A 72,089-nucleotide genomic window follows, 5' to 3' on the forward strand; every position below is an offset into this window, starting at 1 on the left:
CCACCAGTGGGGCAAAAGTTCGAATAAGACAATTAATTTTGAAACTGTTATAACTAAAAATGGGTAAATAGTTTGACACAAGTTTGTTCAGCAAAATTATAGCCAATATGTTGAAGGTTAACTGTATGGTATTTGATTTGATTTAACTGCTATTGTTTTCCTGGAAACTTTGATTCAACCACTAAGGTCGAACTTTTGCCCCACCTTACTCTAATGGAGAAATCGTCAATGCAAGAATCTTGCTGTAATCTTTTGAAGGTGTCCAATAGGCTGTCCCTTATTTTTCGAAAATGCGAAATGTTATAAGTTCGTCATTGTAGAGTGCTCGTTTTGGTAAGAAAAACATCAGATAAAAATTTGAAGTTCGTGCGTGGACGCTATGTAGTCCCCCAACGACCCTAAAGGTATTAGGTGTAGATGACCCCCGTGCGCCAAATCGAGCTCGCTGCTCTAGTGTACGCAACATGAGTACCAAAAGCCACTAGTAACAAATTGATAATCAGCATAGAATTTCAAGTAAAATGATATTTTATACTGTCGATATCTTCATAATACTGCACGCTAATTTGAAATTCATAACTACAAAGGGAACGTTCAAATATTACGTAACGCAACAGGGTAAGGGAGGGGGTCTTCCGTAGTGTTAAGGTACATACAAAAATGTTCATACAAAAGCTGTTACGTGGGGGAGGGACGGGGTCTAAAATTGACAAATTTTGCGTTACGTTATATTTGAATTATTCCAAATGAAAAAAACTTCCATGCTAATTATCGACGCGCGCAGGACAATCTGTTACTGGTAGCTTTTCGAATTCATGCTGCGTGCACTAGAGCAGCGAGCTCGATTCTGTGCATGGAGTCATCTACACCTAATATCTTTAGGGTCGTTGTGGGACCACTTAGCGCCCACGTACGGACTTCAAATTTTTACCTGATTTTTTTTCTTACCAAAACGAGCACTTTACAATGACGAACTTATAACATTTCGAATTTTCGAAAAATAAGGGATGGCCTAGTGTCCAATTGAATTGAGAATTGAGTCAGGCAACCATCTTGTATTTTCCCATAATACGACAAGGAACTTCCATAAGGCATCCTTAACATAATTCATGCAAGACAAGCAGGATAAACCAGTGTGGGGTTTTTCACGATCCAATAGTCTGATACACGGCACTAAGCTGCATTTATGTACGGTTCAGAATTAAGTAAAGAATTTTGGCACATCCATGATACTGGATAGAATTTGCATGAATGTGCGTTGAGTAACTATAGCTGACTTTCAATCTTTAACTGACAGGATCATATTGATGATATTATTCAGTATTTTCAAAATAAGTTTCAGGCAGATCAAACATTTGCAACTCGGTAATAATGTTCTCTTGAAACCAAGCTGGATTAAGGTAAAACAGTTCGGAATCAACTTCTAAGATTGCACTAAAACTTCAGAGGCACAAATCTCGCAAAGAAAGCATCCAACAACAGTGTACTTTTTATTTTGGCTTTGTGCACTAGCAGAAAGCTTAAAATAAGAAGCTCAGAAACGTTTGCCAACTATTTCTCCAGTTAAGTGCCTTTGAAAACGTGAGTAGAAGCACAAGCCGGCCATTGTGGCGGCCATCTATGGATTCCGAGATGTTTCACCTTAAAAGTTCAACACATTTCTCGCGTTACAATTCTAAAGGGCCAATGATCAAATTGTAAAAAATCTGGCATTGATACAATTCGATTGTATCTCCCAACACACACAAACTATGCAAACATTGTTAACATAATCATAAAACTCGTAATAAAACGTTATAAGCCCGTTTTTTTAAAATCATTTATTGGTCCACTACTCAAAACGGCCGATGATCGGATCTTTCTTCATCAAGAGGGCCTACAATCGGAAAATTTCGCAAAGTGTCATTGGCCTTAGTAGGGTGAGAGGCTAATGACCCTCTCTTGTTCATTCGTTGGAAACCAAAAGGGCCTAGCCATGGGCCAGGGCACGCAAACAAAACTCATGAATAGACTAATGCCTGCTTGAAAATCGAAATAGGCTAAGCACGAAGCACATAATCTCATTTTTTTCACATTGTAGGCAGTTTTCAGAATATAAACTATTGTTAACGTGTAGCAATAGTAAATCGTCAATCAATGTGCGTTATATCATATAGATTGATTTGAATACAGAGAAAAAGGAATTCAAAACGTGGTGAACAACACGCTCCGAGCCAAATGACGTGAATTTATGTCACATTTCAAATACCATAGCGTCTGATTCGGGAAATGCCGATCATAGTGATATCGTTTTCGTGTCCTTTAACGTGTAAAATTACATTTTTTGTTCAATACAACTTCAAGGACCAAGGATGGAAGTCTAGTGATCATGACAAAATAAATGGATTCTACCCCAAAACCCCGAATCCCATCACCCCGAATCCCATCACCTCGAATTCCATTACCCCGAATGTGCCATTACCCCGAATTCCATCACCCCGAATACTATTTCCCAGAATTCACAATTATTTTGCCATGATGATATTGATGACATTTCCCCATGATGTTGAAATTCGGGGTAATGTCATTCGGGGTGATGGGTCGTTCGGGGTTTTGGAATTCGGGGTAATGGCGTTCGGGTTAATGGCATTCGGGGTAATGGGATTCGGGGTAATGGGGTAGAATCTAAATGGATTCTACCCCATTACCCCGAATCCCATCACCCCGAATCCCATCACCTCGAATTCCATTACCCCTAATGTGCCATTACCCCGAATTCCATCACCCCGAATGCTATTTCCCAGAATTCACAATTATTTTGCCATGATGATATTGATGACATTTCCCCATGATGTTGAAATTCGGGGTAATGTCATTCGGGGTGATGGGTCGTTCGGGGTTTTGGAATTCGGGGTAATGGCGTTCGGGTTAATGGCATTCGGGGTAATGGGATTCGGGGTAATGGGGTAGAATCTAAATGGATTCTACCCCATTACCCCGAATCCCATCACCCCGAATCCCATCACCTCGAATTCCATTACCCCGAATGTGCCATTACCCCGAATTCCATCACCCCGAATGCTATTTCCCAGAATTCACAATTATTTTGCCATGATGATATTGATGACATTTCCCCATGATGTTGAAATTCGGGGTAATGTCATTCGGGGTGATGGGTCGTTCGGGGTTTTGGAATTCGGGGTAATGGCGTTCGGGTTAATGGCATTCGGGGTAATGGGATTCGGGGTAATGGGGTAGAATCAAATAAATGATGCATCGCGGTTGTTCTTTACCGTGCGATCATAACAACAACGATTAACCATTAGTCGTCAAGTCCCAACAACAAACTCCGCTCTGCGAAAAATGAATCGCTCGGCATGCGTGCTAACGATCAATTGTTCGCAAACCAAAGTCATAACTTTTGGGGTATTTTTACGTTTTTATTCCGCGATCTACCTTGTGGTATGTCATTTAAGATTCGAATGTCAATCGGGTATGGTCTGAGTGAAAAATTATGCCGTGAACGCGTTCTGATTCATGTTAATCGCGACTTGTACCAACATCCGACAAACGGTTTGTCCCGCGACAAACAGTGCATCAGATCCTCCATTTATCCTTACTATGCGCGCGTGATGAGCTGTTCGAATCATGCTTCTGCAAGAGCGAGGGCCGTTCAAATACTATGTTCTTACTAAGAAAAAAATCGCCTAAGAACTTCTTAGTCGCTAGAGGCGATTTTTTTTCCATTCTTGTCAAGGACACATTTTTGTGTCGTTTTATCATTTACATCATGTGCCATCAGGCATTACAATCTCATCTGATCACTTTGATCATCTTCGGATGGTGAAAGATATTATCAGCAATCCAAGAGCGCTTTGATATGATTCCATCTCTCTATCAGATGATGATCTTGAAGCTTGTTCGGTGACATATGGGTTTATTTCTGTTTTAAATTTGTGAACACTATTATGCTGTTATGGCTATTGTACGGATATTTTACTCAGTTGAGATGTCTGGTATTAGTAAATTCTACATAGTGAGCATTTTCTTTTGCTTTCAATGCTACGTGCTGAATAAGTTAGATCCGTTGATGAACCGCTGAGTTTGGAAGTGAAAAATTATGAAAAATAGTGCTGAATGTGACTGAACTTTGATTGAGTTCTGATTTTAAATAATTCTAATGAGCCCTTGCATTTTGCAAATTCGGGATTTTTCTACCTACAATATGCGGTTGGAGCAAAATAGTATTACAGAAACAAGTCCTTGGTGGAAAATTGTATTACAGTACAATTAGTAACTCTGAAACTTATGCCAAATGAAATGAAAGCTTCTCCCGCTACCACAGTATCTGCTAGATGAATATTGCTTGGGCCAGAAGATTCATCAGGAATTCATAAATTCCTCTTGAACAAGAAATGCGTGCAGTTTCGTGGGAAGATATCAGTTTTTATTTAAACTTTTGTAACGTGTGACGTGATTTACAGACAAATTTTATCTGCTAAGGTTCAAGTAAGAAGGGCAAAGCAATGAAAGAAGCATTTTATTATGAATGTATCACGAAGGAAACTTTTAATTCATTTTATATGAAAGATTTTATTTTTTGCAATCCAGACTCATCCTATTCTATTTTCTTCATTACTCAAGACAGATTTCTGCTCAAGCGCTCCATTCAGTGACCCTAATGCTTGAAACTTGCCTTTGTAGTCTTCGAAGAAAACACGAACACATTATGTGCGTGGTCTCAATAGAATCCATCCAAACCTATAAAAATATAAAAAATGAAATTTGATTTACTCAAGGAACGAATTATCTACTTACTACCGTTGGTTGATATCTTCAGTTAATATTTACTTCTTTTAGGTCAGAAAATACCCGGACGTCACAGACGGTCTGTTTTGAATCTTTCTGATTATGGCTTACTGATGTACGGATTGCTCAGATGATAAAATTTCATCTTGAAACAAGAGAGTCAAAGATGAAGTTAAAAATTCGATCAAAGAGCTCCAAGATAATATCTTAATATTTGATCCGTATCTTGCTCAGATGATCGAAAGATGAGATTGAATGCAATGCCTGTGTGCCATTCAGTCATACTATGGCTTACGTCCATGGTTTTTTTTTCATTATTTTTAAGAGTGAATATTCACATCGATTTTTCTCTGAATCATCGATCTGAGAATTGGCCCTTTTGAATTGTTACGACTAGGGGTCCGCGGACCACCGGTTGAGAAACCATTCTTAAACAGCTTCTCGAAAAATATCTGTTCCATGATTCTATATTTTCATGAGTCGATGGTCCCTTCAGATATCGACTTATGGGGGTTTGACTGTAATATACAACGAAACAGGAGCTAGATAAGTTGCTAATGCTTTTTCGTTAACACAGGGCAACACACAAGATGTAAACAAACTTCTAACTATAGTTCTTGAAGCTAAACCTAAAAAAAGGGTACAATCATCACATTGTTTAAAAGGTTCGTCTCCTTTCACTGACCACCGATAGAGACTTCAATCTAATAAGCATCTGTATCACGGATGCTAGCAGGTTCTTGTACCGAGCATAACCAGCACGTGCTTAGGATCACTCTTCGACAATGCTGATCCGAGAGTAAAGCAAAGGCATATGCGCTTTCCTAGTTGACTCGTCGTTGATGCTGTTGTTTTTGCAGAACATACAGCAAGCAGCAACACCACCGGTCGTGCGTTCACAGTGGGGCACTAAAAACAAAATATCTGTTGATACACACAGAAATTTATGTTGATGAAAAAATACATTTCTTTCTATTTCTGAAAAAAATCTATTCGTTATTGAAAAAGTTTTAAAATATCATGTTGCTATATTATTTCTATTCTCTTCAAATCAATCGCTGATTGTTCTTACAAGCTTTTGAAAGAATGACGAAAAATTTTGAGTTCAATTCAAACAAATAGCTAATTGATCTTATGTCTTAATGTCCCTCCTAAGTTCGAATCAGCATTCTTAAAAGGAATGTATTCAATAAACGAATAGTACTTTTGTTACTTCATATCAAAAGCTGCTGAAATTTAAGGTAGTTGCAATAATTGAGTTTTGTTCGTATGTTAATTTTCCATTGTCTCAAATGAGTTTTGCAAGCGATATAAGCAAGGAAAATAGTTTTTACAAAAATGGCATCGCCAAAATCGATTCTGTTGTCAATATTTTCATAAAATTGACAAATTAACATGTAGAATACAGACATTGCCTTATGACATTACCTACTTTAAGGCGTACTCCGAGGTCCAAGGTGTATTTAGTTTTAAAATAACTAAAAATCAAATTACTTGTAAGGGTTTGATTTCCGTATTTGGCTTCAGGGCCACGATTTAAGTAAGTGATGACATTTTCATTGTTTAGATGGGTGATAAGTGTTACCCCATATCATCTGAATCAGAAAATCGTACACAACATTCTTTTAAACAGGCTCAACATTTTCGGAAAACAAAATCCAATATGTACTCACGAGCGATGGGTGCCAGTACTTGTCTTACAAACATAAAACTTGCAAGTTTTGAATTTTCAAAAGAAATATTTTAAAAAATATCGAAAAAAAAACGATCTGTGTTACCCCCGACTATGATATTTGTTACCTCTTAGGCGGACACTCTCTTATCGACAAAATTTGGAGTTGTTCTAATGTAATGCTGATAAACAAAACAATATAATTAAATGTAATTTTAGTATAATTGTGAATGAAGAGAAAGCAGTAGTAGTGAAAGTTGCAGGAGTATCTGTTATTAATTGAAACCATTGAATTTAATACCATAACACTTGCAAAGCTTGATTTTACATGTCTCACTCAAAAATCGAAATCATGTTTCATTATATTACACGGTAAAAGCAGAGTGATTCATAGATTCTGTGAAACTTTCTGTTTTAGTTTCCAGAAAATCGTGTATCTGGTTAGTGATGAATTGGTTCTGTAATGGTTTTGTATAGCACATAAGCCTATGAAAAATCAATTGATTGTGATATACTTTTTTTCACAACTATGCTTTTGTAGGTTACATCGCAACAAGGGCATACTCAAATTTTGTTGATCTTCTTATTCAAAACCCCACCCAGGAGTTATAAAGAACTATAAAAAAAAACCTTGAATCAAATTTGTATGGTAGGTATTTATTGTAGTGAACGAACCGAATCACAAACAACTGCGTTCAAAACGATGAATTAAGCACTGTCGCGCACTGCAAACCTCTCTTCGCAAAACTACTTTTTAGACTAAAAAATATTTCTTCTACATCTCGTCTCGTCCCGACCGATAACTAACAGCCAATCCCTCCTTCTCTCTCTCTTTCTTCTAACTTCCAACGACGATTACGCCATTCATCTGCAACGCAAGATGCACTCACACAGCTATATAGTCATTCGTCATCATAATCATCAATTCTATTCAACGCTATTCCAAACGGTTCTAATACTCTAATTTTGAGGTAGTCAGTTGCCGGATTCATGAACAAAAAGTCATGATTTCATAAAATTTTGTGTTTCATGATATCATGACTAAAAGTCATGAAATCGTGACTATTATGCAAGAATTCGTATGCTCAGGGCGTTACACAAATCTAACTGTCACTTTTTTCACCTTAGTCAACGTGTCTCGTGGCGATCGGTGATCTTTTCTAGTGAAATTATAAAAAAAATTGTTTTGAAAAAGTTTAAATTCTTCGGAACCTTGCCATCATATCGATGACATTCTTGGTGAAATTCTCGTGAGTTCCAACATTGTTTCACGACACAATCAATGTACTTACTTAATCGTGACTTTGCAGAACCGGGCAATGTTTCACTTTGAGCGAAGATTTTGCTTGACAAGCTCATCGGCGATTTTACTGTTCGGAAGTGATGCATACCTCACGTCCTATAACAGAGCAGGTCACAAAAGGCCTTCGGCAGCCAGATGATCCAGTTCCACTTTCCACATCCGCAGAGTTGTTAAGGAGTGTTCCATGACTCATGCAATCCACCAGCCCAGGGACCATTTACCAATTCAATTGATGCTCGAAACAACATTTTGCGTACAAATCTAACCACCGAATGTTCGCGTTCCTGCTCAAGATGTCACACTCGTTAGGTTGACTTTTGTGGAATGTTTTCACGGTTTATTACGAAACTATCGGCACAAAAGCAGTAAAACTTTATTTTATTTGTTCACCAATGGCAAATATAAACTGGGATCTGAATTGACGTATAATGTTTCGTTTTCATGAACTGAGTTCATGATTCAGGGATCCTGCTTCATGATTTCATGACTCAAGTTGCCACTTTTCAGCACCAAAATTCGAATCATAAATGACAGGCATCTGAATACATGAAAAGTGCTTATGTTTTCATGACCTGTGTTCATGATATCAGATTCTGCTTCATGATTTCATGACCGGAATTGCCACTTTTCGTATCAAAAATAGGAATCATAAATGACAGATGACTAAATCCAAGAATTTTATTCATGTTTCCAGCATACATGCTTCATGATTTGAGAATTTTAATGGCCATTTTTCTTCGCTAAAAATTGAAAACGTAACGTACAGCCGGCGTTACGGTAAAATGCTTCATGATTTCATGACTTTTGGTCATGGTGTATTTTCATAACATGAAAACACACTTTCCCCCCGAAATCATGACTCTTTCTCCTGTTTGCCGCATTTTTACCCGTGTAAACTGTTCGAATGCACGCTTAATGCATTTCTGTAAATTATAAAGCCTAATTCACTACATATATCTTTCAATAATCACGATGAATGACAACCCGATATAGTTATACTCTATTATTTTTTTCAAAAGGATGTATCCCTAAAATGAGGCCAACGATTTATTTTTATATTTGCCATGCATTATAAACGACTGGTGACCACAGATTTGATGAGGATGATGGATTTAATTCCCAGCTACTGACCCGACCAGTAGATTACAACAAAATTGTATCACAATTATATCAAAGATTGCTACAAATAAAATATTCTGTTTTATTTTTGGTAGACAAAGTTGAAATAACATAGTCTTTTCAAAATTTGTTTTAGGAAAGATTCAAATATGACATCCATCGTTTTTCGAGATTTCTAGACCGCCTCTCCCCCCTATGTCACGCTTTTTCCAATACCTAATACATGAACTGTCACACTTTTGTTGACCAGCCCCACCCCTCTCCCCTAAATAATGGACGTCATTTTTGAATGACCCCTTATTTAAAATCATATTTATAGCACAGTTTGTAATCCTGAAGCAATTTGAAATCAGATAAACAAAATGAGTTATATATCTGTTTAAATTATAACATATTTTGTTTTAATTTTGTTGTGGGTCTCGTGGCCGTGTGGTTAGTGTCGTCAGGCATTTAAGCTCATCGTATCATGAGGTGTGAGCTCGATTACCGCTTCAGCCATTGAAACTTTTCGTCATATATGTTTCTCGGCTGTACCATTGGAGCATGCTTGACCGTTGTCTAGTGTTAAGTTACAGTCTGTGCAGCGAAATGGCTGAAGACTGTGCCTGTCTCTTTTTTTTATTTATTGCTGAGGATTTTTTGTTATTTTGACTACCAACCAGACAAAATAATAACAAATTTTGTTAGAAAAACCAGATTACAGAGCAACAAAATCTGTTACAACTCTGTTATAATTTACTGGTCAGGAACGGTCTGGGGAGCACCGTGAGAGTGCAGTGGTCGTTTACCAAACAAAACAGTTAAATTTGAAAGCCTGGATCTTGTAGCCCAAGTTACTAGACATTAGAGGACGGACCTGCTGTAGTGGTTAGAATACACGCCTCTTATGCCGAGGATCTGGGATCGAATCCCATCCCCGAAATAGTCACTTGCGATGTAAAAGTTTTAGTAACAACATCCTTCGGAAAGAAAAAGATCATGAATAAAGGTAGAAAAAAAAACTAGACATATTCAACGCAGATTGAATATAGCTTGAATTTTTTTTCAGCAAAAAGCAGCAATATTTTTTTTTTTACACACTTTTTTGTTTTCACAATTTTCAACATTGCGAAACAAATGTCTTTGTTAAATTTTTTTTTTATTTTTTATTTTAGAATATTTCAAAAGCATTCTTTTTTTTTCATTAGTTTAAAAATGATGAAAAGCCTTTTACCGTTTTTGCAAATGCACGATTCTAAATAGAACATTGCCAAACAATTGATGGAAATAAGACAAAAAATTTGTTTCAGTTAGACATCCTTTCCTCGCAGTTCATGTTCGTGTTGAAAATATTATGATGGAATTCAATTATTTCAATGGTGTTTTCAACATAAGTGCGACCTTAACTAAGATACAAATACAGTCACAACAAAGACGAGTAACTGGAAATCCGGACGTAATAAAATAATCCTGAATTGATAGTTTTTTCGATCAGCATTAAAAGAAAACATGAAGCAAATCTTTTAAAGTGTTATGTAATCACTTACTATGTTTTTCTCTAAAAAAAAGTGCAATTCGCGTATATCTGCAGTTTTAAACACAACTTTCCAAACAGAGTTCTTTGATATGGTCCAAACAAACGAGTCGGTTTCGTGTCTCGTTGGTGTTGTTTTTTTTTTCGTTCTTTAGGTTTGCGCGCGTTTTGCTGGGCAGTGCTTCCAGGTATTTGTGATTTTGTTTTGTGTCATCATAGCTATATTTTGCATATAAATCAAAAGTGTTATTTTTCTCGCGGCTCCAGAGTGATTTCTTTCTCAGTTAGTTAAATGCGTTAAATGAAGTTGAAACGGATTAAGGCTGCTCAACCGAGGATAAAGAGTCAATTGATGAGCTCGTTTCATGCTTTTATTTCAAATCTATAAAATATGTATGAATGCACGTTTAATCGTTACAACGATGAGACGTAAATATAACTTTTTAACAAAATATGAATGGTTCGTCACTGAGAGTGTCGTAATAAACTCTTACTAATAAATAATTCATGTTTTACATATTTTTTTTTCAAAACACCCCTTTCCTTTAACCTTTATTTTAGTAATTAGGAAATGACTTTGAAAAGTTCACCACTGTAAGTGTCGGCATAAGAGTGTTCTGTGATGGTCCAGCCAATCGAGTTTTTTTTTTCATATTAGTAAAAATTAATAACACATTATTCCGTTCTGACAGCTGCAGGAATGTTGTGTTTAGCTTTTTGTTAAACAAACTTTGAATGGTTCGTCACATCAAGTGTCGACATTATTTTATTCTACATGAAAATTTTCCATATCAATTGGAAATATAATATTTATCTGCATGTTTATATCTCACAAATAATTGTTTATCATGGTCTAATCGCTAATTAAAGTGTATCCTGTGACCCAACGATCCTCCCCATTAATAAACATCCCTCTCAGTAACCTTTGTGGAGATGCAGAGGTTAGCACGGTCTCCATATAGCAAAGCCCGAGTAACACACATGTTGTAATTGGGTATTATCAACTTATATATGACTAGTTTTGGTCATGTATTAGTTGATAATACACCATTATAACATGTGTGTTGCTGGGGAGGTTACACACTAACATTCCTTCCCCCAATCCCACCTGACTGCAAGGACATAGCCGGCGCCGTTATTAACCCTGTATAAACAGAGGCACTGAATTACGCTCATTGAAGAAGATTTTGGCCATTCCCAGCCAAACTTTTAGCTGATTCTTTGCTCATCTTCACTGACTCAATCACGGAATCACAGAATAGCAACCATTAATATGTGTAGTCAGTCTAAGTTAAGCTTAGCTATGGTTTGAATGCAACTTTCCAACCCAATATCGTTGGCTTCAATTGAGGTAATGAAATCACGGAGCAACGTAGAGTAAATAAGTGTATCAAAATCATATCAATGTGGGGTTTGATAGCCTATCAAACCCCACATTGATATGATTTTGATACACTTATCATCAATTTTACACAAATATTTGATGTGGTAATTCGGTTGTCCGGATTTTGATTCACATATTTCCGGATTTTAGGATAAGGCTTGGAGACAAAATTGTCAGGCAGAAGCAAGATCTGCCAAATATCCTAAAATGTTTTTTCTAGTTTTTTATCTGTTTTGTCACTTTCCTGTTTTTGTACCGATAGTTCTATAATCCTTTTGACTCATAAAATAGTTCAATTCTAACATAAACTTGCCCCTCTATGTCGCACAATAGCATAAAGCGTGTCTCCGCCAAGAAGCCACCCCATAGCACCCAAACAGTGGGAAAAAAGCATCAGCCACTTCTGTTTGCCACCGCCGCCGCCGCCGCCACAGTCTCCGACTAACACACTGCAAGAGAAGGAGATCTGAAGCTATATAAAACCAAATTTGCCATCCGTCAACCGTACAGTATCCGATTGAATAAGCGCCAGCGTGGTCGTCCGTTAGTGCCAATTTCCCAATAATTAGAACCGCTTTATAGTGATTTGTGATCGCCCGAGAATTGTGATATTCAAAAAGCAAGGAAAAATGGTGTCCCGTGTTGCTGCTACCCTGTTGGTTGCCCTGGCCATGTTTGGATCCAGCGCGCTTGCCCGACCAGGATATGCCGTGGATTACTATGTGAGCGCACTGCTAGAATTACTTACTATGCTGAACCGTTGAATCGTTGCTTGTTGATGCATGCGAGCTGAAGATTGGCTAGAGTGGATTTTCCTGACAGGCATTTCTGGAACATGAGTACTGTTTTCTGAATGAAGAAGGATGGAGAATGTGTTGTTTGATTCAAAAAGGACTTGTAAGGAATGAGTGTTATCCAGTGTCACGAATACGAAAAGACATATATGTTGAAGATAAGTGTATTATGAAAGAGCATTCAAGTAATTATGCTGATGCCAATGCACTGTAGAGAAAATTGCAAACAAATTAACATAGTGCTATTAAGGTGAAGATGAATCGAAGCCAAACTTCAAATTTTCAAGAGCACAATCTGGAGAACCGAACACCCGTTTGAGCTGAAAACTTAATGATCAATCGATCAAGTTTTCAGCTTAAACGGATGTTTGGTTCTCAAGATTTGTGCTCTTGAAAATTTGAGGTTTAGCATCTTTTTATCTTCACCTTAACGAAGTAAAATCAAATTTCAATGAAGATTTTCAACCCACGCAATAAGCAGCATAGTTTGATATGTTCGAGCAGAGAGGGAGGTTGATTGATTATTAACAATCATCACCCAGTGAACACAAACTCGTAAACGATAGCGCATGCGAGTGTAAAAGTGGAGGCGATATACGTACATGCGCCATAAGGCTGCATGAAAAATGTACGTATATCGCCCCCACATTTGTACTCTTATATCCTATGATATACGATCATGTGTTTACTGGGCAACTACTGGATCTATTGACATTTTCAAAAGTATCATAGCTGAAAATGCAGTACTTATCGATTTCAGTCAACTTGCATCCAATTTTATCAATTATTTAGGTACTTAATTCACAATATACGAATAAACGAAGTTTGTAATACTTTTGTCACTTAAACGGACTGTTTGATATTTTTGAAAACTGTTGTATCGGGTCATATGAAAAATACGAAAAGTTTTGTATGGCGGCTGTAAGCATATATAAAAAACGATTAAATCGATATATAATTTGCATGCTTTGTGGTAAGAATTTCCCAAAAATTAAATATATCGTAGTTTGAATTTTATTTATATTTATATATACAGCAATTCCATGAAAAACCGATCTAGGGAGTCTCCGAATTCCGTGAAAATTTGCTATTTTGTTCCTTATCCGAAATAAGGATACACGTATTTTTGGATTTTTTGATTAGGGTGACCATTTCCAAAATAAGGTGACCACAAAAATCGCGATTTCGCAAAATTTTTATTTTTAAAAATATTATAACTTTTGAATTGTTCGACCGATTTTCAATCTTTTTGGACGAAATGAAGGCTAAAGATTTTGACTCTTCATGAAAAATTTAAAATGTCACAAAAATTGTGTTTTTTACATGAAAAATCTCAAAAGTTTCCGTTTCTTCGTGTTTTGAAGGCCTCGGGACCAAAGGGGCTATCGCTGTTCTCATTTTTAAGCTTTCATTCCATAAAAAAAGATTGGAAATCGGTTGAGCTGTTCAAAAGTGATGATTTTTTTTAAACATTACAAATCTAATGCACTGAGATCTACAATGCGTGCCGATGAAAAATGACCGATTTTTTATTTTCAAAAAAATATATCTCAAAAAGTAAAAAACATACATCGCTGAAAATTTGACAGTTTACGTAAAATTTTCTGAACTTTTAAGAAAAAATGAGAGCAACGATAGCCCCTTTGGTCCCGAGGCCTTCAAAACACAAAAAAAACGGAAACTATTGAGTTTTTTCATGTAAAATTCACAATTTTTGTGAAATTTTATATTTTTCCCAAAAAGTCAAAATCTTTAGCCTACATTTCTTCCAAAAAGATTGAAAATCGGTCAAACGGTTCAAAAGTTATAATGTTTGTAAAAATAAAAATTTTGCAAAATCGCGATTTTTCTGGTCACCCTATTTTGAAAATGGTCACCCTAATCAAAAAATCCAAAAATACTTGTATCCTTATTTCGGATAAGGAACAAAATAGCAAATTTGCACGGAATTCGGAGACCCACTAGATCGGTTTTTCATGGAATGGCTGTATATATATATAAACGTATGAACCAGTATTCAATACATCATTGACGACATGTAGCATATAATTGTGACGTGTTGGAATTACTATTTCAGAGTACGGGAAAGGATTTAGTAATCCCAAATCCAAAGACAATTCGAAGATACACGTGAAATGTTAGTTTTGTTCCGCTATTGGGTAAAAAATCCAATTTAGTGACATAACCAAAAAAAATATATTTAAAATGATTACCTATGGCTTTTTTTACAAATCGTATTTTGGGTTTATAATAAAATTTGAACCATATTCTTTTCAAATGAGTCGCGTTCATTTTCATTTATAACAGTGTTTGCTTGAATGCGCCTTCAAGATTTCAAGTTAAAGTAAAATTAACATATTCTTCTATTTTGTTGATGGAGATGAAGAGTTGATAATTCAGTAATTGAAGTCTTATTCCGTAGGTATCATAACATTAAAAGACACTTTTATTGATGATGCTTTCTAAACTTTCTAAATAAAATGTTTCTATCGAAACATAATTTATCTTAAATGGCTTTCCAATTTTAAGCAATTGTTTTTTATTGAATGTTGTTCATCTTTTATGACTTACACAAAAGGCATTTTGGTATTCAAAACTAAACCCACTAATACGCGATTTATTTTATTTTTGATCTGAATATTACTTTGCACCATTTGAATCGATCTAAACACGTTTTGAGCAAAGATTCATTTTATTGGTGAATTTATCAGTTTTGGTTTTTTGATTTTTCTAATTATTTTTGAATGGTAAGAAAAGTAAAGGGACTTTCTATTTTTTCAAGAAGCCTTTTCTGGTTATCTATTTTTGACAACAATATAAAATTGAAGTTATTCAAAACTCTTGAAAATATGTTTTTTTCTCTGAAACATACCTTATTTTCCGTGTAATTAACGGAAAACAGTTCCAAAGCAATTTTCATACTACCCTCTATGAAAGATTGATTGTACAAACGTGGTGCGTTACGGGGTAAGATCTACCAATTTGAAGCCTAGTCACATCTTGTTTGTCGGGCTAGAGTAATCTGTTTTGATAATTCAAGGATTCACGGTACAAAGTCCTTGTTACTGGCAACAGTTTCTGAAATTGAATCTATTTTACCTAGCAGATGATTAAAGACTCGGAGTTGGTCAGTCCCGAGACTACACTTGAAGCCAGGATAACTATCATTAGTATTAACTCAACAAAAACTGTTAAGCTTTGGTAATTCAAGGACTCACGTGAATTCTGATTACTAAACAAATTTTCTAACTTGATTCGGTTTTGCTGCTAGCATAAAGCCCCTTTTTTCTAGTATTTTTCTGGGACTAAACTTAAAGCGAAACAAGGACGTGACTAGATTTCCGTTGCATGGTCAAATATCAGTAGTATACCGATTTGGTTCCTCAGAAATTAAATCGATTATGTTTGCTAAGGGGGGCGCCTTCGCTGAGATGTAATTCTCTATGAAGGGTGTAAATAGCGGGGCCTTTTCTTCACATTCGATTTTTTATCAATCTTAGAGGAATCAAAACAAGAACTGTACAGAAATTGATGTTTCATTACCTATCAATGGAAATGGAGTAATGCGATATGCACTATACTATATACTACTCGAAAAAATCCCGGGATTCGGGATTTTATTTTTTAAAATCCCGGGATTTCCCGGGATCCCGGGACAAAAATTAGATGCTTCCAAAACGAATATAGAACGGCTGGAGCGGGCATTAAAGCAATATTTAGTTTTATAGAGCAGTTTCATAATAACCGAACCTGTTTTTGAAGTTTAGGTCGAATTAAAATAGGCAAAAACAAATTTTTCTTAGATTTAATTCATCTGCAGTTGAAGTCAATGGGAATTTATTAAAGTTAAAGAAAAAATAAATCAAAAGTGATACATAAGGTTTAGGTATAGGTGATACCAATCACTCTAGAATTCAACCAAAATTATTTACATTCTTGTGTCATATGGAATCTTTATGCTATTAAATTATTAGCATGACAGCCACAGGCATGTTAGTCCTGGAAAAGTGTGAAGTACACTGGGCAAACTAAAACGGTTACTGTAAGATAAAGTGGCATCGATAAAATTTTAATGTTTTTCAACCACCTAAGCATTTTTTGACAAACGGAACAAACTGTAGAAAAACCTATTACAGTATATTGGAAATTACGTTACTAACATATCAGAAAAAAAGTATAGTCTATGCAGTATTATCGCGACACCAACGACCATCACTGCCACCACTTTGGTTTCTGGCATCACTTCCAGGCAAGCACAATTAAAATGACGACAACGAACTTTTTAATTACTGCGATAAACCTCAATAAAAACGCTTATTTAGTAAGCTAAATACAATAACTAAAATACATTCTTGTATCAACATTCACCAGAAAAATATGCAGCTTGTTTTGTGCCATTATATGAAAATAATACAACAGCATTTTAAAGTTCAACATGCAATTTCGGGAAATCCCGGGATTTTCGAAAATATCCCGGGATTCGGGATTATTTAGATCCCGGGATTTCCCGGGATTTTCATCCCGGGATTCCCGGGACAAGACCCTCTACACTATACACTAAGGATACGGGTAATGCCACAATAGATCTAAATAATGATCGCAGTGGCGCATCCGAACAGAGATAAAAAAATATATTCCAAAATTTAAGTTAAAATAAAATCATTGTGACTATCGAGCAACGCTAAAATACACAAAATTCTAAAGGGTATCCCGTCTTAAGGCGTAAGGGCGGGGTTAATCATTTGAGGGTTAAGTAATTCTTTTCCGGTTTAAAGCTCAGTGACAAGTGCTGCAACTTATTTTTAGAATGTATATCCTTTCTAAAAATAGTTCACAGTATTTAAATTTACCACAATGTTCTACGCAAATGTTCATCGTAATTGTAATAGGGATACATTTGGTAATATGCACTGTCACACAGTAAGTTGGAAGTATAGGAATGCGAAAAAAAACTCAAAACAGGAAAAAATTGTTCTTGATTGAAAGATCTGGAATTCACATAAATAACATATAATAAACACATAATCGCAAAACTGTTTCAAGTGCCAGTATATTTTTTTTTGTATGGAAACCCTTGAAAACTGTACTTGAAATGCTTATAAAGACGTAAGATATTATTTAAAACTATGTCACATTGTATTCATCGCTGTAAAATTTTGTTTTTTCTTTCAATTTTTTTATCATGTTTGAATTACTTGCAAAAAAAATATTTTAAACGTAAACTTGCTTTGGTGTAATACCTGATAGAGCCGTGGCCACATAACAGTACTAGATTGTCGAATCTATGACAAAAGGTCTAAAGACAAAAGATCGAAAGGACAGAAGGTCGAAAGACAAAACGTCGAAAGGACAAAAAGTCGAAGAACAAAATTGAAGGAACAAAAGGTCGAAAATATTTTTTCAAAGAAGGGAAAATTTCCCACAAAGCAAATCATTTTCGACCTTTTGTCTTTAGACCTTTTGTCCTTTCGACGTTTGGTCTTTCGACCTTTTATCCATAAACCTAGATTTTCTGATTATTTGTCGCAAACAATCCATTTTCTTTCTTGGCCTGGTCAATAAGGGTACCTGCCAACAGTCAAATATCTAGAAGATCTTAAAATGTTGCAGCTGTATTTTTCTGACCTTTGGAAGAAACCACTCTGTGTATAATGGAGGGTGAAATTTAATGAAACTTTTATTTTTAATATAATCAAAGTACAGTGCCTTCCCGATTTTGGCAACACCCGTTTTTGTCTACCCCCGATTTTAGCAACACCCGTTTTTGGCAACATTTTCTTCCCGATTTTGGCAACATGTTGAAAAATATTTTCAATTGATTATTAAGTACTGAAACCTAATACTTCGAGTTGAATCAAAGTAAAAATAAGTCGAAATAACAATGTGGTGAACATTGCGAGCTAAGAATAGCTAGCAAAGATTTTGTGCAGAATTCGCAGATTTCATAGTTATTGTTTAACTATAGGAGAAGTCTTATAAAGCAGGCTATCTGTAGTAATTATTACTACATAGTTTAAGAAGGCATCATAAATAGGTGGAATAGGATGGTAATCGACAGTACAAGCAAGTGTAATAAAAGCATTGAATGTTATCTTCTTAACTTTTACTATGTTGCTTTACTATGTTGATCAGAAATGTTTTGTTGTTATTGTGCTTGTATGTTTTTTTGTAACATATCAATTGGATTTATCTACTACAGACAAATTATCTCTAGCCATCCAGACGAGATTGACGCTTCTTCAGCAGTCAAAAGTTTTTCTAAGCACAACCTTGCGACAGTTGGAGAATGGTTGATACTTAAAGAATTATATTTGCAAACACCTCCATAACTAAACGTTTCACAAAAAAAATACTATGATCAAAAATTAAGTTTAAACTTCACACGTCATTCTGTAAGAAAAATAATGAAGTCATTATTACTACAATTTTCTCCACCGATTCCGAAAAATGTTAGCTACATATCCGTTTTCATTTTCACAGATGCCTCAGAAAATCACTCAAAAATAAAATCGAAAACTGTATCCCTTCTTGTTCCGACTATATTTTTACTAGAAGCATTAATTGGTAAAATGATTGAGAAAATTCACATGTGCCAAAAGGATTTTGTAAGCAATTTGTCCAAGAATTCGTAAAATTAATGAAATGAATGAAATTTGAAATTTCAGCAGCCAAGCTATCAACTATTTTCAATTCGAACATTGCTTCAACAGTACTGCTACGCCACACATTTCTTCTTTAACAGTTTTTTTTTTTCAAAAAATTCATACGTTTGCAACTCTCATCAAAATATTTCCCGAAACATAATGCTTGATGAGATCTCGTCATTAAATCTATTTATGGGTGTATTGTGGTGCCAGTCTCGATAAAAAAGCATTGAAAATGGCCATGATCCAAAAAAGGCGAGTTATTTTTTAACGAGCCTTACAATAAATATTTAATGGATATCTCTTATCCTCTCTTTTTTTCATTCTTGACAATTCATTCTAACTGTGATAACATTTATGTTAGCATAGTAATTTATAAGAACTTTCACTTTTTGCAACTTAGAACCTTGTGCGATATTGAGACCTATGGTAACCAAAATAGCACTCTATGTTCAGGAAATCCCAGAAATAAACTCATCCGAAAGGATCCTCAATCGAATCTGTATTCGAAATCTGCTACTTTCAATATGGTCTGGCTTTGATGCTGCACATTTGCACTTTACAATAGTCCGGAAATGACCACTGAAAGTAATACCACGCTTGTACTGTGTATAACAAGTGTGCTCTTCAGATGGTGCATATAATCAGTACATGAAGAATCTGCTTTTGAGTCAAAAGCTAAACTGAAGAAGATATTTTTCACATCATTCATAGTAGTTGCCATACATTTCCTGTTACTTTTAAAGATTGGAATGGTAAAAAACATAAGCATTTTAAATTTTCCGAATTTGGCAACATCCCCATTTTGGCAACATAAAAATTACGCCTTGTTGCCAAAATCGGTAAGGCACTGTATTGCTATTTCATAACATTAAAGGCTTTACCAAATCAACGTGCCTATTAAACATATTTTACCAATATGCAGTCATATTCTCTTATAGATTTTGAAGGGATACATTGTTTTCAAACTTTTCGTGTTAATTTAAATATACGTTAAAAACATGCAACGAACTTCAGTTTCTGAATTATTCTATTCACTGTCATTTTGCTTGATGTAAATTATAGTTGTCATGCTTTGTATAGCTTGCCAATATTTGATAATATAGTATATTTACTGGCATAAATGTCATCCATAAACACTTGTGGGTAATTCTGAATCGTCGAATAAAACAATATGATTTTTTTTTTTGTCAATGGAACAACTTTCGGCCCAAAACTCACTTTGGAAATTTCAACGCTTGAGAGAAAAATACTTATCAGATTGTTGAAAATATATTGTCCAAACCCTAAGAATTTGATGGATTGATAATTCTAAACAGTGTGATAGCATAGTGTAGACTGACTGTACATATCAATGGTTGCTACTCCGTGATTGATCAGAGCTGGTTCACATTGTACTTTGGTTCAAATAAATAAGGGAGGAGACTCTCCACTTATCTTCAAACTGCACGTCTCAACTGCCATCAAATTGGTAAACAATATCATAGCCAGCCAAGCCCTTACAGTCAGTTAAGATAGAGAGGGATGATTGTTACGATTGTTTTTACCATTTTGAGACCGAATATACCTCTGCATTTTCACAAACACCACAGGTAGGGTATTTTGAGCGGGAAGGAAAATAAATGGGAGTAACTTTTGATTGGAAATGCGATCCATATACGATTGGTGGTATTTTTTCTTCAATTGAAGTACTCTGCATTTAAAAATATGTGATTACATCAATTTTTACGCTACGGTTCAGAATATGAGTTATATTCGGTATTTGAGTCAAAACGGTATATCATTACTGTATTGCACGAACTCTAGACCGAACATGAAATATATTTTTACAGGGAAGAATGTTACAGCATGTCAAAGTTGAACAGTATGCATAGAAATCAACGTTTACCACTGTTATTCCGAACACAACTGTATGTTTTCTTGAGTTGACTTTTTAAGACAATTATGGACAAACACATGTAAGTATTGTACTGCACTTTAAATCAGTGCACAGTATTTCGATCGGCCGAAATCGTGAACTTAATTCTGTAGCACCTTTAAACGTGATTTTTTTGGAATGGTGTCTTCGGACGAAAATTTTCTAAAAATATAGCGCATATATTGACGGTAAATGTTAGTTCGCAACTTTGCCACGGGCGGCGCTGCGAAAATATTTTTTTTAAATGACGATCTTTAAATATGATGTCTTCGGCAAAGTTGTAGATAATTCAAATACAAACAACTTTGCCAAAGACACCTAGTGTGTATTCAGCCGCATTTCCAAAATACGGGAGTATTTTATGAACGAACGACCCCCTAAAACTAGTTTTTCTTCGATATTTTGAAAATACGAAGTTTCCGGTAGCAACAATGTTCTACAAAATTATGTAAACAGTAAAAATGAATCATTTTCTGGAAGACACTAGTCTTCTAAAGATCAAGGAAAAGCAGTTATAACCGTTTAAGTGCAAAAATCAGTCATTTTTAGGGTCCGTGTATATATTCGGGTGGCAGCTGGTGGCAGATGAAACCTAGTAGGATTCAAAATACATCATTCGTAGTTGTAAATGTCGATAGTGTCATTAGTATCCACGAGTATCCCTTTTACTTAGAGGAAGTTTCATCAATGACTCTTATTCTTTCTCTTTTTCTTCTTTTTGACACATTCTTCATCATTACGCACAACCAAGAGGTTCCGAATACATTTTTGAAGAAGGTTCTCAATCTCCTGAAAAGACGCTTTACGAAATGACTCGCCCTACAACTATTTTTTACTTGAGATTTTTGCGTTCTTTCGTACATCCCAAGTAACCAAATAGCACTTTAATTCGCTCTGCGTGCTAGCATTATACAGCTGACACGCTTAATTGGTCGAATAATAGCACTAAAAGACCAAAAAGATAAACTAGCAGGCTAGTGTTTACTACATGACACGACGTGCAAGAACGATGCGGTGAGTAGCAAATTAAGTGAAGTATCAAATTCAAATCCAAAATCAGGCAAGTGACTCAATATCAGATCATTTTGTAAATGAGTGTCGCAGCCATAAGAACTGCGTTAACATTTAAACACTGATTTGATTCACAGAATAGTGATTCAATGATTTATTCTTTTCTCAACAGAATATTTCACCAAATTTGCATAGCTTGCACTTACTATAGTGTCTATGTACGAAAAATAGCTAAAACTGCAAGCGAAAAATAGTTGTATGGCGAGTCATTTTGTAAAGACTAATTGAGAACTTTCTTCATAAAAGTATAAAGTAACCTATTGAGTGTGTGTATAAAGATGAAAAATGTGTCAAGGAGAAGAAAAAGAAGAAGTTTGGAGTCACATAGCCCTCTACCCATCACATAACTAAGTACTTCAGGGTAATAAGAGTCATTGATGAAACTTCCTCGAAGTAAAAGGGATACTCGTGGATACTAATGACACTATCGACATTTACAACTACTAATGGTGTATTTTTAACCCTACTAGGTTTCATCTGCCACCAGCTGCCACCCGAATAAATACACGGACCCCAAAAATGACTGACTTTTGCACTTAAATGGTTATAACTGCTTTTCCTTGGTCTTTAGAAACCTAGTGTCTTCTAGAGAATGATTCATTTTGACTGTTTACATAATTTTGTAGAACATTGTTGCTACCAGAAACTTCACATTTTCAAAATATACGAGAAAAACTAGTTTTAGGGGGTCGTTCATAAAAATACTCCCGTATTTTGGAAATGCGGCTGAATACACACTAAGTGTCTTTGGCAAAGTTGTTTGTATTTGAATTATCTACAACTTTGCCGAAGACATCATATTTAAAGATCGTCATTTCAAAAAAAATATTTTCACAGCGCCACCCGTGGCAAAGTTGCGAACTAACATTTACCGTCAATATATGCGCTATATTTTTAGAGAATTTTCGTCCGAAGACACCATTCCGAAAAAATCACGTTGAAAGGTGCTACAGAATTAAGTTCACGATTTCGGCCGATCGAAATACTGTGCAGTGCTTCCCAAACTATTTTGTACTATTGCCCCCTTTAGGAGGTTTTTTTTTCTCCCCCCTATGTTGGGGTTTTCAATCTCGAATACAAGTGAAACAAAAATTATTGTTTTTGTCGGTTTGAATTTTGAACAACACACATATAGTTTTTAATTTAATGCGAGGGGTGAATTTGATGATCTTTGATTAGTTTCATCACATCAGGTTCTATGATAGTGAGTAGTAAACGAAAGTCATCTCTCTTCGCGATATTCAGTTGGATTCGCTTTTAAGTAATAAGGTCCACACTGAATCCTCGCTTAATTAGGTAAGACGATGGAAACGCAATCAAAAATTGTTGCGCCTTTTTCCAGAGTACAGGATACAAACTTTGATTTTTTTTCCTGCATCCAAAAACTATGGTAATCCCATTTTATACTTAGGCTTAAGTTCTTCATTGGAGCTCAATTCTCTCAATTCCTTTTGAAGGCTGATTTCGTTACCTTCAAATGATTCGAATGGATCATTGATCCAATTTGGTCTTTCTGATTCGAGAACACCCGTAAAGCGTTGTTTGAAACTCTGACGTAACAGATTAAGATGACCGCAGAAAGTTTGAATACAACTGTCATTAACTTGGGTCGTTTGATGAATTTTGAGCAATGAAAGTAACGAAATTATTACCAGCCCAAATTTTGTTAATCATATTGTTGAATTTAGAAAACAGCTCCGTGAAATATGCTATATCTGTTCGTGATTTTTGGAGTTATTTTTTCTTAATCGTTCAAAAATTCAAAAACTGAATCGAAAAGATAAACAAAATCGCATAATTCCTTCTGGACAGCCATCGAAGTGTAGCAATAATCGGCTGAAGGTTTCATCATTTTCTTGACAAAGTTTCCCAAAGAGTGAAGACAATTAAGTCTTTCACTTAAACAACGGACCACTAAATGCTGACGATGAATCACACAATGTACTGTTAACATATTTGAGACTGTTTTACTCAAGTATGAAAGGACTCCGCAGTGGCTACTGTAGAGAAAAGCTCATGTTGAATAATAAATCAATAAATGAATTTCAAACACAACAAAAGTTCTTCCATAATATCACGCTTAGAATTTGCACAAACAATATTGTCTTCTTCCTATGATTTTTCGCCTCGTGACTCCTCCTCGTAAACATAGTTGACTTCCGAAAGAAATAAATTACTCATAACGATGGATAGATGGAGCTCTTTTCACCATATTGTGAAGTATAAAAGCCATGGTAATTCTGAGCTTGATATTATAGAAGAACTTAGAAGAAGATAGATATCTCTACACATGTGTTGGTAATCAATTTATAAATTGGTTGGGGAAGTTCATATTACCAACAAATCACACTTAAACATTTACACGTTTTAATAATTTTCGCCCCCTTCCTGTTGTTTTCATCTCCCAAAATTGGTTACGTTTATTTTCGACCCCATGGATCTGAAAATCGCCCCCAGGGGGCAAATTCGTCCACTTCGGGAAACACTGCTTCCAATTGTTATTTTAAGGTGTTTAAACAAAATTTTTGAAAAAAAAAATTTGAATGGCTTTTTAAAAATCTATTCTACTTTCGCAATCTGCCCTGATCATATCATGTTCATGATTTTCATTAGATGCATTTTTTTATTTCAAATGTACCTCTAGAATTTAACTTTCACATATTAATACAGTGCTGATTATTTTGCTCTTAATGCTTTAATACCTCAAATCGCATAAATAAAGTCCTATCTGAAAATGTTTCTGGAATGTCATCTGGAGTTCCTGTGACAGTATTTAGTTGAATAATAGTCAAACCTAACAATTCTATAAAAAAAAATTCACTGTTATATTGAAACGATCACACGATAGTACAGTAAATGAAAGCGAATCCAATCAGCTTTGTATCAACTCTCTTATAATAGAACAAAAATAAACATCCGATTCGAAAACTAAATCGTGAACGCTGTGAAATGGATAACATTCATCAAATATGGCCATAAACATGGTTATACAAGGGATTGCATCAAGTAGGAATCAGTCAAATCAATCGCCAGAAAGCGGCACAACAAGCAGCGGTGGTTTACGACATGCTAATAAATCACAGTTAACGCACACGTATCATCAACGGTGTGGAGTGTGGATAATCTCATTTGCTAATATGTTGCTCTTTTTCTGTGTATCACCTAATCAGGATCACCCCAAGTATGCCTTCAACTATGGAGTAGCAGACCACAGCACTGGCGACGTCAAATCCCAACACGAAACACGAGACGGTGATGTTGTTAAAGGTACGTTAAACTAAAGACTACTGCACGCTTTACTGCAGCAATGATTATCTGCGTTAAAAAAGAATTAGGCAAGTACACCGTCCTTAACTTATTTGTTTATTTCAACGTCCGACAAAACGGTATACAAAACTGCTCCAGTTCCATAGTTCACACGGCTCCGTCTTTTTTTGTCCAACAATAGAGGGTAATCTTCTTTATGGCGCACCTGTAAGTGCGGCATTCGCGCGCGCAAAAACTTGCAACTTACTTCTCACACCGCCGACAACCACCGCGACGACTGCGCCCTGCTAATGCATGGCAATTTATTTCAATTTATAACAAGATTAGATACCACACCGCCGTCGCACAATGGGATAAGGTACCGCGGGGCAAGTGGGAATGAAAAAAACGATAGTTCAAACAAATTGTTCAATAAAATTTTCAAATGTCAATATTTTTCAAATCGAACAACTCAATCACATTTTGGCAACATATTTGCTGGTGTGTGCATGAAACTGATCGAATAATTTGGAAATTGTGAAAACCTTGGAAGAAAGCTTTAGAGTGGGCCATTTGGCGCATTTACCTCGCTAAGCGGGGCAAGTGGGACACATCCAGTTTCATGCGTCAATCCACATCAGTAAGTCAACGATTACAATAATAGGATTGATAAGTCATAGATTTTTAATTTTAAGTACATATTTGATGTACAAAAGGGATCAACCATAAAATACGTAACGTTTTAGGAAGAAACCCTTTATTTAATAGTATGTCACCTCACATTTAATATTAACTGAAAATTCCTCAATAAAAGCTTAAAGAGGAATTAAACATGTTCAAAATATATCATTCATAAGTTGTTAATTTAAATGTAGCACATAAACAATCAATAATTGACGAAATTATAAATATGTTTTGTTATTATTTATATGCATGGCAGAAAACCACCTTATGGGATGGAATTATTTTCCATCACTGCTTAATTTGGTAGAAATAACAAAAAAAAATTAAATAACATAGAAAAGTAATCGTTCATATGATGCATTTCAAATTTCAGCTGTGTGTTTGTTCAATTTTGAAGTCGTATTGCAAAAATAAAAAAATAATGAAAAAATAAAGAATAATAACACTTTTCTTCTCCCTCTTATGCAATTACGTAATTTGAATGTGATCTTTTTTGATAAAAATCATTTGTTTGAATGTTTTAGTGCTAATGTCTAGCAAAATGTATGAAACGTGTACGAAAAGTTTTGATTCTGGTTTTTGTTTTGATAGGTCCCACTTACCCCAGGTACAAAGATATTTTGGGGTTAGGTAGACCATCGAAAATTTCATATAAAATGAAAACAAAATACTGGTTTATCGTTAGCAGCTTGTAATAATACTAAAAATTATAGCTTACTGATAGAAATTCGATTTAAAACACATATATTTTTTGCGAGTCAATGCTAGCCGTGAAACGTGTTACAATTTGTCATGCAAGTTGAAAATGGCGCTGAACTGACAACTGTTACATGAATCACATGGTAATAAAAATAACAATATGTTTAGTACTAAATACATTCCTTGTCATTGTATCTTCAACTTTCTAGAAGAATACCCCCATGAAAAACTTTTCCTAGTTGAGCTATGACGAAACGCCCCACTTACCCCGGTTTTACTCTAAAAGTGGCGCCAAAACAGGCAACTGCGTTTTCAGTTCTGCGACCCGGATCGTTTTCGGATTTCTACTCCCGTATAGTACCCGAACGGGGAATTCGTTTTATGCTGTTGGACAAATGTTGCCTATGCTGTGGGCAAACGATAAAACGGAACACAGCTAATCCTTGAAAAAGGCACAATACATGTGTCCGAAACGTCGGATGTAAGCAAAAATCCGTTTTTGAGTTTTATTTAAGACTGAAAGCCATAACCTCAAACATATCAACATATGTTTCATATGGATTCCAGTCAACTCGAAAATAGGATTGAGAATCGCTTTATGGGGTATTTGAAACGTAACAGGGACATGATCAGAAACAAAATTAGCATGAGTAATTAGTTGGCTACAAAGGTGAATAGAGTCGATTAAGACCAAATCAATCGTAGATGGATTTCTAGAAGAAGAAAATCATGTAGGGCAATCAGAATATTGAATTGAGAAATATCCTGAGGAGCACTCATCCAATAAAATTCTGCCATTGGAATTACTTTGTGATTTATTCCATGACCGATGTTTGGCATTAAAGTCACCAATGACAAAAAAAAAATGCCCTATTGCGAGCCAAATTAACTTGCTTCCCAAAACATTAAAATGACAGGTAGGCAGCTATGAAAGTATGATAATAAATCTTCGAGCTGAAAGTATATTTACCAAGCTGTGTTTCAACAGAAACATAAAAAGTTTCAAAAACTTTAGTGTCAAATGAGGAAAACAGTTGATGTTTTATACGCATATGAATGATGATTGCTACCCCCACCCCACATGCCCCATCAAGTCGATCATTACGAGAAACAAAAAAGTTAGGGTATTTTCTTAGTTAGGATCCAGGTTATAAATAGGTTTCAGTAATAACTGATATATTAGCTGTAAGAAAATTAGACAGCTCGTCCGCTTTACCATTCAAAGAACGAGCATTCCAATTTAAAATATTTAAGTTATTATTCATTGGATTCATTAGAAAAAAGTAATCCAATAACAATTTAATTAGTAATTTAAACACCAACTTGGACTGCTTCAGTCATATTGGTGGGTTTGAACATTGCATCAATCATTAGATTCAATTGTTCAGTTAGAAAATTAAAATCAGAGGCAGACATATCACTTGAAGTGGATACATTATCTGATGATTTACCGTTAGAATTTTCAGTAGACGAAGAGGTGGAGTAGAAGTTTCCTTTGGCGGTAGGGTTTTTTCCATTTTATTTGAAACAATTAGAACGGGTACTCGTAGTATGAAAAGGGGAGGAGTTAAAATTACCTGCTATGATATTGGTAAAGGATTTTCCTTGGGTAGATACATTCGAAATTAAGAGATTCGAACGGCTACCCGACGGATTAAAATTAGTTTATGAATGAGATGACTATAATCTTCCTGATTGATATGATTCTTAATCAAGCAATCGTTAACTTAAAATGAGCAATGCTCGAAACTCTACCAGGCAAATTTCGAAAACGACCGTTATCGTAACGGGCATTATCGTTCATCTGCCTGGCACGAGCCTCAACGACTCGCCTACGCGAAGGGCAAGCCCAAAAATTTGACTTATGGTTGCCCCCGCAATTCGCGCATATGAACTTGTCGGTATCTTCCATCACAGGACAGACGTCCTTAGCGTGAGAAGAACCTCCGCAAATCATGCATTTAGCATCCATGCGCCATGACCCCACTTTTGGCACCGACGGCACTGAGTGGGGTTCTGGTAATTTCCTCCAGGTTTCTCTTATTGTTCCCATGTCACACGAACATCGAACATAAATCTAGCTTTTTCTTAAGCTTTAATATTATTTAGATCTTTTTGTTAAAGTGAACTTAAGAAACCTTGATTTCCCTAATGGAGTTCAAGATCTCCTGCCTAAATCCCCAAAATTCGGAATAACTGACCACGATAGGCGACACTCACTTGAAACAAAGAGCCTGGGCTAGAGGCTGCTTCGATTTGGTGTTCGGAAAATTTGTCTAGAAAATCGAACTGATTGTTCACTTCGATGCAATTATCAACATTATTCATTTCACCCTTGGAAAAAAGCGCGCATTCCGGAGAAACGTCCTCCCTTCCATTCTTGCCACGTTTGGTAACTTTTTTGGAAGGAAGTTGTGAATTCAGAGATTCACCCTTGCTATTGTTTGTAGTTGCAACCATGTTTAGTGAATCAACGAAAGAAGACGTGACCTTCTTAGAGGTTTTTTCCCAAGACGGTGTCCAAGAAGGATTACCACCGCTAGCTTTCACTAACGGGTCCAACGAAAAATCCGTACCGTTCTTTTTTATTTTAGCACTGAAAAGTACTGCTTTTGTAGCACTGAGAAGTACTGATTTATTGCTTAAGGTAGTTTTAAAAAACTGCCACGAGCAGAGAGAATTCGTGTACGCACAGCACGAAGATACGATGCGCACTCTTATAGAAGAACCTTCTTAACATTTTCTAGGAAAACACCGAAGCACCAAAACGCCATCTGAGACATCTAGGGGGTTTTCGTCGCCTTTTTTCTGAAATGGTCCCATTGTGCGTCGCAACTCCGTGTTCGCTCTTCTCATATAATCACTATTCACACTCGTCTTGTAGTGGGCTCGCTTGGCTCGGTGAATCTACACATGATTGTGTAGATTGTGCTACCGTCAATCTACACATGATTGTGTCTTGGACACCGCCGCCGTTGGTAGCGTAAGTTAGGTACCGTCTGAGAAGATAAGTAAATGAAGCGGATGAGAGTCACCTAACAAGCGATTGTTTCGCTTTGGCGCCCTTGGGTGGGTGGATAGGGGTGCGTTGTGTTTGTCATTTTTGCAGTGGTGTGGTTTAAGACCTGCAATGAAGCAGAGGTGACTGCAACTACACGTAGCGGTGTAATTTGCATGTAATGTTGGATTTTGTGGCCTCTGCTGGCCACGGATAGAAAGATATTATCTTTGCTGTATGCATTGAGCGTCACCACAGGTGGTATAATGAATGGAAAAATGCAACTAATAAAAACTCAGTGTTTTAATTGGACGTGCTTCAATAACAAATATAGTTTAAGTTGAAATGAAACAATATTACATCATCGTCCTGTATGTCTTCGAGTAGTGGTTCCCAGATTTTTCATAGTTGCGGCCTGAAAATCTGTTTGGAGATCAAATGCTTGTTCTAACATATAGTTATTACATTTGTTTTGAATGCCCTCAATGTTATTTTTTGGTTTATGTGGGAACAATAATAAGTTGAGTTTTAGAAGCATTAGCATCTTCCATTTTTGCAAGTATGAAGAAAATATATCCAAACTTTTTTGACACACAGGTTTCGTCTTTTGACAGAGAGGCCTGTGTCATCCGCAAACAAAGTTTTTTGACGTCCCTGAGGTGGTAACTCACATAAGTCAGATGTGAAAATATTGTACAATATTGGTCAAAAATGCTACCTTGAAGAACACCTGGTCTTGCAGGAAGTCTTTCAGACTTGGAGTTCTGATTATTAACCTGCAGTCCAGGGTTTGCTGCAGCCTCTGTTGGGATTCTTCAATGGTTCTGCAGTCTCCAGAAAATTTTGTCTCTAACAATTTCCAAAATCAAAGTATAGGTTCATGAAATTAAAGGATCTTAATATTATGCACGAAAAAATTAAGAAGAAGGTGCTCGTCAAAGATCTTGTTAGCAATTTGTTAAAATATACGACGCAGCATAAGATTAATAAGCTGAAAGTGCATAATCCATATGTATGTCCGATCTTATATTCAGAATAGTACTCTTTAAATATAATAGTATGCAAGAAGCAGTGATGCATTTTGAACTGAACGCGAGCCAAAAATGAACGGAGCGCGTTCAAATTTTGAACGAGAACGCAGTAAACATTGAACTCTCGAGCCAGAGTCAGTCGTTGCTCTTGAACGGCCCGTTCAGAATGCTATTCATTACAACGGTAATCAAAGCATGGGTTTAGGTTTATACCGTTTTGTCTCCAATTCCGAACAGACTCATATTCCGAACACTCGGTTTTTGTATGGCGGTTTGGTTGAAATGTTTCGCTGAAATATGTCATCAACTAATCAGGAAATAGTAGTCAATTGCAATTCAATTTTAACGTCTACCAATCTGTTTTAAACCTCAGTAGTAGTGATGATTCTCTAGTTCGAGACCAGTAGAACTAGCTCAGACGAAATTATTTGCGAAGTTATTCATTTGAATACGATTTATTTGTGCTGTTCGGAATTTGAATCAAGTTGTTCGGAATATGAGACAGAATGAACACAGTGTTCGGCATTTGAAACAAAATGTTGTTCCATACTTTTACGTAAAAACAATACTAAACTAGTTTAACCTAACCATTTTATCAACAAACCCAATAGCTAACAGTTAGACTTTGTGAAGAAATTCAAATATTCACAAATACCAGCTAATTTATGCCTATCAGATGCATTTGAAATCACGGTTGGCCTTAAGTGTTCGGAATATGAGTCAAAACGGTACCTGGAAAATATTTCTTAAATTGATGATGAGTTCCATTCAATTATAATAAACATAGCATTTCTAGCTTTGAGCACCTTCAAAACAACTTTGGCACGTTCAGATGCCGTGAAATCTGTCAAAACCATCTGCGTTCAATTTTCTGCTCTCTAGCGTTCAAATTTTTGAACTGTACAATGAGCAAGCCTACTTGATCACTCCGTTCAAATAATTGAACTGGAACGCGAACTGAACGTGTTCAAATGCATCACTGGCAAGAAGTCCTGCATGAACCATGCGGTTATGTTTTGGGATTTTTCATCCCTGAACATACTGATATAGAGCTGATGGACTGTAGTACCATTGAAATTACTATTATATGCAGTTTACTAATGTATCTACAAACATACAATCATTTTCAATACATTAAGGGTCCTATTTTATAAGTCGAGTCGATCAAAAACGACTCGACTGGAGTCACTGTCGACCAAAAATTTCGCTCGACTCAGCTCTGTCACTCGAGTTTATCGACAGTTGTCACTCTATGTGACTGGATTACAAACGAGTCACATGAATCCGCTCGATTTACAAAATAGACCCGTAAAAACAGGGAAGATACACAGAAGGTGGGAGGAGTCATAAAAATCTTAGTACTAATCTTTACATTTAAATTCAAGTTTCAAACATAATATGGCACATTGATTCTGATTGTCTAAAAATGAAATAATGTACTAGGTTATTGATTAAATTTGATATTTTTATCAGAAAATGCTGAACGATCAAGTTTTTCGAAAAACGTTCTGAGGCAGACACATACTAATATTTTTTTTACCAAATTCTCTGCAGCCAAACTTTTGGTACATTTTTTTCCTTATTTGGAATCAACCTTAAGGTTTGAAAGAAACTTATTAAGATTAGTGCAAATAAAGTTTCCAATCCCAGGAACATTTCACGGATAGTTCTAATAGAAAAGAATTTACCATCCATTTTCAACCAAAAACTATCGCACAATTTACTTTTCAAATCATTCTAATCAATGACCTAACTATATCACAAATTATATTTTTTTTGGATGTTGATTTGATATTTTTCGTAATCAAATAGTTGTTGATAGAATGTTTATCTTTTCGACGATATGTTTTTCCAAACAAAGATTTTAATTTCATACTCTCTATCATGACTGATCCCACCGCACATCTTCAAATTCATCGGGCTTAGAATTATCGTAAGACTCTAACCATTCCTCATGCATGATGTTTTTTTCTGAATTATCCGCACAGTATGGCCGTTTCAATATGATTTTACGAAAGCTAGCAGTGGTGCAAGGGTCCGTTAAATGCTTGGAACGGACGTGTGTCGAAAAATTGGATACTTTTCATGTTCCAGTATGTTCCGATCGAATGAGAATCTTCGTGCTACAGAACGGGCATGGTACCGAAGCTTTTAATCCTTCGCTGTCACTGGATGTAATGATGTTCATGCGTGACAAGTTCTGCAGCCAAGACATATTTCCTGCGCAGTACCTGTCAAATTGCGAAATAAGTAAATTAGATATTGACAACATCTAGAATAGAATATAAATACTTTTTTTCAAAAAAAAAAACACAATTGTTTTAAAAGACACGGACACCGTCTTCAGCCATTTAGCTGCACAGACTGTAACTTAACACTAGACAACGGACAAGCATGCTCCAGTGGCACAGCCGAGGAACATTCATGACGAAAAGTTTCAACGGCTGAAGCGGGAATCGAACCCACACCCCATGACACAAAGCGATTACTGCCTGGCGACACTAACCACTCGGCCACGAAGCTCACTTTTCTTGACTACCAGGGCTTGATATGAGGCACTTGAGGTGGATTGTTCAGCGCATCCGGACTTCTGAGCTTCGTCTTTTATCATTAATTTGCAAAATGTTGTTATGCCGTGTTCTTTTACAGCCATAGCAATAATTTTGAGCTTGCTGCTCTCTTCGCCAGAAAACTTAATGGTATTGATATTACCGTGCTAGTGCAGCTGCTGCATTTCTCGCCATTCTTGCTCAGTTTTTCCGGAGCATTCGGGAAATCTTCTGACATCGGTTTCAATTGCTTGGAAAGCATCATCATCTATTAAGGCTAAGCCTTCGTGGATATAGTTGATGTTTTGGAGCACCGTTTTGATTATGTGCGGCACGACGCCAACTTTTTTTGATTTCTTGTCAGAAATTTTCCATGTTGTTAATTTTTGGGATCGTCTTTAGAACTTGTGAGAGATAATAGGGTAACGGTCGTATTTTGGACCTCCTAAGGAAGTGATTTTAGTTTTTTGTCCCAATTAATTAATTGCACAGCATAACCAAGTCAAAGAACATGCCAAAATGTAGAGAAAAACTTCCTTTACAAGACAAAAATGCCCATACGGTCATGTAAGGTCCAGAAAACGTCGAAAATAATTGAATTGTGAAGCACTGTTTTTCATTATTTTGGACACACCAATACATTTTGGACCCTCAAAGTATATATTTTGGACCCCCGGCATTTTTTTATCGTTTAGCGACAAAGTCCACGACACTGGTTGTATAATATGCTTACCCATAGTCTAATCAATCGATTGACAATGGAAAACCGAAGAAATTCTACGCCTTTGGTTCAGAAATTTGAAAAAAGTTTTTGTTTACATTTGAAAAATTTCTGACGGCTTCAATTTCTGTGTGTAACGTGTTGTAACCTTGGTTGTAACGGTCGCATAGATGAACCGATTAAATTAAATTAATTTCAGATAAAATAAACACATTTTCTATGTACAAACGGTTGATGCAAGTGCGGAATAGTCCTATCTTTCCAAACGGCATGCGAATTAAGTTGGTCTTTCGATTTAAACAGGGAAATTTGCCGGAAAATGGCCCAGGGGGTCCAAAATATATAGGGGTCCAAAATATATTGGTTACCCTAACACGAAGCACAACACAACATGGATGATTTTATTTACTAGTTGTACTGTCAAATTTTATCGATTTTTCCGAGACGTCAATCGTTGAGTGATTTTATGGCTGCGTAACACATTTTTTGAGTTATTTCAGATTTTCTCAGAATATGCAGATTATTCAAATTTTGCTACAAAATTTCATGCTGAGAATGAAATAAATGTTTAAAAATCTTCTTACTATAGTAAAAAATGTAAACAACCATTGCTAGCTCAGGAAGTTAGTTGAAATTATGTATTTTGCGAATCAAATTTAATCGTAATTGATTAGAGTCGCTTCCCTAGTTTCAGATTTTGTTTATACGCACTCCTGATCTGCCGTTATACGCATAATTGTCCCATGTTCCAAAATATGCTATCGAGAAAAACGCGTTTAAAGATTTTAACACATTTAGGCCTCGCTTTGACTAGGTGTGTGATAAATTAAACATAAATCTTTACAACAGTATACAGAATAGCGGTTTCATTAGAGTCAAGAGTTTGCATAATGGGAAAAAAGTAAATTTAGCTGTTATGCCTAGAAATACGGGGTTTTTGGTGAATTTATACGCAACACAGTCCCATTGATAGTGATGACCATCTATGTGCTAAGCATTGCTGTAGATGACCGTTCTTACGTATAGATTGTACTGAATGTAGAGGACGTATATCCTCAAGACTATGTTATAGCACCTAATGAAGGCTCAAGTGACATGTGCCGAACGGAGCCACGTGTGGGGAAGTGCAGAAATGCGATTTTATAGTTTGAGATGGAATGTTTTCTATATGTGTGATAATGAGAAAATGTATGAGCTAGTGAAAGAAAAAGTGGATGAGTAAGTAAGATAGTTCATAAGAAGTAATAAACTCCTATATCGACACTCCCAGCTGAAGGCTTGATAAAAACTCATCCGAGAATTCAAGGTTATTCTGCGGAATAAAAATTTAACTCAAAATTCAATACACAAATCTTCACACGATTTGACATTTAACATTTCTTTGGACTTGGTTTGCAACATTATGATATTTGATACGTTGCAAATTAAGTTTTAAAACCGTCAACATATTTACCTCTTGCACCGAAGAACCAGTTATCAGGAATAACCCAGTATGTGGTCAGGTCATCCAAACCCTCTTGAACTATTCTTCTTTTGACCTAATTTGCAAATTCATGAAGTTTGATGTGTCGCAAGATAAGTCTCAGAACCGCCATTATAATGGAAGCTTCCTCAGGAGAACAGCGTATCTAAGACAACCTGGCATGTCATCAAACCATCCAAAAACGTTTGAATTACCCTTTGAATTCTTTAGCCTTGATTTGGGAATTTTTTCCCTTCTTTCTGGCGTTGCGTCCCAACTGGAACAAAAACTGCTTCTCAGCTGTTCTTATGAGCACTTCCACAGTTATTAACTGAGGGCTTTCTTTGCCGATTGGCCATTTTTGCATGTGTATATCATTAGAGTTTTTGCTCCACACCGCTCATTCAATTCTAGAGCAAATTCTGTCTAGAGCAAATTCTGTCTAACTAATTACTGAGGCGTCCGATTTGAAAACGGTCTTTGGCAAAGTTGTAGCTGATTATTGTATCTCACAGAATCAACATAATTCTAATCCCCAAGACCACATGGGCAAACACTATGACAGATTGAATGAATTGCTTGCTTTTCCCATAGTAATTCCCATACAAACTTTAAAAGGCTTGTGCAGTCTCAGTTTTCATCCAAATGAGCTCAAATTTTGGGAGGACACACAGAATTTGCTCTAGAATCGAATGAGCGGTGTGGAGCAAAAACGATTTTTTGAACCACTCTAGTATATCATGTGGCAGGTACGAAGATACTCTATGCCCTGGGAATTGAGAAAAATTTCTTCACGAAAAGTTACTGATTCTTCAAGTGGGATTACCTCAGTACTCCCCATGATGTATCTAAAATTACAGTGATTTTTTTTTATTGATGACCGCGAATCCAAAAACTAGAAGAATTTTGTGATCGATCCTGAAAATTCAACTGAAATTCTTTGGAAAACGGATGGTAAACAGTATCTGGCTTGCATGAATGATGAATGCATCGCAATAATACACATAAAACAGGCTGTGTTCCATTTGGGATGCAAAGCCAACGTAAGAAGATATTCAAAACAATTTTCCCAAACAACTGCTAATTAAAAACTGCGTACGGAATATTTTGTTCGAGATCAGCACTGCGAATTGTATAGTGTGACAGTTAATATGCGTAGAAATACAGTTGTGAGACAGATATGCGTGGGAATTCAACAATGGGACAAATTGACTTGGCTTGCTTTTCATTGAGTTTGCAAACAAAATTATTTTTTGGTAAATGTTTTCTAAAACTAGACGTAAAAGTAAACAGTTTGATGACAAAAAGTCAAAATGCACAAAAAGTAACATGGGACAATTAAGCGTATAACGGCAAAATTATATGTTATACTAAATAAGAGATTTTCCAAAGAATCTACTGAGTAGGCTTAAAATGTTTTTGCTGGATATGATAGTCCTAATTTTTCAACGTAAGACTCGATTTATTTTTATTCTAAACGAAGCGAACCGGTCTATCGAAATTCATATATTTTTCCTTATGTAAGATGATTGGAATGGTGAACGATTATTGTAATACGAACGCTTCATGTATCGTTTCAACCTCACTCAATACCAAGCTGTACGCACGGGCCTATCGATCTCAAGGTTCTTGCTTCGATTCCAGGTTGCCGCAAAAACTGTTGGTTTCATATTTTATGATTCTCAACCCAATTTCTTGGGACGAATTTTCATAAGGTCATGTATTTCTATAAACTATTTACTTCAGTGCAGTGCTTGAAAGCATTATTCCAATGTCGGTAACTAGTATTTGAACTTCATATGATTTGTCAAGAAGGGCCTCCACATAGACTTTTTTAAAAGACACTTACCGTAATGCTTCCAGTGGACAATTTGCCCTTTGAAGGAAGCACCACACTAATCAAAGGACTAGCATGCAACGCCCAGTGGCACAATCGGTATACGATCCTGACGAAAAGTTTTCCGGACTGAAGCGGGAATCGAACCCACACACTTGACGCGATGCGGTTAAATGTGTGATAACACACCACACTGTCACGAAGCCCACAAAATGCTTCATCTTATAAACTTTCCAATGAACGCTGGGTAATTTATTTATGATTTTCAAAAAAAAAACGTTTTAAACGCTATTGAAAGCTTTCAAGCGTTTATAACGTTTTTTTTTTTGAGAAACATAAATAAATCACTCACAAAAAAGCTAAATAACCATACAAATTTACTGGTATGAAATAAACATACATAAAATACGTATGATTTAAAAATAAAGTTTTATTATTTTGACGTGTTTGAGAATTTCCTGGGATTCTGGGATTTCACGAGAAATTAAACTTTTGTGGGAAGTACCGGGAAAATTCTAAGCTCCAAGTGCAAATAAAAATCTGTTATTCAATCATTTGATTTTTGCCCTATCAAAAGTGAATTTTGAATTTTTAGCAATTTTAAGTCTGTTACTGGACAAAACAGATCAGTGGTACTTCCCAGAAATGTTACGCTATGTACAAATTGATAGTGACATAACTATTAATTTGTAGATGGCGTAACATTCCATAAAAGCACCTCTTATCAGTTCTGCACAAATTGACTTATTTTTAAGAGGCTTCGGTATGCTACATTCTTGATGAGTCAGATGGAACGTACAATTAAAATCTGAAAAACATATTTATCCGTACCGTTACGATTTTTGATCAGACTTTGTTATACTTTGATGTACCGTGTTGATTCAAATTGCCCGGACGCTTCTAATCCCGGACACTGGCCGTAATTCACATAAAAACCTTGTTTTTCGTTGATTTCATTGAATGTAGTTTACGTACGGAATTAAGTCCAAAAAATCGCTTTGGGGATGAACCTGCCTACGGCAGAAAATCCCTTCAATAAGAGGTAATTCAATTCAATTCAATCCAAAAATCGCTAAAAAAAAGAAAGTGTCCGGCTTTCAAAGCGAAGTTTTAATCTGAAATATATAGAATCTGAGTAAAAACAAAACATCCGTTCCCTACGTTGGTAGACTTGAAAATGGTCAAAAACAAATCCTCATTTTTACAGAAGTTGTGTTTGATCTTTCAACCTTGGCGCTTGCTCCTACGGGAGAGGGCGATGAGGGCAGGATCAAACATATCGCGCGTCGGTCGAGTAGTGTGAAAAAGTCTATTAGTTCTGTTTGATCCTTCGACCTTGACGCTTGCTCCTAGGCAGTGCGTTAAGGAAGCCCAAGCAGTCGTCAGTTTTTTCCCTTTCAAGTCTATTTTTTCTGAGTGCTTTTATATAGCCGAGCAAACGAGTGAAGCTGAAAGTGGATTGTGGCTGCTCAGTCAAGGATGACGGATCAATTGGTGAGCTCGTTTCATGCTGCTATTTCTAATCTATAAAATATGTATGACTGCACATTTAATCATTACAACGGTGGGACGTAAATTGGATTTTTCAACAAACTATGAATGGTTCGTCACTGTGAGTGTCGACATCAACTCTGATTAATGAATTATTCATGTTTAACATTTTTTCTTTTCAAAACACCCCTTTCTTTTTACTTTTATTTTTGTTATTAAAAAACTTTGAATTGTTCGGCACTACAAGTGTAGACTTGCGAAAGGTTCACTTTATTCAGCATTCTTTGTGTGGTTCGCCACTGTAAGTGTCGGCATAAGAATAAGAGTGTTCTACGATGTTCCAGCCAATAGAGTTTTTTGTTTCTTTTCAAATAAGTAAAATATTATAACACATGCTTCCGTCCTGAAAGCTATAGGAATTTGTTCAACAAACTTTAAATGGTTCATCACATCAAGTGTCGGCATAATTTTCTTCTAGATAGAAATTGTTCATATCAAATGAAAATATATCTACATATAAGCATGTTTATATCTCACAAATAGTTATTTATTATGGTCTTATCGCTTATCAAAGTGAATCCTGTGACCCAACGATCCTCCCCATTAACAAACATCCCTCCCAGTAACCTTTGTAGAGATGCAGAGGTATACACGATCTCCAAATAGCAAAGGTTATACACTAACATTCCTTCCCTTTCTATTTACCATAAGTATGTAAATAGTTAAATCAAAAATTTCAACAATTCAGTGCAGACAGAATAGACCAAGCAATGAACTGATTAGTTATTGCATTTTTAAGGTCGATTCGAGGCATGCCTCCTTTTCAAGTATGAACGTGTTGGTGTTAAAAAATAAACTACAAATCTACCAAAGAGCAAATGTTAGGCATTGATCAGACTATTTCTGAGCCATTATCCAAAACATTACATAAACCCAATTGAGCAAGTAAGTACTCTTGCCCGTTCGGTGATTACAGTGTCAAGATAATCCCCGGTAAGGCAGTCAACGATCGTCCACTGGAGTTGCTCAGCGAACCAATAAAAGCTCATCTTTTCAACAACCATTGTAAAACGGTATAGCTCTTGTGGCGGCCAACTCATGCCACATTTTCAGCATTTTACCGTACTTATTCTATTCGCATAAGCACTCATAAATCACTGCGCCAGCAAACTTGTAGTAAAAATACGACACTAAGCGCCCATTGCAAAAACAAGCATTTGCAAACGTAAAATCTTAATAGCCCGACTTCATCACCAGTTTCAACTATTCTACGCTAGAGCTAGCGGCTGGGAGGTTAACGTTTATCGTTTATTTCATTCAGTTTGATCTACCGCCCTCCATTCATGATTACCCCGGTGTTGTACTGTTGCTTCCCAAGCTAGAAACAGTCTCTACGATACGACCTTAACCTAGGTTATGGTTACGCGAAGAGATGGAATTATGAAAATCCTATTTATGTTGAATGGATTTGTTTTGATCGTTCGTTGAATGGGGGAAATACTACAATGCCTGAGGAAAGGGACAACCATCACCAACTTATCTTAAACCAGCCAACAAAATAATTCAAAACCAACAAAATTGAGTATAATTAGCAATAACAAATTACAGAACACCAGTAAAAAATGCATTTTTCGCCAAAAAAAATCGCGAATAAAGCGTTGAAAAATTGAAAATCATCATTGAAAATTCAGTTTTTTTTTTCCAAGAAGTAGAAAAAGAAGAAAATAAGCATTAAAATATCAAAAATTTTCCAGAGCTTTATGACAAATTTCGCTTTGAATCTTATGAATATCATTACTTTTTTACAGTTATAATTGGAAATGTTCTGGTTGTTTTTTATTGGTTATTTCAATTTTTATATTGGAGTGTTTTTTTTTTGGAAACTGTTGTTTATTTTGTGCTAATTTAATGGAACGTTTTTAGTACCAATATTCAATTGCTTAGTTGTAAATTTTTTTCATAAGAATATTGATTTATATTTTTAATGCTTGTTTCCCATTTGTCATTGTTTATTTTTATCGATTAACCAGTAAAAAAATATTCTGTACATTTTTGGCAGTTTTTTTACTTAAATTGTTTGTTTCTAGCTATTTTATCATCTATTGTTTGATGAAACAAAGTGAAATCCTCTAAATGCTTGTTGATTCGGCTGCCTTCATGGAGCCTCTGTGGTTTTTTTGTCTACCGTTTTCTCAAGTTTCTTGTTTCTTCTCTTCCTCTCCATTGCAGGTCAATACTCGCTAGTGGAACCGGACGGTTCTGTGCGCACCGTAGACTACACAGCTGATCCAATCAATGGATTCAATGCTGTTGTGTCGAAAACCGCCCCGCTGATCCATCACCACGCCCCGGTAGTGAAGCACGTTGCTCCAATTGTGAAGCACGTCGTTCCCGCGCCACTGCCGGCCCACAAGGTGGTCTACGCTCATGAGCCAGTGGGTGAGTACAAAATACAAAGCTTCGATGATTTAGGAGAGATATTATAGGATCATGATTCCTAGAAAAACTTTTGATTTTTTCTTACTAATTTAGGTTTGTAACAAAAGTTTTTGTAACTTCTCATCGTAATAGGCAAGCCTCGTAGGATAAATTTACGACTCGTGCTGTAAAAATCATCATTCTGCAACTTATTCCGTAAACTACTATTTCAAAAATGGAAAAATTTTGATTCCAGGAATATGAAAGCGTATTCGACATAACATCTCGTTTTGGGACAAAATAGGCTTTCAAATCCCCTTAGAGTCTTCATGAAAAATATTACTCGATAAAACATGCTCCTATTCCCGTGGTCACTTGATGCAGTCCGAGAGCATTTTATTAGAAATACTTCCACTCCACCATGAACCTAGAAATGAGTATGATGATCTGAATAATTTGTAGCTCCAGATAATATCAAGTATTTTCAAAGTAAAGATCTTGTTTGGACGGGGCCTTTCTTAGCCGAGCGGTTAGAGTCCGCGGCTACAAAGCAACGCCATGCTGAAGGTGTCTGGGTTCGAATCCCGGTCGGTCCAGGGTCTTTTTGTAATGGGACGTAATGCCAAGAAGAAGAAGAAGAAGAAGAAGAAGAAGAAGAAGAAGAAGAAGAAGAAGAAGAATAGAACAAATTCATTGAAATTTATTGCGTCAACTAGATCTTAGTTTCCGATTGACCGGTTGCTTGAAAAGTTTCAGTTTTACAGCAAAAGGATACGCATCAATGTAAAATCATTTTGAAACATCATCACATCACGACCGCTATACGTTCAATCCGATCATCTCAAGGATCCGAGCGCTTAATGACTGTTTCCTAATTCAATTACCTTTCCATTAATTCGATCAGTTGCCAAATTACTGCATCGATGCATAACGAAACAATCGTGCCACCGTCGTGAGTGCCATCACTTCTGATCACAATAATTGATCCGAAAATTTGAATTGCGGGATGATTAAAGTTCACACTACAAGCCGTATGAGCGCCGATCGCAAACGATCAATCGATTGAAAGATCAACCGATCGATCCATCAACAACCGTGTACATGTACATTCGGACGGTTCTACTTCAAGGGCACTCACCACCGTCTCACAGAGGTTCAGTTTTTCATGAAGCGGAAAAACCAATTTTCAAACATAGTTTTTTGTTGAATAACAAATTCAAACATTCATCTACATTGTATATTTTAGATTCTACAACATCATACAGTTAAGAACACATACAAGATTGAAAATAACAAAAATTGTTTCCATCATGTTTGAACTATTGTCCTGCAACCATTGTGTTTGTTTTAAAACTCCACTAAATCATTTTCACCAAAGCCTGTGAAAATTTAAGTCTCAGAATGTTTTTTCTGGTCAATGTTCATACGTAGATTCAGCATTTCTGGATGCACATTCATTATTATCTGCCGTTAAGCTTATTAAATTGACATATTATTGTAGGTATTTCGTCTATTTTTTTAATTGAGATTTGAGGCTCTCTAGGAAAAACAGTATTTCTGTTCTACAGAAACCAAAATTTGCTGGTCAATAACGTTCTGAAAAAGTTTTCATTGTTAGAAATGAACTAGTCAGAATTCCGTCATTATTCTGGGCCACTGTGTGTCAGCTGGCTCCACATGAAAGGATGGCTCCATTCCAAAAGATTCTAAGGCGCTCTGCCAGAGACCCCCAGTGAGCGCCAATTTCGTCACAATTGCCCTTTCATGTAAGCCTCGGCGGAGATGGATGGGAGAATGGCCACCGGCTCACGATCCATATTTGAATGGTTCGGTTGATGGGTCGTCGTCGCGTGTTTACTGCAGCATTGTCGTTTGATTTGCCACTTGGGAAAATGGCACGTCTTGCTTGCCGCGGGTCTCGTCATCATCTTAGGTATGGTGAGCTGCATTCAATCAGAATGCAAGTCGGTTGTAATTGTTACAAAACGTGCAACGTGTTGTGCATCAAGCGGCATCCATCTCGCGCCGAAGCACAACGGGCCGCATTCCATACAGATGTTGGCAAAAAGTACAAATCACACTCAAATCGTTCAAACTCATTGACAAAACATAATTTTTAAGGCAATTTTATTTAAAAATAGACGTCTTACGCAATCATCTGAAAATAGCATATATATTTAAGAAATTCCATGATTTACACTTGTTGACATTCCCAAATGGATAACTTGCCAAAAAAGATTCAAAACATCTTTAAAATATGGATCATTCTTTCAAATGACACTGGTTGATCTAAATTTGGTCGAGAATTAGCACAGGAACAACGATTTCGAGGGAAATGTACACAAGTTGGTCTAAAGTTTTGGTAATTATCTGTGATTAATGTTCAATATTAAGGGAATCAAGGTAAAACATCAGTGAAAAAAATCGAATTTTTAACTTTTGGTCAGCGTTGGCCCATTGTGCAAAAAAGAAGAATGTGCAAAAAAGAAGAACACGAGTATCGAACGAGTAAAAGCGTTTGCCCGGAAGGGTACCGCTTCGACAACTATGATGATTGCTGAGTTTGATATTTCAATTAGTCGTCTTGTTTTCGAAGACGATGGGAATTATGTAGCAGTTAATATGTATCGAAAGTCTACCGGCGGATACGAAAATTGAAAATCTTAGTTTATATTTGCATGGCATACATGGCACAACTTGATGGTTTACAACAGTGCTTCCCAAACTTTTTCAACTTTCGCCCCCTTGAGGCCAATATTAATCTGGAATCGCCCCCCTGATACGTGATTCAAATATTTTAATTAGGACAAAAAATGTCTTCGCCTCGCATATCCAAAGAATCATAATACAATAACTAATGAACTAATAATTATGTACGTTTAAAAATATTTTCTTAACTATCGGTAACCTGGGCTGTAAATTATAATATCAATTTTAAAAATATCTTGCGTACATTACAAGCTACTGATTTAGTCGGTAAAAGTTTGGTCTAGTTTAAACTTAACAAATGTAATGTATTCATAGGCGCCTTGTGACGTAGTTGGGGGCAAAGTTCTCCAAAACTGAACCAATTGCAATGTTTTCCAAGCAAACGCATTTATTTATACATGAATATGTCATATTTGGGTGAACTGCAATTATTCTGTTCGCAATTGTTCGTTTTTGAAAGATCTCACCCCGTGAATTATGATTTATCTGCTATTTCTAAAATAACGGGTATAATCTTCAAAAATTGTGAGTAATAAATGCCTGACGTTTCTTACGCTTTTCTTTATCCAATCCAAAAACCCTGAAAATTATATGAAAATCTAAAAAGTTTTTTAACTCATTTATCAATTCAATTTATCAGAAGGGTATTTTTCTAACACCAAGAAAAACTCGAATTTTTTGTACGTTCTGGAGGTATAATACCAACGCATCTCTGAAATTTCTTCAAATCTATTTATAAATAGAGTTTTTTTGTCCTTAGCATCGCTGGAACGCGATTTTTGTAGGCTAAATTTTCCAAAATTTGTTTATAAAATGATTAAAAACATCACAAATGGTATTGTAGATTTTTTTGTAAAAACTGGAAATATTAACTTCCAAACCTTTAAGTTCTCATACAAAAAAAAGTCCTTATATATATTGGGCATCTGCAAAATCTCGTGAAAATCTCAAATGCTGACCATTCTTAAAACTCACAGCTCAATGAATAACACAAATATTTTGTGTTTGACAATCATGTAATGTTGTCTATAATAATTTTAAAATTACAATGATTAGAGATATAACGATCTAAGGTAAAATAGTCCTGGGAATATTTAAGTTTGGAATTGATTAGCCTTCAGATGTGTGTCCTCCAAAGGTTATGAGTAATTATTTTCAAATGCTCCCATGTTAGCTTTTTCGCCCCCTTTCCGGATTTTTCGCCCCCCAAATTCTGTTTTACAAATTTTCGCCCCCTTGAGCCTGAAAATCGCCCCCAGGGGGGCGAATTCGCCCACTTTGGGAATCACTGGTTTACAACATTACTTGAAGCTCTGAACCATTTGGACGGAACATTGAAACTTGTTTGACATTTTAACGAGTAGAAATATTTAATTTCACGGCTCAAGACTGTAACTTCTTATTTTTGGCATAACGTTCCCACCAATGATAGAACCAGCTTCTTGGCTATGTGGTCAATGAGCACTTCCATAGTTATTAAGGCTAAGAAGCTCGTCATTCTGTTTGTCAACAATGATGCCTTTTCAGCTTACATTTAAAAGTGATAAAACTCAGTCTTGATAGTTTATATTGACTTGAAAAAGTATCACTGTACGCGCTAACATGCGTAAGGTATGCTGATACTTTTTCAGCTGTGTCAGTACAAAACCAACTGTGTTTCTTTTATTCGAAATCGTGAGATGAATTAGCAACAATCATCAACACGCGTACAAATGTCAATGACGGCCTACTTGGCCTTAATTAAGAGTTACTTTGCCAAAGTTTCCATTTTTGCAATCGTATAACGTGTGGCAGATACAATAGTACCGTAATCCGGGGTATCATTGATCAGCGGGGTAACATTGATCGGAATGGCTCATCTCGTAATAAGTTGGTATCATCATTTATTGATGAAACATTTGCAAAGGATGAATGTTGCATCTCCTTCCTATATTTATAAGCTTTTAAAAATTGAGATTTTTGCAAAAATTACGTTAACTTTATGCGTAAATTTGTCAAGTTTTCAAAACAATGATTTAAATGGTTAAGGATGACACTACCGAAGATTCATGTCTCACATAGGTTCTACAAGCGATATGAACAAGGAAAATGCAGTTCTTACTAAAAATGGCATCGCTAAAAACGATTCCGTAGTCAAAACTTGTATAAGTATGTTCAATTAGGAAACATAAACGAATTACTGTTAAGAATGTAGAATTCCCTTAGGAAATTGCCTACCTTTAGGCGTATTCCAATGTTCGAGGTGTTTTTAATTTTAAAATAACTCAAAAAGTAAATGAGATGTAAGCGTTTGGACATCATATTCGGCTTCAGGGGCCATGATTTAAGTAAGTAACGACATTTTCAATATTACCGAACGTTGTTTACATGGATGATCAATGTTACCCCATATCAGCTAAATGAAAAAATCACATAAAACATTTTTGAAAACATGCTTAAATCTTTCAAAAAGGAAAATACAGTATATAGTCACGAGCTTTGGGTGGCGGTACTTGTTTTAAAAATATAATACTCAGAGCATTTGCATATTTGAATTAAATATTTAAGAAATATCCTAAAAACTGATCAATGTTACCCCGGATTACGGTACTCTATGCACAGGGAAGTCCATAAAATTTCCATTACGAAAAGATCATGGACCGACCGAGAATCAAACCCAGACACCTTCAGCATGGCTTTGCTTTGTAGCCGCGGACTCTAACCACTCGGCTGAGGAAGGCCCAGAGTAGGGGAACTGGGGGTAAGATGCCCATAGGGGGCAAAACGCGCCACCCTCGATTTGGACGAACGATGTGTTTTAGAATGCTTTTTTTCACCCTAGATCATAGAAAATTGCTAAAAATGCTTCTATTAATATATTTTTATGTGTTTTTCTCGTTATATCGTAGAATATCGTTAAAAACGTATAAAAACGTTTTTCGCTGTTTTCGTTGCAATTTTGTGCGATTTTCAAGGTAATTTTTCAGGTCGAAAATTAATCAAATTTTTGAAACTATCGCCGAGAGACAACTTGTGCACTGTCATAGTTTGTGTTACATGCAAAAAATATGTTAAATTTGTCCTAAAAAAGCTTATCGAAGGACCTGAACTTTAATCAACTCTTGGGGCAAAACGCCCACCCCTATTTCATAACACCAAAACAGCCGTTTGAATTCAAATTGTACCAAACGTAATGCCACGTTGAAGTTACGCACAAATTGGAACCTTACAAATGTACATTTTTCGCATCAACATGTATAGGGGTCATGCACAAATTACGTCAAGCTCCGAAGGGGGGAGGGGATCAAGCCAAGCGTGACAAGCCTTACAAAAAAATCGGAGGACTAATACAAAAAATGTGACAAAGGGGGGGGGGGAGGGGGTCAAAAAAGTTGAAATTTAGCGTGACATAATTTGTGTACGATCCCATACTATTATTGAACAATAACATCTGAACAAACGCCCGGATGTATGCAACCTATAAACAAGCATGATTGTGTGCGTACATTAACAGCACGGCTAACGCTGGACTGATGCGGGGCATTTTACCCCGCAAAACAATACATATGCAGTTAAGCAAGCCTTTTTTTAAAATTAATTTATAAATCTCAGAAAAGCTAAAATGGATAGCTGTTTCTACTATTTGAAGGAAAACATGTTTGTTCATCTTACCATAATTAAAAAAGAGCATAAAATAATATTTTTCACATCTAAAATCGTTGTTTTCCTTAACGTGGGCAAACTACCCCCAGTCCCCCTATGCATGTTATACTCCCGGAATTTATCTATGATCATTTGCAAGGTAAACACCTGTTCCGTTGTTGAGTGGCCCTCAAATGACGTAGAGCGGTTTAGACTGTTTTTAGGCTGTTAAACAGGATGCGTGACAGTATTTTGCATACCGAATTCAGAAGAGTACTTTCTCTGTATTTCGCCCACTCCAAGCTGTGCCCTTTATTGTAGATTGGGCGTAGGCGGCCATCCAACCTGCCGGTGGGCATTTCTTCGTCCTTTCATACCTTTAGAAGTACCGTAAAACGGGGTAACTTTGATAGTTTTTTCGAAGAAAACTTGAATATTTTTGCATGCTGTTTCAAAGATTTACAATTTATATTTTTAAAACAAGTACTGGCATCCTAGCTATCGATTACAGTCGATAAATGGGCAAAAGATTCATTTTGAATGGATGTATAATTTTTCATATAATCGAAAGTTGGTTTTCTGTTTTGGGGTAACTTTGATAATGGAGTATGATTCGAACAAAATTGAATGAATAACGAACATTTGTAGGGCATTGCATACCTCTAGGCGTTTAACGTTATATGGAAATTTCTGACCTAGATTACAAAAATGGTCCCAGTTTATATACTTTTCGCTAAGAGATTTGAGACCGTATTCAAGTTCTATGATAACTAGGCTATCAAAGATAAGTGGCCAACTATTCAAAACTACACCAAATAGTGATCGTAGAACAGATTGTTTGTAAGCGTTTTGAAAATGCTAAAATTGTGTAAATTTTTTAAATTCATATAAAAAGCCTAAAATGTTCTTGATTTAAATGAAAACCGCTCTTACATGAAGTGTGATACTAATATTCTTTAGTTTCGCATTCGTTTTGCTTAACTGATTAACAGAAATTATGATATATCATTTAGTATGCGGTGGGTCACGCACTATCAAAGTTACCCGCATTATCAAAGTTACCCCGTTTTACGGTAGTCGGTGGATCGTCTGGTAAAGCTGCTCACTTCCGTGCTTGAGATGCTCAACAGATCCCGGCAATACCCAGCAGGCTGCTTATTTAGCTCGCTGGTAGCTTTTTTAACTTCTCCTATGGTCGGTGGGTTCCACAGCTTGATCGTCATTATCAATGTTCGAACATGATCATCATGTTTCTCGCTATATTTCCATTAGCACCGTTTAACACTGTTCAATCGCTGTTGCTCTTAAAAGCTGGCTCTAGCAGGAGAAACGCGTAACTTGAATTGTCGATTCGCCTCGCGAGATTCCATGTACGAAACAGGATCGAAGTTCTTCTTCGGTGCAAACGTTCTTCGGACACTCCTGTAGTGGCCATTGTTGTTCTGAATGATTCAAAAACTCTGGTCCTTGGAACCAGCTTCCATCCGAAGATAGATGGGGACCATTGCCCCAGTTCGTAGCTTCGTCCGCAGGGTGCTCGGAACCTATTTCCACTAGTTGCTTCCGGTTATTACGAGGATTTCACCAACCCGACATGCAACGTATTGCCGGTACCTACGCGCATCTGAACGAATCCATGCAAGGATGGTGCTGGAGCCTGACCAAAAAAAAAAACCTTATTTATGGATATCGCGTGGTTGTCGCCGATGAAGGAAGCTAGTTGGTACCAAGGACGGCCGCTTATAGCTCCAATTGCGGTATAAATAGCGGCTTAAGGGGAGCCACCTTTGTCTTCGCCATAATCAGATTGCACATGACAGTTCCATCGACAAGCGTGAAGCGGAAGTAGGCGGCAGCAGCGTAAGCTTCCTCACTTGCATCAACAAATAAATGAAACTGGACGGGGTCAATTGCTGAAGAAATGGTTTGGTCAATCTAGCAGCGAGGAAAATGGATGCTGTTGATCCGGTTCAGGACACTTTTCCATTTCATCCAACGACGAAATTTCTCATCTCCGGTTTTCTCGTCCCAATCCTTTCCCAACCGCTATATGGATTGAATTAAGATCTTGCCATGCACTGTGTACATCGCCAGGAGTCCAAAAGGGGTGAACAAAGACATAACGCATAGCAAAACTTGTCTCTTAGTCGTCTGTTCGGCATTTGTGTTGAAAACCCCAAAACATCGTCGGTTGGTAGCCACAGCATTCTGAGAACTCTTTCCATATCGCCTTGGTTGTCCAGCTGTAGATCTTTGGTCGTTGAAGCCGTTGTTTCTCCTAGGTGCAGAAGAACTTCAGGAGAATTTGAGCGCCAATCCCGGATTTTGAACCCGCCTTTTGCGTGGATCATCTTCACTTCAACTGCAACCCGTTGAGCATCTTCTATCTTATCAAAACTATCCAAATAGTCGTCCACATAATGGCACTTGCTTATTCCTTCCACTACCCTTGGATAGTCTTGTGCGAAATCTTCTGCGTTTCTGTTTTTGATGAACTGCGCACTACACGATGAACAGCTCGAGCCAAACGTGGTGACATCCATGAGATAAATGTCTGGTCCTCGTCATTGATTTTCCCTCATTAAAAAATCTTTGTGTGTGACGATCCTCCAATCGAATGCGAAGCTGGTGAAACATCTCACGAATATCGCAACAGGCTTTTCTCGGGATCGGAACAGAACACCAGGAAGAGGACTCAGCAAATCGGGTCCTTTCAGTAGGATTGAATTGAGAGAGTTCCCATCAACTTTGACCGCCGCATCCCATATTAATCGAACCTTACCGGGCTTCTTAGGATTGATCACTACTTCAATCGGTAGGTACCAAATTCGACGAGGATTAGCTGTTAACAGTTCTTCTTTGGTGACACGATGAACAAAGCCCTTTTTCTGGTACTCGCGAATTTGTAGGAAAACGCTTGCGTTCAGCAATTGTTCCCTAGACAGTTTTCTCTCCAGGGACTCCAGACGTCGGAGAGCCATTGTATAACTTTCTTGGAATTCGAAATGGTCGACTCCGATCATCTCTGCATTTAATCGGTAATGATAAATTCAGTTGGCCCAAACCGATCAGTATTCGTGGCACATCGTCTTAGTATCCTGATATAAAAAAGCCATTTTAACTGCGGGTATGTTTGGGTCAATTGTTCCATATTCAGCAACTGTGTAGGAAGCTTCTGCTCGGATACCGTTCTGGCTGACTGAATTTGAAAATATTTGTTCCCATTCATCCCCGATATCCCAAACGACACTTCTTCGGAATCGGCTTCGCACCGTGTTACAATGCTGATCCAGTTGAGATACAATATTTCTTTTGGTCCGGATTCTCCTAGCTCCTAGGCTTTCGATTTTTCCATCAACGTCAGATCCGAACGCGTCGTCTTAAAAGGCGTATGTTTGTATTTTCCGGATCTTCCTGTCAGCGTCACGGGAACGACCCTGAACAACAACGTTTAAGAATCCTGATCTTGATGCGAATTATTGTCAGCAGTAGTCGGTGTTATCTGGTTTTCCAATCTAGAGTGGAGTAGGTGCTTGAATTCGCATCCATCGATTCCACACTTGGTCGACAGTCGACAGCGATTCCTCTCAAGCACGTTCAGACAAGCTAGTGGATCCAGCACCAACGATTTTCTACAGTCAGATCCAGAAACCGTTTACAGTCTTTGATACGATTATCTGGTCTACCACAAACTGCACAGTTGCGCGTATTCGCTTCTTTCTTCTTCTTCTTTTCTGGCGTTACGTCCCCACTGGGACAGAGCCTGCTTCTCAGCTTAGTGTTCTTATGAGCACTTCCACAGTTATTAACTGAGAGCTTACTATGCCAATGATTCGCTTCTTTATTTGTGCTCAAATTGTAATCGCACTCGGCGGACTATCGGTGCTCTGCGATGCGTGTGCATACAGCTGTATCTTATCCTTCCGATTTACCCTTTTCTTCTGTTCTGTTGATCTGCAATCCACAAAAGAATCCACCAATGGATCATTAAAATAACCAAAACGGCCGCTACGGAAAGCATAGATAGCGCCACCGTAGCCTTGTGTGTTTGACAGTACAGTAGTGCTGTCACAGTGTTAAATCACATATACAGTGGCGCCTTTGTTTTGATGCGGTGAGCACTGTCAAAAACTACCTTCAATGATCCATTTGGTTACTTGAGTTGCCGCTGTGACCATGTGCAACATGTACGTCGTGAAAGTTTGCAGCGTCACGTTCAATACGGTCTGCTTGTGCATGGCCCACTGAAGCTTCATTTGCGATGGCAATTTATGTTCCAATTTCTGAAGCAGAGGATTCAACAGTGACGCTTAAAGATGGTCGCAAAGACCTTGCAGTTCCATTCCAAACTCGATTACTGTCTCAATGCGTTCTAATCTTGGAGCTGGCGCAACACGCACTCTATTCAATAGAGCTGTTATGAGTAGCCCCGGTCGGCCGTATAACATCCAAAGTGTTTCTATCACATGAGGGACCGATGCGAGCAAAAGAAGAAGACTGCGCACTGATTCCCTAGCGTGTCCTTTTAACACTTCAGTCGTCGCGCTGTTGTATTTTGTACAGGTTAAGCATCGTTGGAGTCTAACCAGATTTATAGCTTAGCTAAGCCTGCAACTCTGCGTGATGATTTTGTACTGACTAATAAATATTGGCTAGTCCTTCGTGTGCCTATCGAAGTCTGAAAGATCACGAGACATCACCCGACGAGCTGCGATTTGCGTCGATGTGTGCGGGACTCGGGTTACTTCGGATGAATCTTCATCATTCGTTCTGGCGTAATATCGTGGTTCGCAGTATCTTGCATTTCTTGGTGGTTGCACTGGAACTTGACCAAGGCGCTCTGCTGGAGACAAATCTTGTTCTGGAGGTGCTACTCGTTTCACCCTGACTTCACTCCTGTGAATACGTTGTTCAACTTTCACCTCGGAGGAAGCGTATTCGAAATACAACGGTGGGACATCGATGCTGGCGTCGTCCCCCAAAGCACTGACGGGTGGTGGCGGAGGCGCTGAATGCAGGGGTCGCTGTAGACGAGATTCGTTGAGGGAAAGGGTGCTAGTGGTTGAGGAATTGACTGCAGATACGGTACGATTTTTTGATCGACCGCTGAGGCGAATACTGATGGGTCTACCTTAGTATGTATGTTTCTGCTAGAAGTGGGTTTAAGAGGAAGCGTAGAGTGATTGACTGCGAAGTGGGATGAAACTAAATTTCTAACCCCACGAGATGGTTTCCTATGTAAAACGGATTCCAGATTGGTTACCTGCTTGATCGTCACCATTGAAGTACTGCCAGTGGGCTCATTGTTTCCTTCATTTCGCATCCATTGCAAAATGCTCTCATGGTTACTTCTACGACTCTTGCTACACGTCACACTGCCTCTTTCGGTTTCAATCCTCACTTTGGACCATAGTCGGCCCAATCTGGACAATCACATGCTTGGCATGACATGACATCGTTGCTCTCGAGGTTGGCCGGATTGGCACTCTTGTGTGCCATCGTAGCAGTAAATTCTTGAGTTTGTTGAATAACAAGACACTGCAAATTTGTTCCAGATCAGCTCAAGCTAAAAAGTATATTTATATTTGATTTCAGTTCTGAAATCAATATGTAGTTATACTTACAATTTAGTGTAAGCTTAGTATACTTAAGGAAATTATAAAGGATAACGGTATCAGAGGATGTAACGTACACTGAAGTTATATAAGCTAGTTTACTCATTCTCAGCTCGTTAGAAACCTCCTAGTAAACTCACAAATTTATTATGATCCTTCTTAAGTAAATATTAATTTCAATTAAGCCGGCAATACGATTCTATTGACCTGTTAGGGATCAATTTTAGGTTTTTTAGGATTAAAAACTTTAATTAGGATCTTACGATTCATCTTCAGCATTAAATAGTTCACCGTAGAGTAAGAAACGAAATAAATCACTAGCAATAACTATCTCAAAGAATTTAGCTTTAAAATAATTATTATATAATTTAATGTAGATAGCGTTTTTGAATTTGACTTATTATCACGGTTTGTTGTCATCTACTTCTGCGTTGTCGAAAGTGATCGTTTAGTGTGAGTAGATAATGGCAGTATTGATAGACTTACACTCAAATCTGAATCAATACGCTCTCCCATGAGAGCAAACTCATTAGAGATCTGCTTCGCAAATCTCAAGCTTAAGATTTTGATGCAAAATCACTCAATCAACTCAAACTGTAAAAAATTATTCAGTGGCTAAACCCGTCAAAAACTCGTGAAACCCGAATGTTGTTGTTAACGTTAGAAAGGATTACTATAATTTTACCAGACTACAAGGAATTATTGCCGTGTGTGAGTAAACTGTATACTTATGTCATACACATCCCCATACTTTTACGAGATAATGATGTTGCGTGATTGACAACTCACACATGAAAAATCTCAAGCGTGAGTTATGAGAAATTGAGTTCTTCACAACACGGAATAATGGTTCAGATCCCATCAGTTGAACAACGTTACCAGGCAGCGCCGCAACAGAAAGTTAATAGTGACACCTAATGGATAACTTCAGAACTGAAATAACAATAAATTGATAGCTTAACTGATGGCACCTTAGACCAGTTCTCGCATAATCTGGGATAACGCCCTAAAAGCCATTGGTAACCAGGTGTGTAGCTCATTGTTTCTGAGCAAATGAAAGAATAAGCATCCAAACCATCACCACTGGCAGGTAGATAATGATCCTTTGTTCACCATAGCGCTGTTAAAAAACGTGTAACTTCATTAAAATGCTCAGAAACAACGAGCTACAACATGGTTACCAATGGCTTTTAGGGCGAGATCATAAGTTATGCGAACTGTTCTCCGCTTGTATCAACAGCGCAAGATGGGTAGCGATAACCAACGCACTTCATTGCCTCAAGGTACCGCTGCAATTGTGTGAGCTTCCAGAAAGTTATTTTGAGGATACACGCTGTGAACTAGACTATCGAAATGCATACATTTTGCCTTATGAAAGATGGAACGGTAATTGCAATACGAACGCTTTTTGTATCGTTTTAGCATCAACTCGCATCTAGTCGTCGATAGGCGCGTGGTGTACGCATGATCCCATCGATCACAAGATCTCTGGTTCGATTCCAGGCTGCCGCGTAAACATTTTTTGTTTTCGAATTTTAGTTTCATAAGGCAAAGCTATGAAGATTGATGTATTGTAGCGAATTGTCATAAGTGGTTCCTATGTGTTTAGATAGTCCATTTGCCAGAGTGTAGGATTCTACTGTATGACACAGAGAGAGGGCAGAAAAGCGTTCGTATTATCGCGAAGTACCTCACGGTTCAATCCTCGATGCTATGAAATGTCGTACTGGAATCTATGACATTTGGTCGAAAGACATTTGATCGAAAGACATTTAGTCGAATGACGTTTGGACGAAATTACGTTTGGTCGAACGGACATTTCGTCGAATGGACATTTGGTCGAAAAGATTTAGTTGCATCAGAAATCAATTGATATTTGGTCGAACCGACAATTCGTGAAAAGGACATGTGGTCGAATCTAAATAGTATGGAAACAAAATTTTACATTTAGTCCGATTATCGTCAGGAGTAGCATTTTATTGTTAATACAAGAGTGATTGAATAATTTAAAAAAGTATCATTTCTTTTACCAGCAATCTATATGCAGTTAGCCAATTTAGTGGGCGCTACTCACCCAACTGTTTTTTTACGTTTCATGCTGCATTTTCGTTCAGGCATGTTCTGCGAGTCGACATAAGCTGATCTTAAAAGGAAGCAAAACAACTTTTGTCACCTCAGTCAACTCAACAGACAACAACAGTCTTCCCTTACCCTCTATATAGAATAAGCACATTTTTTTGTTTAAGTAGAGTTACCGACACCTAACACTCACTTCGTTTTATAAAAAAAAAAACTACCAGAGCCCATAAGGCCAAGAAAAACCAGGGTAACACCACAAAATCAAACCAGCCAAACAAAAACCATTACAAACAAAGTTGAAGGACCCCTTCGGGGTCAAACCCTTAACATGTAAAATAATTTTGTACAAAAATCCAAAATGAAAATAAAATGAATTTAATGAATGAATGAACACTCACTTCGCCATAAAGGTTTTCCTTAATGCAAATTTTTCCTGCCGTTTTAATTATGATTGCCGCATTCAAAAATCTTACCCACGTCCGTAAGCTGCAAAAACCAGAATTCAAAGAAGGGTCCCGAGCCTTCTCTCCAAATGCTTCCATCAGATGAATACCATCAGTTCATTATGAAAAACGATGACATTTCAAAAGAATAATAAATTTGTTATTATGTTTAATCGTTGTTTAATGTTTAAATCGTTGAGTAATAGAATAACCTGTTAGGCAGTTTTTCAAAGAATGATGATATTTTCAAAGAATAATAAATTCTCTAAAGCTAAATATGTCAGTCTATGTACAGCAAAATTACTTCTGAAAAGTTCATTTGTATAATCATCGAATTCCTTGACATTGGAATAACTTCAAAGTACAAATAAAAAGATTTATGAATTTTCAAAACATGATTACATAAAATGTCCATTATTCAACGACAGGTCAAGATTCAGATTATTCAAAAGAATACTTTATCTCACCAACTTTGCAAAATTTAGAAAACTTTTATTAATTTACCAAATGATCTCTCAATAAACCATTTGAAAATAAGCTTTTAAAAGAATTTCCGTTCAACTAAACATCATTCGACCAGAATAAACGTTCCAAAGCAATTCGACCAAATGTCCTTTCGACCAAATGTACTTTCGACCAATTGTCATTCGACCAAATGTCATTCGACGAAATGTCGTAAAGCCGTCGTACTGAGTCGCCCCTTCCGACGGGTGTCAACATTGTTGTCTTGACCGACGACATTACCCTAGTGGTCTATGGCGAATTAATGGAGGAAATAGAGCGCACTCTATCTTTTTATCTTATATGAAGAACTTTCTCAGCAGTCTGTTTGCAGATTCCTCCCTTGTAAAATAGTAGTTTACGGAACAAGTTGCAGAATGATTTATTTTACGACTCGTGCTGTAAAAATCGAGTTCTTGCAACGAGTTACGTACAAAATTTTTTGCAATCTCGTAGAAGACCACTTGAGAGTACCAGAAATTATAAAGGAATGCATTCACCATTATTTTACAATTTCTGAAAAATTGTTGTGTAATGACAAAACGTTGCGTAATGAATCATTACAGCTCTGATTTCAGTTAGGTAATGACTATTCCCACACTGCATACTTCAGTGCAGGAAAGTAGGCCGTTTCATGACAGATTGGCATGATGAAAATCAGCCTATGGGGCTCTGCACTGTTTTGATTTTGTATAGGATTTTGACGTTTACTGGCCTTGTTGTTTACTAATTTCATGGCAGAGTGAAAGAGAGAGGATGATTTTTGCGCAGAGCCCCATTACGATGATAAATTGCAAAATAGGGTTTTTGCAATTTCTCATCGTAATAGGCTGTTTTTCATCACGTCAATCTGTCATGAAACGGCCTACTTTCCTGCACTGAAGTATGCAGTGCTTGAATAGTCATTACCTAACTGAAACCAGTGCTGTAATGATTCATTACGCAACGCTTTGTCATTACGCAACTATTTTGAGTTGCGTAATGAATCATAACACAACACTTTTTCAGAAATTGTTAAACAATGGTGAATGCATTCCGATATAATTTCTGATACCCTCAAGTGGTCTTCTACGAAATTGCAAAAAATGTTGTACGTAACTCGTTGCAGAACTCGATTTTTACAGCACTTGTCGTAATTATCCTACTCGGCAAGCCTCGTAGGATAAATTTACGACTCGTGCTGTAAAAATCATCATTCTGCAACTTGTTCTGTAAACTACTATTACATCCCCATTGTCAAGGTCACCTTGAGATTTTAGGAGCCAATAATGTGAAGGGAATGAACAAGAAACGATCATTTTCATAGACTGACAGGCGTAAAAAATATTTCTTTTCCATTTGATTTGACAATAAATAAATGTTTCTTGGCTAGACCCTGTCTGATTACATCATATTGGTTTTGTCTTCATCAACCAATCAGTTGCTATCTTTGCTGCGTTGAGATGATTCGTTGTCCTTTCTAGTCTTTGTCATGTTAATATGTATCACCTAATCTAAATTAGTTTTCTTTGTCACTTGATCTACATAGGTTCACATATCACATTTTCACGAACATATTCAACATATATGCCCCAGCTACACCTCTCTGAATCCCAACTCCAACGAACCAATGATGAACTGGTTTCCAATCATGCCCACATATGACCCACTGAAACAGTAACCGACACCCTCATCTGCTTTGGAACGTCTGTGTCCATATGATAATACAATAAGTCAAGATTCCTCCATCCTCCTGGCTTCCATCATCGGCACGCGAGCATCTAACCATTCAATCATACATAATTTGCATGTGAATTAAGCCATCAACCGGTTGGATGGCACTCGTCTCAGCAGCAGTGTAACAATTGCTTTTTTTCGTGGGAATATGCTACTTGGCATTATGGACGCATTGGGGGCTCATCGCAGCAGAGGGTGGTAATTATGCTCGGTAGCATTTGTGTTTGAACTAGGGGTGTAATTGACCTTTAGGTTGTAATTGCTTTTTAGCTGGATGGAGTGTTACAGCCATGTATTTAAGATCCAATTCTAGAAAGGGTTTGTAAAGCCATTTTTATACCGCTGCAGGTGGTTGTTATGATTGACATTAGATGGAAAACACGAAGAAGCAAATTTTCGTTGTTGAATCAATTGTTGAATTCTGTGATATAGGGTAGGTGTACCAGTTATGGACATAATGGTTCCCTATTTCGCCATACGTGATTACTTTTATGCCTTCAAATTTTCAAAATTTGTGTGTGTTATAATAGTTAGATTTAAGATAGAATTTGATGTTAAAATATTCAAAAAGATTTAACATGTGAAAGTTATCAAAATATCACATATGGCCAAATAGGGAACCACTATGGCCATAACTGGTACAATTTCCCTACCTAAACCTCTATTTACGTAATGAGTCGTGATACGTAAATTGAATTATACGTACATTATCACATAATTTAAAAATTTGTTATGCAACTGGCATTATTGCTCTCGACATTCAGTTTGTGTAAAATTTCGTAAAATAATATCAAATATATTACCATCAAAACTTGTTTGACATACCTTGTTTGAAGCTACGTTAGCTATATTGTAGGTGTGTTACGTTAGCCAATAACCTTTTCGGAGTCAGGCCTTAAGAGCTACAGCTTGATTTCTCGAAGGTTGATGAACAACATTTGTACTCATATAGGTTCATGAAAGATATTACTTCAAGCTTACGAACTTTTTTGAGTACATCTACAAACTTAACCAGTGATTTTTCGGGGGCTCAACTTACCAAAGAACTACTTGTAATCAGATCTACAACCATTCACATTCCAGAACCATGCAAACAAGGATTGTTTCCTTAGATGGATGTTGAACTGAAAACCTTAAAGATCATAGTTATTTGACGTTACGTGAACATACGATGAGCACTGGATACCTTTATACATCTGAATACCTATACTCCAAGAAGTTAGTGAGTATAAGAAGACAAACACCTATGTTACGTTGGCTTAGCACAAGCTTCAATGTTACGAGTACAAAAAAGCCTTCAGATGTGTGTTCCAAACTCAATATGTCAGGAAGCAAATGCATAAACATACCATTAACGTAATATTACGTAAATGGAATTTACATCAATAGAATTAACGTAAATAGAGGTTTTAGATTACAGAGATCTTATAACTAAAAATTCTTTGTTTCTTCTCTCTTTCCAGTACATGTAACCAAAACATCCCACTACGCCGAACACGAGCCCACCTATCCCCACTACGGAGACTACCACGATGGATACTACGGCCACTACGACGATAGCCATTACTACTAAATATACCAAATACACAAGCCAAGAAAAGCTGCCAGTAAACCAGTAGACCCAGTATGGCTTCGTTCGCCCAACGAATCGCGATAGTATTAAGAGCCAATCTCACTCTCTCCTCCCATGGAAATCGTGTCTCTATTGTTTGAACCAAAGGCCAAGGTCATCGCCGGATCTTGCTCCTAGGTTCACGAATCCGAACCGCTAAGTGCAACCCAACTAGTTTTAAGCTTGCTGTTAATGAGTACTCATACAAATAAGTTAAGTTCGCTCTTTTACGCTCGCTAGCTGTATGTATATATGTGATTTATCTTTTCCCCTGTGCGTAGCATTGTGATTGTTGCCACAAATTGCACTAAATTACACACAAAATACATCTTGATCTGTCTGTCTAATCATCAACCCATTACCGGCACTTTTCTCCTCGACATGACCTTTTGAACGTTTTTCGCCCAAAGAAATCTTTGTAAACTGTAATTTTATTAAAACTGTTTGCTTCTCTCAAGCGATGTGTTTAAAGCCTGGTTGTTATTCATGCCGTTACTTGTTTACGGTCCGATTGTAGAGTAAAGTTCGAAACCCTGTTTAAAATGAAAGAATACAATGAAATAAATGTTTTATAAAACAATAAAAGTTCTTGTTTTTAATTATGAATCGTGGTTTACGGCCAACCAGCCGAGTGGAAGTTTAACGGTAGTTGTCAATAAAAGTTGTTTGATTCTAATACATCACATTATCACCGTCATTCAACCCCAAGTAGCACACCATGTCATTAATAAATCACAGCAATTTGTATGTAACAAACTTAAAGAAAGTGGCAAGGCTAATGCAACGAAATATTTAACAGCTATGTAACGAAAAAAGCGCAGGAGGTGGAGCCAATATGTAAAAAGTGAAGCAAATTATTACTAATCACATATGAATTACAGTCGTTTAAATTGGTACAACTGTGCAACAGACAAACAGCGCAATTTAATTGCAGAATCCTGAACAAAATGTTACCAAACTACATGTCGTTAAAATAAATTTTAGCCAAACAAAATATTTACAAAAGAAAAATAAATCAAAAAGGGAATTTTAAGGCGTTTAATTATTTTAAGCCTCTTCATATTTATTTTCATACTAACGTTACCGCAACTTTCAATGCGAATCAATATTTACCGTGATATTGTATATGATACTTTGGAAAAATGCATGCGCTTCGAAAATATAAGCATTTTCTCCTGACATTTTTGAAATATTAATCGTCGGTGCATGCAATATGTTCACGGTACTGATCTCTTTTCGATACACCATCCACCATCTCACATGCACTACCTTCTAAAAGATTTAAGCATAGGTACGCATTCATCAATCCTGATTACATTGCTTATAATTAAAATAAGTTATAGTAGAATGTATCAACAAATCAGTTTTCGAATATGTTTAACGTTAGAAGCTTGATATTCAAGAACAATACAAATTAATCATATGAAATCTACAAATAATTGTAGATATACAGAAATTTATGACCAGTAGTGTATAGAAATAAATCAAATCACTGTCCAGTTTCATATTGATCACTTGTGATTGAAGGTCATGTTTTGACTTATATTAAATTTATTTGCAACCATTCATAGAGTTTTTTTGTCACCAACTTCATACTGCTTCAGGTTACATATAAACGAGTAAGATGCGCTGTAACGACAAAGTAATTTTTTGTGCATTCTGAAAGAACTACCCAAACGTGATGCACAGTGGGAATAATAATAAAAAAAAAACCTTATCATAATGAATATTCAATATTGTTTTGTATGAGTATTTTTATTGTCCGAATGTTCAAAACATATTAATACTCTCGTGATTAGAGACCTTAAAGAGAATTATATTTCATCCTTTTATTATTCTTGAAAATTGTTTGCACGATATGTTCATATACACTTCCAACGGGTACTTTGTAATAAAAAACAAATATAACAATTAAAGGCATCAGTACAACGATAAGTCCAACTATAGCATTTGTTTCGTAATTCTGGTTCATCATTAAGAGATAATATTCTGTCCAATAAGAAGGATAGTTTAGCCCATTGTGCAATACAACAATATGATTGTAATATTATTGTTGCAGTTATGTCAAAAAAGTTAGCAGGCAACCTCAACAGTCTTCTGAGATATATGCTGCAACGCAGCTGTAACTTTCTCTGTTGACTGTTTATTAGGTGTTGTTTGTTTACTCTTGTTCTAAATTCATGGTAAAAAGTAATCTTCAAATTAACAAATGAAGAAAATTAAATTGTCGGTGAATTTTAATAGATGAACGCTCTAAAATATATGGAATAAATTGAAAAAGTGTGCTCTGTGTTGTTCGCAAGTGTCGTTTGTGTAAGCGTCTGAAAACCGAGTGTAATGAGTGATCTATGTCATCGGTATTGAAACCATTTCGACCCAGAAATTCAATGACATGCCGTAAGTAAAAAGATATCTTTATTTCAGAGAGATTTTAACGTTCTATACCATTCGTTTAGTGATATGATTGTTTATTGGTTTTCATATGTTTCCTAAATCTAAAGCGACATACCATTTTTAAAATCATCATAAGGTTCAGTTGCGGTATAACTATTTTGCAATTGTTGATTTTCTTGTAACAGTGTCAATAACTGCACAGTAACATAGGACTTCATCGAATTTCTACAATGTTACTGAAAGATCGCTTTGAAACTGCTTTATAATTCACATTTTTCTAAGGTTTTTCGTAACAGAATGACAACACTATTGTAACGAAGAAAAATTCTATATGTTTCTCTGTCTCATAAGTGTAATTCCTATGTAATTCTCTCTATTTTTCTTATTCACTGGACAAGTTACAAGTGCTACTAGGGACTGCATAGACTGTGCCTTGAGCACGACCTCCGCAAATCATGCATTTGGCATCCATGCGGCAATGTTTTGTTCCATGATCCCACTTTTGGCACTGACGGCACTGAGTGTGGTTCTGAAAATTCCCTCCAGATTTCTGGGACTGTTCCCATGTCACACGGACATCGAGCATAAGTCATATTTTTTCTAAAGCCCTAATATTATTTAGATCATTTTTGTTAAAGTTAACTAAATAATATTCTTGAGAATTCGCTTTTCGAAGAATGCCAGATTGGGATCTCTTTTCCATAATGATTACTTAGACTAAGGAAAATCCAAGTAAATTTTTTATTCCATTTTTTGATCTCTTCGGCTACTATGAGCTCCAAAAAAAACTGCGGTCGAGAAAGATTCACCCCACACCATGTACAAAACGCTCATAAGACCGGTAGTCCTCTACGGGCATGAGACGTGGACTATGCTCGATGAGGACATGCAAGGTTTTCAAACGCCGAGTGCTAAGGACGATCTTCGGCGGCGTGTGGCGGCGAAGGATGAATCACGAGCTCGCTCAACTCTACGGCGAACCCAGTATGTTGAAGGTAACTAAAGCTGGAAAGATACGCAGGGCAGAGCATGTTGCAAGAATGCCGGACAACAGCCCTGTAAAGATGGTGTTCGCTACGAATCCGGTCGGAACAAGAAGGCGTGGGCGCTGCGAGCTAGGTGGATTGACCAGGTGCACCAGGACCTGGAGATCGTGGGTCGGCCATGAACCGAGTTAATAGGCGAAATATTGTTGGCGAGGCTTTATCAAGCGAATTGATGTAAAACTAAATGAATAAATAATAACCTCTTCGGGTGACTTGAGAGACCTTTGAACACGACTTAGAATAAACTTTCGATTTTGTCGTCATAAGTCATAAGTAAAATTTTTGCTTCTTCTTTTCAAGATATTTGAGAAGAAGTTCTTTAAGACTTTCCGGATAAGCGCTTTACGATTTTTAATCGTTTCTTTTACGATTTGGAAGGAAACCTTGATTGTTCAAGAATCCCCTAAATTCGGATCAACTGACCACGATAGATGGTACTCTTTGCTTCCTCACTTGAATCAAAGAGCCTGGTCTTAAGCATCGTACTGATTGCTCATTTTGATGCAATTATCAACATTAACCATTTAAGAGAAACGTCCTTTCATCCATTATTGGCACGTTTAGTAACTGTTTTACATCCTGCTTTTTTGGAACAAAGTTGTGAATTCAAAGATTAATGGACTAGTGATTATAAACCTGGACATAAAGTGAAAACCTCATATTTATTGAGTGTTTGTGAAAAAAAATATTTGGAAAATATTTTAGTGTGACTTGATGCAAAACTGTATAATTACATAACATGAAGTGTAAATAGTTACCAGACAATGGATTTACGCAAAAAAAAAAGTGTTGGTATTGAAAATCATTTCAGTGAACCTAAAATTCCGGTTGTTGGCATGGGGTGCAGGTAAAACAGTTGTAATTTTCTCAAAATTTTGGTCCTTCATATATTTTTATGCACACGTATGCAACTAATTCTATTATATGGAAGGTTTTAGGTTAGAGTGATGTGCCTTTTATTAGTTTTTCATGTGTATTGTTAACAAAACGCTACTGTCCGGATTTAGATTTAAAAGCGTCCGGCATTTTGGTGCATATGTCCGGATTTGAGAACACGACATGATTCATTTTTTTTTTATTAGTATCATTTCAAACATTGCATTCATTTCTTATATCTAGGTGTTCTGTGTTATTTGACAACACTATCATCCTAATTTGGTAAAACAAATTTAAGATTTAATTAACATTTTGTTAACAACATATTACATTTGATTTGCCGTAGCAGTTCAGATTTTTTACAGGTGAGTTGATTTCACCTGCTTATAAGAGAAAAAAAAAGTTTTTAATATACTTAACCTAACTTAACCTAAACATATAACGCATCAATCGTGACAATAGAAGATTGTAACGATTTTTGCCTGAAATTATTAATGATTGTATTTGACATTTGTTCCAATGTTTCAACATTAGATATTCTATGTAACTCATTGTTACTATACCAGGGAGGAAGCCTCAGAATCATTTTCAAAATTTTATTTTGAATTCTCTGCAGAGCTTTCTTCCTGGTATTACAACAGCTAGTTCATATTGGTACAGCATACAACTTGGCTGGCCTGAAAATTTGTTTGAATATCAAAAGCTTGTTCTTAAGACAAAGTTTTGATTTTCTATTAATAAGGGGATAGAGACATTTTACATATTTATTACATTTGGCTTGAATGCCCTCAATGTGATTTTTGAAAGTTAAATTCTTATCTAGCATGAGCCCTAGATACTTAACTTCATCTGACCAATTTATTGGAAACCCTCTCATCATGACAACATGTCTACTTACGACATGATTCATTAATTTAACGTTTTACATGTTATACTTGTATTTTTCACTACCGTAAAACGGGGTAACTTTGATAGTTTTTGACGTAGAATTACGTCTTTCTTCTCTGTACAGGAGTGAAATTAGAATTTCAAAACCAAGAGCGTTACGTTGGCATGAAATATTTTAAACGTTTATAACTTTTTGCTGGCTCAACGAAATTACTTGATTAGCACCTCGATCGAAAGACAAGACATCAAAGGTTCATGTCGTTTACTTACTGAATCCTACATACCTGTCCAAATAGTTTAATAACTGTTTTAAAAGAGAACGTTGATTTCAAGCAAATCTATAAATAGGGGTGCTAGAGAAAAAATGACGTCATTTGCTTTTCACTCTCCGCTTGGCTCGCATCTCAGCAGGCAACAGGCTTGCTCTGACCAGGTGTGCTTCTCAGGCACAGACATCGATATCGAAGGACCCCCCGTTTGTCTTGCTTCGCTCAAATTAAACTGTCCAGCGAGCGAGAGAATATGTCGTCCGAAGCCAAAGCCATCACCGCTGACGCCGCCAAGAAGAAGAAGAGGAAGCAGTGCACTGGAGAGTTTGCGGTCGAACTGTGAACGCGGTCGGGTGAGTCATTCTCGCTTTGTGGTTCACCGCTTGTTTGCATTTACTCAGCAATCATCGCCATCGTCATCGCCGCCGCAAATTTCATCAGCCGAGGAGCTGTTGACCCGCGCTTCAAGATTTCGACTCGTGATAAAATCAGCATTGGTTTCTCCGCAATTTTCAAGTTATTCCAAGCCCAACACATTATTGGCACATACCCATTTCCCAGTTTGGTCGATCAGCGAAGCGCACGAAAGGGAGGAGTATAATCGGCTATTCTAAGGTTATAAAACATGCTTCCTTCGTTGGATTCAGTTTCTTTCCATTTCCGCTTTTGAGCTGGTAAGAGCTCCGAGAAGTTCCTCGCTACTGGAAACCTGCTGAGCTGTTAATCTTGAAGCTGCCAATCCAGCATCTGGTTTGTAAAATCACTCAAGATTTCAAGATTGAGCAACGTTTCCAGATTTAAAATTAATCCATGTGATCCGCTACCCAGTTGCAGTTGTGCAGCCATGAAATATTCAGCTGGTTTGTCGTATAAACAGAGAACTTATTCACATATAAACTTTCGTTGGGGTTTCCCTGTTTAACCATGGCAATCAACTGGTAACATCCCGTAGTGCTATTCATCAGTGACAGCATACAAGCTCAACCAGCCCTTTTCAGGGCCAACAAACGTTGTTGTACAATTCCAAAAAATGGAATATTCACTGTGCTTCGAATATAAGCACACTAGAACGCTCTTGTTGACCTAGGCATCACCTATTTTGAATTTGCCTATCCATGTGTTGGGTACTACAAAACATTTAAGTCTGTTTGAGAGTGATGTGTAGATTACGTAAGAGTAAACAACATAGTTGTAAAAAGATCGATTGTTTGAACTTAAGATATAGAACAAAGCCTATAAGAACAATTAAGTTGTGGGTTACGTAATGTTTGTTTTGCCATACAATACATTGTTGCAATGAAACCCAAATGAGACGGACGTTTTTTAATTGAACGCAGTCGCGTGTGCCACTATAGAAATAAAGTTTTTTCTACGATAATATCCTTCGCGATTATTTGTGCGTTATCCGATACATTATGCTTAGTGTTATGCTGAAGTTCGTTGGGTGTAGTAGCTGAGCGAGTTTACCACACGATATACCCAGACATGTGGCTGAGGAACGTGGCGAAGGAACAAGGACGCGGATGAAGAATAGGAATCAGGAACCGGTAAGATAAGGGAAGGAGATGCCCTGTGACCTGCTGAGATCCAACAGTTGTTAAAAGGGTTTCTAGAATAATATTTCCTTATTCATCTATCATGATCTTAACCTAGCGGTACCACATAATCTCATTAAATTTGAGAATTTACTAGCTATCGATTGCAGTTGATAGATTGACAAAAGATTTATTCTGAATGGATATATTATTTTTCATATAATCGAAAGTCGGTTTTCTGTTTTGGGGTAACTTTGATAATGGAGTATAAATCTAACAAAATTGAATCAATTGCATACTGAACATTTATTGGGCGTTGCATACCTCTAGGCGTTTAACGCTATATGGAAATTTCTGACTTAGATTACAAAAATGGTCCCAGTTTGTAAAAATGGTTTTCGCTAAGAAATTTGAGACCAAATTCAGGTTCTACTACAACTAGGCTGTCAAGGATAAGCGACGAACTCATTATGACTCCAACAATTAGTGATAGTAGAACAGATTGTTTGTGAGCGTTTCAAAAACGCTAGAATCTCATAAATTTTTAATATTTGCATATAAATCCTCAAATGTACTTAATTCCAACGAAAATAGCTTTGACGTGAAGTGTATTACCAATACTCTTTCTGTTGCATTCGTTTTGCTTAACTGATTAACAGAAACTTTGTTATTTCGTTAATTATTTCGTGGGTCTCGCACTATCAAAGTAACCCGCATTATCAAAGTTACCCCGTTTTACGGTATGGCATTTCTAACAGCATCGTTAATTTATCATATAATGGAGGAACACTTCCTAAATTCAAGAGTACGGAAATTGGGAAATGTATTAAAATTGCAACAGATTTTTAATACTGTTCAATAAACTGTTTCTTGATCAGTTATAATAAGCATCTATTGATCTGTATGTTAGTTTCAAAAACATAAAAAATCCATTGCAAATGTCATATTATATAAAGCAGAGCATTCATATTAACGCTTGTATTGGGTTTCGAATTCCGTTTTCATAACTTTTACGCAAATTGATCAGAAATATTTAAAATTTGCTCGAAGGCAAAACATTCGTGTTTTTTCATTTATTGTACACTATTGAAATAATATTTTATTGTCTATCAGAACGCGTCCATAATTTTCAAAGATATGTAAATCCCTAACCAAGCCATCAACTTCATATACCTTATGTCCCAGTTTGGTCAATCAGAAGAAGGCGAAGAATACGAAAGGGAGGAACATCGTCTGTTATTCAAATCGTGTAGAACATACTACCTACTTTCGACTGACTCGGTTCATTTCATTTAAACTTTCGAGCTAGTAAGAGCTCCTCGTGATAAGTTTCCAGATTTCGACTTAATCCCTGTGGTTGTCATATAGTCTATTTCCCAGATCAGAAAACGAAGGAATGGGCTAAATAGGAAATAATCTATATGAAATTGATGTCTTGGCAAGGGATGTACAAGATGAACATTATGCTGTTATTGCATCCCACAATCACAGCACCTATCATCTATGATCAAACATCCTATCACCTGCAAAAAGCTACCACTCTGTTGTAAGAGTCTGACCCATAATTGATCGAAGTTGTCCATAGTAGTTCTACGTCAACCCCGCGGTAATGTAACAGACATTACCCACCCATATTTTTTTCGAAGAAAACTTGAATATTTTTATGCATGTTGTTTCAAAGGTTTTCAATTTTTATTTTTAAAACAAGTACTGGCATCCTAGTCATCGATTGCCGAAATATTTATTTTGAATGGATGTATAATTTTTCATATAATCGAAAGTCGGTTTTCTGTTTTGGGGTACCGTAATCCGGGGTAACATTGATCAGCAGGGTATGGAATGCAGGAATGACCCTCTTCGTAAAAAGCTCGAATCAACATTTGTTCATGAAATATTTTCAATGCATGAATGGCGATTCTCTTTCTTCTAATCATGAGCTAATAAACAATAAGGTTTTTGCGAAAATAAAGTTGTGGTCATGCGTAAATTTTTCAACTTTTGTAAACAATGATTTTCATGATTATGGATGACACCATAAAAGAATCATGTCTCACATGAGTTCTGTAAACGATATGAGCAAGAGAAATGCGGTTGTTACTAAAAATGACATCGCCGAAAACGACTCCGTTGTCAACATTTTCATAAATATGTTCAATAAAACATAATTCACAAATTATTATAAAGCGTGAAGAATTTCCTTAGGAAATTGCATATATTTAGGCGTATTCCACAATTCAAGGTGTTTTTAATTTTAAAATAACTCAAAAAGTAAATGATTTATAAGAGTTTGACCTTCATATTCGGCTTTAGGGACCATGATTTTAGTAAGTAATGATATTTTCAATATTACCGAACGATGTTTTCATAGTGTGATCAATGTTACCCCATATCAGCTAAATCAAAAACTCACTTAAAACATTTTTTTAAACATGCTTTAAACTTTCAGAAAACAAAATACAGTACATAAAAACAAACAATGGGTGGCAGTACTTCTTTTAAAAATATAAAATTTGCAACACATGCATTTTCAAATCAAATGTTTAAGAAATATTAAAAAAAATGATCAATGTTACCCCGGATTACGGTAACTTTGATAATGGAGCATAAACCAAACAAAATTGAAGGAATTACGAACATTCATAGGGCATTGCATACCTCTAGGTGTTTATCGTTCTATGAAAATTTCTGACTTAGATTACAAAAATAATCACGGTTTGTTAAAATGGTTCTCGCTAAGAGATTTGAGACCATATTCAAGTTCTATTATAACAAGGCTGTCAAATAGAAGTGAAGAACTATTCAAAACTACATCAAATAGTGATTGTAGAACAGGTTGTTCGTAAACGTTTCGAAATTGCTAAAGTTGCATCAATTTTTAAAATTCGTATATTAAGTCTGAAATGTTCTCGATTCAAATGAAAATAGCTCAGACATGAAGTGTCAAACTAATATTCTTTTGCATGCGTTTTGCTCAACTGATTATCAGATATTATCTAATTTCGTTTCGTATTTGGTGGGTAACGCACTATCAAAGCTACCCGCGTTATCAAAGCTACCCCGTTTTACGATATATTTTTTGTCCATGATTCAATGTTTTGACGTGAATAACAATAACACTTGTGCTAGATGTGGCAGAAACATATTTAGAACAGCGTTTTAACTTTCGGCGTTGCTTAAGTGTCCGGGTAATGATGCATCACGGTACATAAACCAAGATATGTAGCTCAATATTTGAGATCGCAGGTGACTATGATCAATATGATGTAAAATTTTCCAATAGATGATCCTAGATTTTCTAGGAATCATATTTTTTCTTGCAATGCGTAATACCAAGTCGCTCTTGGATGTCGAATTTCAACAATTTGAAATGTTTCATTTGCGATTGATGCGGTGTCGTGTAATGTTTTAAATTACCAGCTTTTCATGTTTCACGAGGGGGTTTACGCCATTAAGTGAATATCCTTAATATTAGTATACTTATGATTATTTGAAATAATAAAGACAAGCAAAAGGTCTTATTTACGATTTCGCATGTGGGAGGTTACATTACTATTTAAGACGTTTACAGCGTCGCCGCATCGAGTGTTGGAAGTGTCAGTCGTAAACAAAATAGTAGAAAATTGCACATCGGTCATTCGTTCGCGTTGAAGGGTCACGGTACGGTTGTACGCGGAAAAGACTCGGAGCAACGACAATTACGAGATACTGAGCTTTTTTATTATGGAGGAGTAGCTGGAGGTGCCGTAACAATAATCTATTTTTTTCTAAAGCGATTTTAAACCAGTGAAGAATCGATGTTAGCGGAATGAGTCGTAATTGATCTTTAGCTGACAACGTGACATAAAAAAAAAACAAGAGGCAATTGTTTTCACTATTTTTACGCACTTTTCAACTGCATGGAACTATTCCGAAGATCAAAAGATAGATAAAAGATCAACGGAGTTTGTTATTGGAAGATGCTTTTCTGATGCAAGTGAGTAGAAACCAGATCGGTTGCGTGGTATCGAGTTGTCTCATCATCACTCTTTGCGTTTTGTACACGCGTACAAAAATCCACTTGAATTCATTTCATTGATATGTAACTGTCAAAACTCTTAAACACGATGAACCTAATTTATCACCAACTCATGTTTCTGACTTCACCAAACATATTAGGATCCACTAGGGTCGATGTACCAATAGCCGCATAGCTAAGAACGAAAAATCGTATAAAATCGAAAAATAACGCTAGCGTCATTATTTTTACATCATCTGAAAGCTTTTTATCTTGGTTTTGCGGGAAAAATATGAAAACTACGAAAACTCAAATGTATGTATTTATTATCGCGTGTGCCACTATAGGAATACATGTGCCTATAGTAGCACTATTTCTAATTCCTGTTCCTATAGTAGCACTAGCATCACGGCGTTGGCAAAATACTTATCAAAATCGTATTTTTACAAAACTTTTATATTTTTCCTACACAGTGTGGATCAAAAGCTTTCGTTTGATGTAAAAAAAAGTTGTTATTTCATCAAGTATTTTGTATAATAAAAAATAGTTTCTCTCAGTAGTGCTACTATAGGAACAATAGGTTAACTATAGGCGCAAGGGAGCTCAAATTTTAAGCAAAACTAAATATTTCGATCATTTTTTGAACAAAATCAAGCTGTGTATCAATGGTACTTAGATTAATAGCTGCCCTTCATGTCGAAAAATATTTTGAAAAGATTTATAGCTAAACGGCCGTAAAAAGCCACTAGTGCGACTATAGGAGACTGTCCACTAAGGGAACACCGACCCTACTATAAGTTATTGCTAAGCACTTATTAAGCTTGTCCGCTTTCAAACCATACTTTGTTGAAAATATTCTAGATTGAATTTTTGTGTTCTCACGAAGGAGACTGAAAGAGTAGAGATTGTGCTTTGCTTCGTCTCGCACAAAAACAAACTGTTTCCTGCATCTTGCTTTGAGTTTACTCGTGAAGAATGGGAGACGCACTATTAATTTCTGAGTGGCACAGCACTGAGTTTTTAGGCATTCTAGAGATAGGACTATTTGAAAAGTTAGGCGAGACTTGTTTTTGACGAATGGAACCTTCTTGAATATGAAAAGAAAATAGAAGGTAGTGTTAGTTGGAAAATAGAAGAATATTGGAATCAGTTTTTCATTCTGAAAACGGCAGGGGGATATCAGAAATATCCTTAAGTTTTAAGGCAGCTTTTGCAACATCCCATTTATAAATGCATCTCATCTAAAAAAAACCTTTTATTGATGACACACAAAGGATAGCTATGCCAATTACAATATATATTTGGAAGAAGGAAGCAGAAAAATGAAGAAGAAAGAGAAAAGAGAAGCGGAACAGTAGAGTAAGAAACAGATGAAAGATTTCAAATTGACTATTGAAAAGAAGGAAGAAGAACTGAAAGTTTTACGGAAGGAAGTGGAAGAGATAAAAC

The 72,089-nt window shown here is 36.5% G+C and overlaps 1 protein-coding gene and 1 long non-coding RNA gene across 2 annotated transcripts; one reads left to right on the forward strand and one right to left on the reverse strand.

Moving 5' to 3' along the window:
- Positions 1–4,517: 4,517 nt before the first annotated feature.
- Positions 4,518–4,909, reverse strand: LOC110675444. Its single transcript, XR_002499499.1, has 2 exons — positions 4,798–4,909; positions 4,518–4,740 (listed from the first exon to the last, which is right to left on the reverse strand). It is a non-coding gene; the product is annotated as an uncharacterized LOC110675444 (long non-coding RNA).
- A 7,364-nt stretch (positions 4,910–12,273) lies between these two features.
- LOC5574268 (larval cuticle protein A2B) lies at positions 12,274–60,218 on the forward strand. The gene is made up of 4 exons (XM_021843265.1): positions 12,274–12,501; positions 25,377–25,473; positions 41,154–41,363; positions 59,490–60,218. Exons 1-4 carry the CDS (start codon positions 12,409–12,411, stop codon positions 59,597–59,599), a joined length of 510 nt encoding a protein of 169 aa, XP_021698957.1. The 5' UTR covers positions 12,274–12,408; the 3' UTR covers positions 59,600–60,218.
- Positions 60,219–72,089: the final 11,871 nt, after the last annotated feature.

Source organism: Aedes aegypti, chromosome 2 (assembly GCF_002204515.2).
Source record: "Aedes aegypti strain LVP_AGWG chromosome 2, AaegL5.0 Primary Assembly, whole genome shotgun sequence".
Lineage (NCBI taxonomy): Eukaryota > Metazoa > Arthropoda > Insecta > Diptera > Culicidae > Aedes > Aedes aegypti.

Bases quoted from the DNA above. Each gene is read 5' to 3' on its own strand.
- LOC5574268 (XM_021843265.1), top strand. From the start codon at position 12,409: ATGGTGTCCCGTGTTGCTGCTACCCTGTTGGTTGCCCTGGCCATGTTT. The intron at 12,502-25,376 runs GTGAGCGCACTG...TCACCTAATCAG, and splicing joins GATATGCCGTGGATTACTAT to GATCACCCCAAGTATGCCTT. The intron at 41,364-59,489 runs GTGAGTACAAAA...CTCTCTTTCCAG, and splicing joins CTACGCTCATGAGCCAGTGG to TACATGTAACCAAAACATCC.